This window comes from Arachis stenosperma, chromosome 7, assembly GCF_014773155.1.
Source record: "Arachis stenosperma cultivar V10309 chromosome 7, arast.V10309.gnm1.PFL2, whole genome shotgun sequence".
In the NCBI taxonomy this organism is placed as follows: domain Eukaryota; kingdom Viridiplantae; phylum Streptophyta; class Magnoliopsida; order Fabales; family Fabaceae; genus Arachis; species Arachis stenosperma.
The window spans coordinates 27,206,285-27,278,373 of record NC_080383.1 but is presented as its reverse complement, the minus strand read 5'-3'; the positions used below and the strand labels follow the sequence as shown (position 1 = coordinate 27,278,373).

General features: G+C 32.6%; 2 protein-coding genes, 1 non-coding gene and 1 pseudogene across 3 annotated transcripts; all 4 read right to left on the bottom strand.

Annotated features, from left to right (window-relative positions):
- Positions 1 to 25,213: 25,213 nt before the first annotated feature.
- Positions 25,214 to 29,139, bottom strand: LOC130941346 (laccase-3-like). Its single transcript, XM_057869820.1, has 6 exons — positions 29,026 to 29,139; positions 28,741 to 28,892; positions 27,743 to 27,987; positions 27,515 to 27,643; positions 26,330 to 27,286; positions 25,214 to 25,619 (listed from the first exon to the last, which is right to left on the bottom strand). Exons 1-6 carry the CDS (start codon positions 29,137 to 29,139, stop codon positions 25,489 to 25,491), a joined length of 1,728 nt encoding a protein of 575 aa, XP_057725803.1. The 3' UTR covers positions 25,214 to 25,488.
- Positions 29,140 to 37,967: 8,828 nt separating this feature from the next.
- On the bottom strand, positions 37,968 to 52,075 carry LOC130941362 (N-terminal acetyltransferase B complex auxiliary subunit NAA25). The gene is made up of 19 exons (XM_057869839.1): positions 51,827 to 52,075; positions 50,953 to 51,109; positions 50,735 to 50,853; positions 50,545 to 50,619; positions 46,374 to 46,467; positions 46,130 to 46,248; positions 44,924 to 44,994; positions 44,587 to 44,728; positions 44,326 to 44,501; positions 43,019 to 43,224; positions 42,496 to 42,626; positions 41,902 to 41,978; positions 41,737 to 41,811; positions 41,395 to 41,587; positions 40,507 to 40,626; positions 40,281 to 40,419; positions 40,007 to 40,047; positions 39,642 to 39,893; positions 37,968 to 39,032 (listed from the first exon to the last, which is right to left on the bottom strand). The coding sequence occupies exons 1-19, from the start codon at positions 51,971 to 51,973 to the stop codon at positions 38,328 to 38,330; spliced, it is 3,039 nt and encodes a 1,012-aa protein (XP_057725822.1). The 5' UTR covers positions 51,974 to 52,075; the 3' UTR covers positions 37,968 to 38,327.
- A 5,051-nt stretch (positions 52,076 to 57,126) lies between these two features.
- LOC130939615 (allene oxide cyclase, chloroplastic-like) lies at positions 57,127 to 60,116 on the bottom strand (annotated as a pseudogene).
- Positions 60,117 to 71,287: 11,171 nt separating this feature from the next.
- LOC130943241 (small nucleolar RNA R71) lies at positions 71,288 to 71,395 on the bottom strand. The gene has a single exon (XR_009071767.1). It is a non-coding gene; the product is annotated as a small nucleolar RNA R71 (small nucleolar RNA).
- Between the last annotated feature and the right edge of the window lie 694 nt (positions 71,396 to 72,089).

Genomic DNA, 72,089 nt, shown 5'->3' with positions numbered 1-72,089 from the left:
TTTGTTTTACATATACAATTTGTTTATGAATTAACATACTTATCTCATTTCTTTGACAAAATCATTGTTTCTATTATTTTAACAATGAAAGACAAATTTGTCAACAAAAGCTCTAAAAATTTGAATATGGATTTAAAATTGGTGAACTCCACCAATGAAGACTTACAAAGTATATTACACAAATATAGATTACACACACACACATTTTTTTACATATTGCGAAAAACAACTCATACATTATGTAAATTAATTTTAAGTTGTAAAAAATAGCATGCGTTTTCTTCTATAATTTGTAGCTATCTTCTAATTTTTTTCACCCGTAATAGTAAAAATAAATAAGTTTATATCCATATTAATCACTCATTTCAGTGAATTATTATACCGACTAAAAAATCATTTATTAAAAATGAATTTCTATCAACAAAATTAATATTCATTTATTTTCAAATTGACAGCATAAAATATAATGTTCATCGTCATTATCTGAATTTCTCACGTACCCTTTTCTCCTATAAATAAGCTTACAACCCTTTTCCCTTTCCTTCCTCATCAAAGTGACCAGCACCTACTCTCTCTCCCTCTCTCTTCAACCTTTATGCATGTGTGTGTTTTCTTCTGCAGGGGTTTGATTCTTATGGCATACACATATATGTTCCTCAAATATTGGCCTGTATTGTTGCAGAGTAGTAAGGTAGAATCTGTTAAGCTCAGGAGGGATAGCGCCACATATAACACAATTCATTCGTATTGGCGCTATCTATCCTGAGTTTCACGGCTTCTTCTTACTTTAAATATCATTCTCTTATGATATACATGTTCTAGTACTCAGAAATTAAAATGAACCACCCCATTTTAATTTACTCCCCTTTCTCTTTTTTTCTGTTTTCATTTATTATACTTTACTATGATTATTCTGTCCGAAACAGGAATCAAGATCTTGATGATGATGATGATGATGGGTTATTAGTTTTACTCAATTCAATAACTTCATCCATCTGGCTCCTAGTTTATGAATTATATTATAAATTATGATTTTTTGTTTGATTTGCCTCAGATAAGCAAGGAATGGCCAAAGAACGGTTTGTACTACTGTGTAGTTTCCTTACTCTGAACTTCTTATTAGTCTTAGCTTTTACATTTTTGTGTTGATGAAAATTAAAAAAAAAAAGAATCTTTTCCGAAATAATTCTATAGGTTATTTTTATTTAATTCATCATCAAAGTACTTTTGCACTTATATATTTCAAAAAAAAAGTACTTTTGCACTTGTAACTCTTTTCATTTCTTGTAGTTTGGTTTTTAGAAAGTTGATTTACTTTTTTCCATTTGTGGTAGTTAAAGGAACACACTCGCAGACAATATTATATTCTGATGAGTAGATTTACTATCAAGTTTAGAGATATATTGAAGATTCTAGCTCATGGTATCTAAGAATCAGCGTTCTATATAGGTTCCATCTTTTTCTTTTCTCCCAGTTTTTTTTTTCCTTCCAATGCTTTTTCGGGTAAGAAAGTTTTCCTTTTATATATCTTCTTCCTTGGAAAATCATGGACTTTTTTAGTCTTTCGATATGTAAATTAAATTCGTCAAATGATAATATTAAATATTTTAACTATTAAATATATACACAAAATGTAAGAGATACTATATTATATTTTATTTTATATGTATTGAAGGAAGAACAAAATTAATATAATATAAAATATTAGATTATATTCATGTCATTTATTATAATAAACAAATACATGTGAATTTTTTTATAAATTAAAAACTAATTTATTGCGAATTTAAGTTTCATTTAAAAATCTTTCGCTTTTATATGGATTGCTGCATGCTCAATGCAGAATTCAAACCTCCAACATTTTCTTAGTGAGACCAATAAACTGATGACTCAATTAATTCAAATTTGATTTAAATACATGGAAATTGTTACAATGTTTTCCTAAGCAAAAAAAAAAAGAACATATAATATCCGTTGTTGCATCTCTGATATCAAATTATCAACTATCACTCCTTTTCAACTCTCCACCATTAACTTAGAAAACAAAAAAGAAATGCAAAAAAAAAAAAAACCATCAGAATGTGGGTTTGCTTTCTCACTCAATATATAGGACAGTTTTTTTTGTATTGTTATTATTTTGCATTTGTGTAAGACAAAAATATTTCCTAGACATTTTTTTTTACAGCACCTCAATATTTAAATTTTACACTTTTAGAAAGAACTATAAAGGATCTTTTAAAGCATGGTGAAAAAAATATATAAGAAAATTTTCATGTAGATGAGTATACATGATATAGTATAATCACATGCGGAGCTACATGGAAAGAAAGAGGGGCAACAACCCTTCTAATTTTAATTTTTTATATATAAATTATATATAAATTTTAATTTACTCCTCTTAAAATTTTATTTTAGTTTTATTTTATTGTATAAATATTTTTGGTCCTTTCTAATATTTCATCTAGCTCCGTGCCTCCGTCTTTAGTTACATGGGAGCAAAATATATAATATGAAATTATATTAACATTCCTCCAATCTTTTTTCTTTTTTTCCCAGGTCAAATGAGTTGTTCTAGGGGTTCAGCAGAGAAGGAGAAAGACCTATATACTACAAAGTTCGTGAAGTATATTTTGAAACAAGTTTATCTTTCTCTCTTTCTGATTCCTTGACCTGTTTGACTGAATATTGTACACAAAAAGATACGAGTTTTCCAAGTATATAATTGATAATTGATGATGGCAGAGGAAGGGTCTGAATCTATCATTGCTTTTGATGTAGTAATATTTTTATTTTATATTTTTGTTCTTCTGAAAAGGTATATTGATGAGTTAGTTCGGTTTTTAATGGTGACTTCTGAGAGAGTAGCAGTACCCTGCCCCAAAAGTGAAACCCTAGTTTTTTTCACTGCGAGACCCAGTGTCTTTTGGACTTTGGAGCTATACAAAAACCTATGTATCATTTTTTTTATTATTTTGAGTTTATTATGTTATTACAAGTGAAATATTAAAATACTAAACTACTCGATCAACTATATTATATTATTACAAAATTATTTATTAAAAATTAAAGATATTTATAATAACAAAAATAATGTTTAAATGGTTTTTTAAATTGGTGTAATTCACTGAAATGAGTCATTGAGGTGATGTAAAAATATATGGGTTAATTGGTTTTGCTTTTTGCAATTTAAAAAAGCCAAAAAATAATTACCTGTAGAAGAAAACACATGTTGCAAATAACTTTTTGCAACTTACTTTTTATAATAACTTGCAAAAAGTTTAGATTTAAAATTCACATTTTTGAAAACTATATACAACTTTTTTTAGCCACTTTTTTAGCATGTTGATCAATAAGAATGTTCAATAAATACAAAAATATTTATTATATATTTATACATATCATCAATTTAGAGATTTTTCAAAAAAAATATAACTGGTAATCGAATAAGAGACATTAAAAAATAATTGAATCTATTAAAATAAAATAATTAAATTATTTTACAGTGGCATAATAACAAATACGTTTCTTATTTGTCTTATAATTTGTGTTTCTTTAATTTTGTCCAGAACATTAGTTTTTTATTATTTTAAATATTTTACTCTATGATTAGGAATTGTATGAGAAAGTTAGGGTTCCCATAATAATATTTGACTGCAATTTTTGCAGGGCTTGTTTTAACCTTATTATAAATTAAAGAGATGGTAGGTTGGTTACTGTTGATGTTGACTCCTACCCCTAACTTAATTGGTTCAGGTCACAGGTCTCGTCGCTTTCCTTTCTACTCCTATAATTAACTTCTCCTTCATCACAATCTCCATCATCCATTCAATTCCCACTAAAAGCAAAGTTTATGTAAACAATTTCTATATTTACACTTCAATTTATTAGGTAATTCCTACTATTTGATCATCATCATTAAGGCTTATCAAATGAGATCAGCTCCTGCTGTTTTAACTAATTTTAGCTAACTTTCTCGAATTATTGATTGGGTACGAAGACTTTGACATATATAAATAATGGAGCAATCATTAAATAATGAAACTGCGTCTTCTGTTTTCATATGTTTAGGCCTGTGAATTTACAGTCTATGTATATTAACTTATTTTTCAAATTAAATATTAAAGAAAATTGCTAGCAATATTCAAAGTACACAATATGAGTCAGAAACCGAAGAAAAAGGTTTGTCCAACTCCAAAGTAAAGTAAAGGATACGTGAATTTTAGAAAAGTTATTAGTTTAATAATACAGATTCGTATGTATCAATAGTTTTTCAATTTCGACTATTTCTTTGTTGTTCGATCTTGTCAATTTTAAAATTAAAAAAAATTGACAATGAAGAAATTCATATATCAATTCTAAAAAAAAATAAATAAAAAGGATCTATTTCTCATACGTAACTATAAAACTTGATTCATAGTTCAAGTTCTTTCACTATCATGCTCTATGGTAGCTTCTTATTTACCATGAATTCTATAGTCATAAATAGAATGGAGTTAGATTATGATGCTAATTTAAGTGGCATTCAAATTAAACTAAGAAAATAATAAAGTATCTCCCAAAATTGATTACCCCTTTTTCCCTTTCCTTTTTGTCATGTTACCCTATTGATTTTCCTGTTAGACATGCTATCTATGGGTATCATCTGGTTGCCATTATGTGCGGTTGGGATGCAATATAATATTCAGGGCAGAGTTTGGTTCAAAGATTTAGAAGTTTGAATCAACTTTAGGGTACAAGAGGTGTCATGTTGTACGGGAACAATGCAACCAACTTTTCTCTAGCTATAGATTTCTATTCTCCAAGCTTCCACTCTTGTGATAATTGCATATCTCTTAATATATAGAATGAATAATAAGATAGGGTAAAAAAGTAATTTGATCACTTGATAAGTAAAGATGCACATTAAAGTAAAATACCTCAAATTAATCACAAGATGTTTTTAATCCAACATATTAGTTCTCAATGAATTTTAATTATTAAATAAATTTTTAAATTTTTATTTTATTAAATAAATTAATTCTCACATCAAATTATTCATTTAAATAAAAAAATCAATCTTAAAATTTTAAAATATTTTAAGAACTGGTACGTCTTTATTAAATAAATCATAAAAATTGATTATATAATTTTTAATAAAATCTGACTTAAAATTAATATGTCTAATAAAATAAAAAATTATAAACTAATTTAATAATTAAAATTTGTTAAAAACTAAATTGACTTGACTAAAAACTTTTAGGCACCAACTTTATATATTATTCCACATTAAAAATGTCTCTAACACCGAGAAAATAATAAAATTTATAAAAACGACACAATTATCTTAATTTTTTTTTTTTTGGTGACAATTATCTTAAATTATTATGCATAAGCATGCATTTTTATTAACTAAATTTTATTTATTTATTTAAAAAATTAATTTAAGAAGTAAACTAATAATATCACGTGTAATTTTTATGAACCAATTGGCGATGAATCTTCGAATTCAGTGCACTTGTGTGGATGGGAAATGTGGTTGAACAGGAATCCCCACTTAGGGGTACAGTGTTTGAGATTTTATTATATGTCGTTTACAATATTATTGTTTGATGACAATGATATTTGACATTTTACGCCACTCCAAAAGACGCCACTGTATATGTGCCCTTCAACCTAATAATCTTCACTTCCATGGTGCTATCATACGGTGACTATATATTATCATAATAATAATTTGTTACTATTACAATAATAATGGAGGTACATGCATGCATGGATGTGTATTTAAATAACTATTATATATGCAATTGAGGTTGATACATAGGGAAGTATTGTATTAGCAAAGATCAAGAATCAATTTGCACAATGGAATATATAGATGGGAGTGGGAGTGGCAGACCAAAATGATTATATATGCTGGTGAGAGTGATGATGATGCCTTGTAACATTCATTGGCTCAAACCCTTTGAGGCAAAAACTAACTTTATTATTTGACTAAAATATCTATTTAAGATATAGTTATTTATATTTTTTTATTAATTTAAACTTTTGAAAAAAAATGATTTTTTTATTTTTCCATAACTAAAATATCTAAAAGTGCATGACATTTTATCCCTTAAAAAGAGTACATATGATGATATCAACTTATTCTTCAAAATATAATTTATGAAATTTATTTAGTCATTTCTTTCAATAAAATTATTTGATGCTGCATATATATCAACTTTTTTTTCAAAGACTAAAAGAATGATATATGTGATATATCTGTATTAGTGACTGATCATTGGATATTATGAATCTTTTGGTGATTAGTGAACCAAAATCACATGTATTTTCTAAAGGACGACTAAATTGAGGTCACAAATCTTTAAATGACTACTTTGATTTATATTAAGGGAACCCTAATTAAACAAAACTATTGATATATTTATAGTTATTAAAATTTAAGGGTTTTTTATAGTCTTTTTTTTTTTAGTTTTAATTCTTTAAAGGGTGACTAAAAATCTTATCATCAGCAAAACTACATGTATTTAATTTAGGAATTTTTTTAGTGAGGAATGAAATTAGGCAAAGAATAAAAATTTGTACTTAATTTAAAAAGAATATGATATTTTTTTTTAGACTTTTTTATGGATAAATTACATATATAAATTGAATGAGAATCAAAATTACACAAATGTTCTAAACTGAAATTGGTTATATATAATTTTCGTTTGATTCTTTATGTAAATCGAATCAATTAAATTTGATTTATAATTGTTTAATATAAATCGAATCAATTGGATTTGATTTAGTAGCAGTTGGAAGCACATGGTAAATCGAAACAAATAAATTCAATTATGTAGCACATGGTAAATCGAATAAATTAAATTTAATTTTTTCTAGTATAGCCCATAATAAATCGAAGCTACTGAACTCGATTTACAAGAGAACAATACAAGGTAAATCAAATCAAATAGATTTGAATTAATAGGATACACTACTTATTTAAATCGAAATCAATTGATTCGATTTAGTGTTGGCATACTTTATATAAGACTTCGAATTAGTTTGAAACGATTTACAGCGACATTTCACTCCTTCTGTCATATCCCACGCGAGAGAGAAATTTTGGACTTCCAAACGATCAAGGTTTAAAACTGCAAACATAGAGAATGTTTTGAATCGCATCTACCAATTGGATGGAGTTGCCCACATTTCTGGTAGTATCAATGAAGAGGCTAGTAATTGAAATTTCTTTTCTTCAAATTAGATTAGATAGCAATACAGAGTGACATAGAGTATTTGACTAGAAATGTTAGTTGGAGTAGTGATTAAAAGTTTGTTGGAATTTTTAAATTATAAATGTTAGTTAGAGTAGTATTAAAAGTTTTGTTAGAATTTTTAAATTAGAAATGATAGTTAGAATAGATTAGACATTTTGTTAGAATTTTTAAATTATAAATGTTAGAATGAATAGTGACTAAAAGTTTTGTTAGAATTTTTAAATTAGAAAAATCAGTAATAATAGTGATTTAGGTTGTTTTATATTTTATATTAAAATTTTTTTATTAAAAATTTTCGTGTTATAGGTGAATTTAGATTTAGTGGGGATTTGGTTTTTATGAATAAGATTAATATATTGTAAGATTATAATTTTGGTTATTTTGTATTTTTTTTCCAAAAGGATGCATGATTTAAAATTCGTCTAATGTATTTGTTAATTACGTAAAGTTTATTATGGTTCTTAGTAAAATTTATTATGATTTTTAGTAAAAAAATAAATAAATTTATCATTATGCAGCTCACACTATATATTACCAGCATGAGGAGGTAGTATGGTATGTCTTTAGACGAATCTACAACTTGATATCTTTGAATACGGAGTTAACACACTAAAAGATATTTGTTGTCATATGCCCGAATCTACGACCCTTGTCCTGATGCTAAGTCCACTTCTCATACTCCATCCAGTTGGCTAGTCACACATTGCCGGATCTTCATTTAAGAGGATGTCAAATCAATAATCAAACTCAACCTTAGTCTTGGCATAAGCAGCATTCAGCAAAAATCTCTTTGCATTCTTTCCATTGAAATTTAGAGCAAAATTTGCTACAACGTGCCAGACACAAAATGTACGATAAGCAGTGAAAGGAAACCATCCACCATCAGAAACTTCGAAAGCAGCCTTGATTCTATTGTGTCTGTTTGATATCACTAGAATGCCCAATTGAGGAGTCACGTGCTGTCGAATGTGAGATAAGAAAAATGATAATGATTCTCCATTTTCACCCTCCACAAGGGCGAAAGCAATGAAAATGATATTAGAATTACCATCCTACGTAATTACAACCATCAACGTACCCCCATATTTATCGTACAAGTGGGTTTCATCGATACTGACCAGCAACTTACAATGCTTAAAGGCCTCGATGCATGGTCAGAATATCCAGAAAAGGCGATGGAAATAAGATGATGGCTCGTCAACTTGGCCACCAACTTGCACAGGACTTGTCTTCAGCACTACAATACTACTCGGCATGGTTGTCTACATACCTAGTGCTCATCTTAGCAACTCATTGTACGACTCTTTTCAATCTTAAAAAATCTGCACAACAGTTTTTTGCTTAGCCAACTACACCTTCATATAAGTCTGTCTAAAACCAAAATTTATCTCTGTCGTATTCTGTAGTACCTTAATTAAGACAACCACATCAACTCTGACCAGAGAAAGATGAATAGAGATATAACATGATAGTCAAGCATCCTATGATCACTAGAAATCTCTGTAGCCAAACATGTATGAGGTCTATTCTATCTTCTGACCTCTCAAATAAGCTTTCGCTGGTGAAGAGTGATCTGAATCAATCAAGTGCAACCGTTTCCAAATTCCTTGTATTTTTCATGGTACTTGATGTGATCCGACTCCAGCACTCTATGCTCTATTGACCAACTTGAAACTCTGCTGAAGCTATTGTATCCTGTGCATCTCTGCCTCCAAATCTGGTACTCTCTGAAAAATCCTGATGTGCCATGGCTTCCAAATGTAAAATAAAAAAGTGTGGAGGATATTGCTGAGATTCTGAACTCGATGCCCCACACCGACCAAATAGACTATTCCTCACTAGATTGTCATCGCTGTCCTCGTCTATCATGGCGGGCTTCACATCATCGTCATCCCGCATTACATCATCCACGGGATTCGGTTCTCCACCCTCCCTTGGAACCAGGATCATAACAGGAATATCTGCCATTGCAATTGTAAGCTCACCAAAAGATCGATTATTACCAATTTTTCCATCATTAACACAATTTAGGTCAACTGTGAATAACGAAGATGCCACTAAAACTATTTTGGGTGCAATTACAGGAACGTATGAAGAGGCAACAATAGGCATTGAATTAGAGGCTCCTGACATTAATACAGATTGAGAAATCTGATTCGATCATCCTGAATTAGAGACCAGTCTCAAAACTTGGCCAATAGCTCATGGATTCTGACCTTCGAAAATTAATGATGACAATGAAATAAAACTTAAAAATCTTTATCACTATCCATTTCAAAGGAATCGTATTTCACACCATCTCGGACAACAGAAATTAAAATCCTATAATATAATTTCTCCACCCGTTTTATGCCATTAACTACCAGTTTCTGGATTATAATATTCTGAAACTAAGAAAAACTTGTATAAGGATTGATAAACACACTTAATGGATCCTTATTAGTAAATTGTATTTTCTCTCGTATTTTTTTCTTAATCAATCCTTTATAGTTTACAAGTACTAAAAAATTAGCATCACTAATCATTGTGAGTGCTAGTCTTATGAAGTGCAAAATTTCTAATTGTATTTATATAAGACATGCTTGTAGCTGAATCGAATTAAATAAATTTGAAATATTGATTTCGAAATCCTAGCTAGTAATTCGAATAAGTTAGATTCGATTTACCTTGGAGCAATATCCTTAGTAAATCGAAACAAGTTGTATCGATTTACTACTACTTTCCTTCTCTTATAAATCAAACTCATTAGATTCGATTTACCATTGTTGCGTGTTGTCAGAAAGCTTATGGCTAGTAAATCGAATTTAGCTATGTCGATTTACTAAGTCAAAAGCATGATACATATTAAATCGAATCCAATCAATTCGATTTACATAGAGGGTCAAACGAGAGAAGCATGTAACCAAATTCAGTTTAGAACATCTGTATAATTTTATTCTTCATTCAATTTATCTATAAAAATTACCCTTCTTTTATCTTAGAAAAATAATATGATCCTCACAATTTATCAAAACTTTCTTTTTTACCATATAATTACCCAGTTAATTTATAGAAATATTAGGTGGCCAAACAATTCTTTAACCAAGTTCAACTAAGTTATCGCATTATTCCTCTTCTTCTTCTTTTTCCTCCTATTATTTGATTCTTTTCTTTTTTTTTCCTCCTCCATCATCATCATCATCATCATTATTATTGTCTTCTTCTTTTTCTTCTTCTCGTATATTTACTAAATACAAAAATTTTAGTATATAACACATAAATTATACACATAAATTTTTGAAAGACCACATGCTAAAATAATGACTCATCCATTTCTATATAAGTTTAGCAAAACTATTGAGTACATAAATTTAGGTGTGCAACACAAAAAATTTTTAAAGGACCATATGACATAAATTAACTTACTCGATTAACACAATAAATTTACAGCAAAACTTTATACATTATATATAAAAATTTATGTACTATGTGTATAAATTTATGTGTTATGTGATAACTTTCTATATTTTTTTTAAAAAATTATATGCTATATCAATAAAAAAATACAAAAAAAGTGTATATTTTGTGAAGTAATTTTTGCTAAGTTTAGGCTAATTTAATTGGATTTAGTTATTAAAAACGATTGTATACGTGAAGAAAGTGTTGGAATAAATTAATTTCAATAATTCAGATCATCCATATTGAATCACCAAAATATTACAATGCGGAAGCGTACCTGAATTCATAAGAGTCAGAAATTGATGGAAGAATTTGGATCTTGTGGTTCTTTCGATCTTCCTCAACCAAAGCCTTCTGTATTCCTAGGTGGCTAAACTGCAACTCTTTTGATGGGAAAAGAATAACAAAGACGACTTTGGTATATTGGGGACCGAAACCCTGAAGGTCTATTTATATTTGAGCATGGCACCCATTAAACCCTAAAGCCCAAATAAAATAGTATCTAAAGCCCAAAAGATAATATATCTAAAATCCAAAAAGATAATTATCTAAATAACAAAAGATAATATCCGGTTTTATTCTCATTTAATTCCAAATCAAAAGTAATAATGACTTATTCAATTAGCATTTATAACAATAAATGAGATCATCATTATATAAGTCATTTAATTTGAAATAGCATCATTTGTGATTATAATTGATATATGTATTGCCCACAAATAAGTTAGGAAATTAAATAATTTCCTAACAATCTCCCACTTGGGCTATACATATATTCTTTCTTGACATAATCACATTTTATAAACTTTATGCGCGCATCTGAATGCTATTTCTTTCATTACTTTAACAATCTGGTCCGTCTCATATATTAGATATGGAACTACCGCAGCTTTTATCACATTAAATACCGTGACTAAACCACGCCAATCACCATCCTAATATACTTAACAACATAGATCAAATTTGGATGAGTAATATGGAAATTACATGCCAAGTGATCTCATGCATGTCTATTTTCAGCTGGTCCAACTTTATTGAGATCAAACACAATACAAATATTGCAAATGAACATTTCATATAACATGAAATAAACCATCAACTTAATTCTGCAGAAAAATAATTCAATATCTGTCATAGGACATATAGTATAAAATAAACTCTCACTAAACCAAGGCATCACAAATATTGACACCCATCCGAGCAGTGTGCTCATGAAAGACTTTAGGGGTCAATCCCTTGGTTATTGAGTCTGCTAGCATATACTATGTTCCTATATGTCCTATAGAAATCTGTTTTTCTTAAACTTTCTCCTTGATAACTGATAACTTGATGTCTGTATGCTTCGATTTTGTCAAGCTCTTATTGTTGTTGGAGTATAATACTGCTGACTTATTGTCACAAAATATCTTTAATGGCCTTTCAATGTCATATACTATATGAAGCTCAATGACAAAGTTTCGCAACCATATGCCATGAAATCGGAATCAGAGTACTTAATGATCTCCAAAATTTTCTGATCTCCGATAAGCAAGCATGTAATCCTTTGTTCTCTTTAGATAACGCATTACGCGTTTAATAGCTATCCAATGATCCATGCCTGGATTGCTCAAGTATTTACCCAACACTCCTACTATAAATGATATATCGGGACTTGTGCAGACTTGAGCATACATTAAGCTCCCTAGTGCGGATGCATAAGGTTTATCATGCATTGCTGTCCTCTCAATATCATTTTTAGGGTATTGCTTGAGACTGAACTTGTCTCCTTTAGTTACGGGTGTATCCATTGGTCTACATCTTTCCATGTCATGTCTACTTAAAATCTTTTCGATATAGTTCTTTTGTGATCATCCAAGAATATCTTGAGAGCGATCTCTTAGTATCTCGATTCCTAATACAAAAGAGACATCACCAAAATCTTTTATTTCGAATTTGTTCGATAGAAATTTCTTAGTTTCATGTAACAAGCCTATATCGTTACTGGCAAGTAGAACGTCATCAACATGTAAGACCAAAAAGATGTATTTACTCCCACTGAACTTGCGGTATACACATTTATCCATAATATTTACCTCAAAATCATATGAGGTAATAACTTGATGAAACTCGTGATACCATTAACGGAAAGCTTGTTTGAGATCATAGATGGATTTTCTCTTTTCTCTATTGGATCTCCTTACTGACACTTCTTGAGGTTGTTGAACTTGCTCTATAGAGTGGGATTGAGGAGGATTCTCATTATTTTACTGTGCTGTAGCAGTATTTTGAGCAACAACGATATTATTATTGTTCTCTTGTACTGTAACTTGATCTACAGTAGGATTCTCATTGTGTTCTTGTACTATAACTGTGTCTTGAACAATAATAGGTACAAAGACCTGATCATTGTCAGTTACAGAATCCTCATCAAAAGTAACATTCCTAACATTTTCTTCCCCCCAAACTCAACATCCTTAAGAAATCTCGCATTTTTCGTTTCAAAATAGACCTTGATGCAGGATTGTAAAACTTGTACCCCCGTGAACACTCAGCGTAACCAATAAAGTAGCAACTAATTGTCCTAGAATCCAATTTTCTTTCATGTGGCCTATAAGGCTGCGCCTCAGTTGGACATCCCCAAATATGCAAATGCTTTATACTGGGTCTTTTCCCAGCCTAAATTTCATATATGGTTTTGTTAACTCCTTTGTTTGGCACCCTAATAAGGATGTACACTGCGGTCTTTAAGGCTTCTCCCCAGAGTGATTCAGGCAAGGAAGAATGACTAATCATACTTCTCACCATGTCCTTAAGAGTTCGATTCCTTTGCTCTACAACACCATTCATGCTAGGTTTGCCTGGCATGGTGTGTTGCAGAATAATACCACACTCCTCTAGGAAAAAAAGCAAAAGGACCAGGACGTTGCTCACCTGAACCGTCATATCTTCCATAGTATTCACCACCACGATCAGATTTGACAGCTTTAATTTTCTTTCCAAGTTGAAGTTCAACTTCAGCTTTGAAAGACTTGAAAACATCCAAGGCTTGGGACTTTTCATGAATTAAATATAGATACCCATAACGAGAGTAATCATCTATGAACGTAATAAAGTACCGTTGTCCATTCCAAGAGACAGTAGGGAATGGGCCACATATATCGATATGTATCAGTTCTAAGACATCTTTAGCTCTCTCGGTACCTAATTTCCTTTTATTTGTTGTTTTCCCCCTTTATGCACTCAATACAGACTTCAAAGTCCGCCAAATTTAGGGGTCCAAGAATTCCATCCGACACAAACCTCTGAATTCTCTGTTTAGAAATGTGACCTAGGCGTTTGTGCCATAATGATGCTGAATTCTCATTTAGTTTTCGTTTAGTACCCGTTTGTAGTATTTCATTCTTATAGGAATTTAAGTCAAGCTTATATAGATTATCCACCAAATGACCAGAGCAAATATTATTTGAATTATAAAAGAGACTGACTTTATTGTCTTCGAACGAACAAAAATAACCTGATTTGTCCAAACGAGAAACAGAAACCAAATTCCGTCTTAAATAACGGTACATAAAATGTTTCTAATAAATCCAAGTAAAATCCACTCGTGGAACATAATCTAAAGGTTCCTATAGCTTCGACTGCAACTATATTGTCATCAGCCACATAGATGTATCTTTCAGCATCACTTGGCGGTCGGCTCCACAGGCAACCCTGCATAGTGACACTTACATGAGTAGTAGCAGCAGAATCTACCCACCAAGTATCAACAGGTGCATAACTTAAACTAGCCTTAGAACAAACGAAAGTGAGAATTATACCTTTCTTCACACGCCAAGTGGCATATTTGGTATAATCCTTCTTCATGTGTCCCACCTTCTTACAGAAGAAACAGGTTGAAACTTGATCCTGTTTCTTAGCCTTTTTCTGCTGAGAAGGTATATCCGCAGTAGTATCACGCTTTCTTTTATACTGAGAAGATGAAGCCATGTGAGCACTTTCAGTCTTATCTTGTTGTAGCCTCTCTTCTTCTTGCACACGGTGAGATATAAGCTCATTTAAGGACCAAGTGTCCTTCAGAGTGTTATAACTCACTTTGAATTGCCCAAAGTGTGCAGGAAGGAAAATCAAAATGAAATGCACGAGTAAATCTTCAGACAACTCTAACTTTAGTGCTTTCAATTTTGAAGCAAGATGAGACATTTTCATAATGTACTCCCTAATGTTCCCTTTACCTTTATACCTTATGGAGACAAGTTTGCTCAAAAGACTACTTGCCTCAGCCTTTTCATTCTTAGTAAAGAATTTTTCAACACCCTTTAGAAACTGTTTGACATCTTTATCCTCAGTAATTGAGCCCCGAAACGCCTCAGGAATTGAGCGTTTCATGATCATAATGCTCATTCGATTGGATCTCTCCCACTTCTCTATTTTAACCTCATTGAGATTTTCCGGAGTGGAAGTGGGTTTCTCCTCTCGAAGAGCTGTATCTAGATCCATACAACCGAGGACAATCTCTACGGTATCCTTCCAAACTTTAAAGTTTGAACCATTCAGCATAGGAATACTGTTAATTTGTGCAGAAACATTGGTAGCTAAAGCCATAGTTTCTGGATTAGAACAAATAAACATACAGTAAACATTAGTTAAATAATGGGAAAAAATTCATATTGAGATATCCAGAACAACATTAATTTTCAATCTTTGGATAGAAAAATTAACTATAAGTGATAATCTCATTGCAGTAATCAAATATTGTCAAAATTCCTGTCACACATTAAGCCTTTCTTTGGACCGACTTAATGTGCACATGGAGACTTAAATTTTATAACCTAATTATTACCGCATATATTTTCTATTAATTGGCCAAACAATAACCTTCCTTTGGGCCGATTATTGACTGCATAATTAATAGAAAATAAACAAAAGTGTGCAATGCTTATTATTTGGCCAAACAATAAACTTCCTTTGGGCCGATTATTGTTCGCATAAATAATAAACATTACTTTATTCTTAATTAGTTACCCAAATATTTATTTACCATCAATATGTGTATTTAATTCGGCCAAATATAGACATTCTTTTGGACTGACCAATATTCGCATGAATTATATAACACCATATTCCTAATGTTTTGAATAAGTCAATTTTCACAAAAGAGACTACTTTGGCAGCATAATGTTCAATCAATTTATTCTAAAACCAAATCTTTATAATAAATGGATATAATAATTTAAATTGTTACCAATTTTCTTATGTAACAACAAAAAATACTTAAATCTCAAAAGGAATTAAATCTTAATGATATCTTTTGAGATCTTAAAAAAAAAATATAATTATAATTCATGTGCCAAAAAATTCTTGATTAGAATCCATCTTTATAAAATTAATGGGTACAATAATCTTTATATCTCAAGAGGATAATTAATTTTTTTTTATCAAATTATTGGCACACACAATTAAAATTAAAAAAAAAATTATAATTCAATAATGCTCGGTTGATTTAACAATAGATGAAAACCGTATATAAATCATTAATTTACGAACATCATTCTAAAAAAAAATTAACCAAAACATGTTTCGCTTACATTACAAGCACGCAACAGTATATATATATATATATATATATATATATATATATATATATACCATCAATAATATATGTATGTATATGAAAGCACTATATCCCATACAACATCCACAACTATACATATTATATATGTGCAACAATATCAGTATACGACGCACATCATGCAAGAACAATTTCATTAGGCGTGAAACAATTTTATATATAATGTAAACACGCATACGTATAAATTGTATTGATCCAATCGAATAGTTTCGATGATTAAATTATGGATGGCTCTGATACCACTTGTTAGAATAAATTAATTTTAATAATTCAGATCATCTATATTGAATCACTAAAATATTATAATGCGAAAGCGTACCTGTATTCATAAGAGTCAGAAATTGATGGAAGAATTTGGATCTTGTGATTCTTTCGATCTTTTTCAACCAAAGCTTTTTGTATTCCTAGGTGGCTGAACTGTAACTCTTTTGATGGAAAAAGAGCAACAAAGACGGCTTTAGTATATTGGGGACCGAAACTCTGAAGGTCTATTTATATTTGAGCATGGTACCCATTAAATCCTAAAACCCAAATAAAATAGTATCTAAAGACCAAAAGATAATATATCTAAAATCCAAAAAGATAATTATCTAAAGAACAAAAGATAATATCCGGTTTTATTTTCATTTAATTCTAAATCAAAAGTATTAATGACTTATTCAATTAGTATTTATAATAATAAATGAGATCATTATTATATAAGTTATTTAATTTAAAATAATATCATTTGTGATTATAATTGATATATGTATTACCCACAAATAAATAATTTGCTAACAGAAACGAGGCAAGTAAAGGGAAGGGAAGAAAATAAAGAGATTTTGCATTTTCTTGAGAAACCCAAAACTAAATGGCTGTAGTCTGACAGATGACGGCTAAAGTTAAGCTGCATCGTCTTGAATTCCTCTGAATCTTTTGATCAATTTTTTCTGAGCAAATCAAAGTGAAGCACATTCCATGGAAATTCATTCCTCACGGGCCTCATGGTTATTATGCTCATGCATAGTACTAACTGTTTGTTGTCTAATTTGCTAGGCCCCGCGCTCCTTCAAGACAATTTATTTTATGGACCCCGTGTTTGTGGGTTTTCTTGGGCCTTTCTTTATTATCTTTAAAAACAAAACAATTCAAGATTCGCTTTTCACCAAGTATATCATTATGAAATTATTAGGGTGATAAAATGGGTTTAATTTGCTAAATTTAAGGACTGTCAAATGGGTTAATTTGGCCTATTTAGATTTGACACGTTTAAATTCGTAGGCTAAATAGAGTAGCTTGTTTAACTTCATTTCATTTGAAAGTCATAAATTTTTAATTTGGACCATTTATGTTAACTTGATGGGTTAAATAGGTTGATCTGTTTATTTATTTTATTTTATTTTTTAAAAAATATTTTGACAAAAAATATTATTTTTAGGTAAAAAATTTTAAACAAACAATATGTTTTTTATTGATAGATCGAATTTTCGGGTTAGATCAAAAAATATATTGGCTAAAAATGCTATTTTTTTTTGAAAAAAACGTAAAAAGAAATAAATAAGTCATCTGTTTAATCCGTAGGTTAGCTCGTTTAACCTGTCATTTTTTTTCGGGTTAATCGGGCTCAACCCATTTAGCCTAAAATTTAAACGAGTTTAATTTTAGAGGCAAAGTTCGTTAATTTAAATGACTAAACAGACAGACCCAGTGAGTTTGACCAATTTTGATGGCCTACTAAATTCTTTAAAAAGGTAGGTTAGTATGACATTTTAAGTCTTCTAAATAAAAAATCAGCCAAATAATTGGCTACAAACAATTTAAACATAATTATTTTTTTATCAAGAATTTTTCACTGGAATTCATTAGAAAATTTGGGTTTAATTATTGAGTGAACTACTATTTCTATCTATAAAAGTTATAAATACTGACAAATTTATTTAAAAAAATTAAAATTAAAATTATACATGAAAAAAATAAATTTGATACGATAAAATTATCCAAATAATAAAAAAATCACCAAAAAAATCCCAGATGATCTTTTTTCCAATCCCAATTAATGTCATTCCTTATTCCTTCCAATCTTCAATGTAAGTACAAGCAACACAAATTCATTTTTCTTCATATCACCAATGTTCTAAAAACAAGTTTGAACTGACCGGTCAAATCGGAAACCATTGTCAAACACGGTTTGGATAGAAGGCAAAACTGTCAAATTTAAAAATTGGTATTGAACTGCGAAACCGGTCGATCAAACTGAACCGTGACCTGGCCTGTTTTTTTATATTTGACAAAAATGCTGCGTTTTGGAATGCTGAAAGGAGAACCCTAGTCATTCACTCACCCCTTTCTTATCGAATCTCCATTCTCACCTCTCACGTCTACAGTCTCCACTAACGGGTAGAAGCAGCACTGATCTCGAGCTTCCAGCGCAACTTCCGTCCAGCCATCTTCGCCGTTGCAAATTTCGTGGAGCTAACGTCAGCCAGCTCTGTTCGCACAGCCACTTTCCGTCGCGAGTTAGCTTGGTTTGATCTTCGAAAATCATAGCTACCGCTGGTTTCTGTCGAGCAGTGTCTTCCCACCGGCGCCAGCTCTGTTCGATCCTTCCACCCCTTTAGCCACTGTCTTCCCTCTTGTCAGCCACTGTCCCTGCCAACTCTTCATTCTTTTCAGGCTTCCAGCTTCTAACTCTAGGTATAAATTTTGTTTTTTCCAATAATAATTGTTGCATTGATTAATTATTGGTTTTAAAACTTGCTATTGATTGCTTGAAGCATGATTAATTGTTGAAGCATTGAATATTTCTTGGTTCTAAAGTCTAAACCTTGCTATTGATTACTTGAAACATGATTAATTGCTGAAGCATTGATAATTGATTAGTTGTTGGGTGTTGAACCTTGCTGTTGAGGCATTGATTAATTGTTAGATAATTGATTAATAATTGAATAATTGAATAATTAAATATTTGTTGAATAATTTTAGATGTTGTTTCTTGATATTATTGGGTTGGAGTGGGTTGCTGTGATATTGTAATTGGATTGTATTGTTATTGGGTTGCTAATAATTTTTAGGTATGGATGACAGTATCAACTAAGAACTACCTAAGAATAATAATGCTAAGAATAATTTGGCTTCGAATAAACTTTCTCTTCCTCTTGGATCTAATGATAGTCAATCACAAACTTCTAATGTTCGGAAAAAAATTGATCCTACTTGGAGATATATTGCTGATGAGCGGATAATTTATACGCTTTTTGACACTATTTTTAGTATGTTTTTAGTACATTTTAGTTAGTTTTTAGTATGTTTTTATTAGTTTTTATTTAAAATTCACTTTTCTGGACTTTACTATGAGTTTGTGTTTTTCTGTGATTTCAGGCAATTTCTGGCTGAAATTGAGGGACCTGAGCAAAAATCTGATTCAGAGGCTGAAAAAGGACTGCAGATGCTGTTGGATTCTGACCTCCCTGCACTCGAAGTGGATTTTCTGGAGCTACAGAAGCCCAATTGGCGCGCTCTCAATTGCGTTGGAAAGTAGACATCCTGAGCTTTCCAGAAATATATAATAGTCCATACTTTGCCCGAGATTTGATGGCCCAAACCGGCGTTGCAAATCAGCTTCAGAATTTTCGGCGTTTAACGCCGGAACTGACACAAAAATTGGAGTTAAACGCCCAAACTGGCACAAAAGCTGGCGTTTAACTCCAGGAAAAGTCTCTACACATGAAAGCTTCAATGCTCAGCCCAAGAACACACCAAGTGGACCCCGGAAGTGGATTTTTACGTCATTTATTCATTTTTGTATATCCTAGGTTACTAGTTCACTATTAATGGGACCTTTTGACATTGTATCTTTACCTTATGACACATTACACGTTTCTATTTGTATTTTCTACGGCATGAGTCTCTAAACCCCATGGTTGGGGGTGAGGAGCTCTGCTGTGTCTTGATGGATTAATGCAATTACTACTGTTTTTCATTCAACCACGCTTGCTTCTATTCTAAGATATCACTTGTTCCTAAACTTGATAAATGTGATGATCTGTGACACTCATAATCATTCTCACCTATGAACGTGTACCTGACAACCACCTCTGTTCTACCTTAGATTGAGTAGATATCTCTTGGATTCCTTAATCAGAATCTTCGTGGTATAAGCTAGAATTGATGGCGGCATTCAAGAGAATCTGGAAGGTCTAAACCTTGTCTGTGGTATTCTGAGTAGGATTCAAGGATTGAATGACTGTGACGAGCTTCAAACTCCTGAAGGCTGGGCGTTAGTGATAGACGCAAAAGAATCACTGAATTCTATTCCAACCTGATTGAGAACCGACAGATGATTAGCCGTGCTGTGACAGAGCGCGTTGAACATTTTCACTAAGAGGATGGGAGGTAGCCATTGACAACGGTGAAACCCTACATACAGCTTGCCATGGAAGGAGCCTTGCGTGCTTGAAGAAGAAGACAATAGGAAAGCAGAGATTCAGAAGATAGAGCATCTCCAAAACCTCAACCTGTTCTCCATTACTGCAAAACAAGTACTTATTTCATGTTCCTCTACTTTTCACAACTAAACCTGATAATTATTGATATCCTGACTAAGAGTTACACGATAACCATAGCTTGCTTCAAGCCGACAATTTCCGTGGGATCGACCCTTACTCACGTAAGGTATTACTTGGACGACCCAGTGCACTTGCTGGTTAGTTGTGCGGAATTGCAAAAAGTGTGATTGCAATTTCGTGCACCAATTGCTTTACAAAATATAAATGGAAAATCGCATTACCAATGCTTATTTTGTCTAAGTACTTTTGGGGGAGGGGGAATTAATAGAACGAAAAAAACATTTGGCGAAGAAAGAGGGAGATATTAAGAAGTGTTCTAAAGTCTCTTATGACGTAGAAAAATAAATGGAAGGTTTATTGAAAGAGATTCAGAAAAGTAAAACTAGTAAAAAGAAAGTAAGTTTTAATGAAGAGAGTAGTGATGAGATTGAGGATGCAATAGCGCAAGAAGAACAACAAATTTCGAGTTAGTTACCAACTAAGCAGGCGATTGGAGGCGATCCAAAAAAGAAAGTAAAAACCATTATTCCTCCTTTGTTTGCACCAAGATCAACTTCGGGAGGTCAACCAAGTATGAAAAGTGTGTTTCAAAACAAAGAGGTACTTCATGAAGTTAATAAGCGAGTGGCTAGATGGTTTTTGTATTGTAGGATTCCTTTCAATGCGGTTACGTCACCATTTTTTCAAGATACATTGGATGGTATTGCTGGCATTGGGCCTGGTTATATAGGTCCTTGTTATGATAAGTTGAGGGTTCACTTATTAGCCGACCTCAAAAGGGAGTGTCAAATAGTTGTTGATAGCTGTAGGTCTGTTTGGAAAGAAACTGGATGTACCCTCATGGCTGATGGTTGGACAGATCAAAGACAAAGAACGTTGATTAATTTTTTGGTTTATTGTTCGAAAGGGTTGTACTTTGTGAAATCTGTAGATGCTTCAAATGTGGTAAAAAATGCTTCAAGCTTGTGTCACTTGTTTTCGAAGGTGATTGAATGGATTGGACTTGATAATATTGTTCATGTAGTGACTGATAATGTGGCAAATTATGTTGCTGCTGGTAGGCTTATCAATCAGAAATTTAAAATATTCACTAGTCACCTTATACTGCTCATTGCTTGAATCTTATTCTAAAAGATATAAGCAGTATGCCGCATATTTCTAACATTGCATCACGTACTTCGAAGATTATGGTGTTTGTGTATAATCATACGGTGTTCTTGTCCTGGCTAAGACAAAGAACTACTTAAAAGGAGATTGTTCGTCTAGGTGCAACTCGTTTTGCCACTGTCTTCATCACATTGAAGAGTATCTTTGAGCACAAAGTGGATTTACAAGCATTGATTGTTGATATACACTTTACTAGACACAAATTATGAAGGAGTGCTAATGGTAGAGCTGTTAGTGTAATTATCCTAGACAACAAATTTTGGAATGATTATTTTACTGTGTGCAAACTTGTGAGTTTGTTGATTAAATTGATGAGGTTGGTAGATGCCGATGATAAACTATCATTGGGATATGTCTATAAAGGTATGCTGAGATCAGAAAATGGAATAAAAAAAATGTTCAAGTATAGTAAGATTGTATATCAACGTTACACAGAGATTATCAACTCAAGATGGAACAAAAATTTTGAAAAAAAATCTTCATGCAACGACTTATTTCTTGAATCTTGGTTGCTTTTTTGATGAAAATTATAAAGAAGCACCTGATGTCATGCGAGGTTTATTTGATCTTGTTACATTGCATTGCAAGGTTAATAATTTAGATTCAGTTGAGGCAATGCAAGAAATACACTTATATAGAGATCGAAAGGAAAGCTTTGATAGACCTGAAGCTTTTCGAGCTGCAAAAAAACTTCAACCTGGTAAGAATATCAGTTTGATAGTAACTTATTTTAATTTTCATTTCCTTAATTTGATAACTAATAGTTGGGTTATGAGACTGTAACTTGTAGATGAATGGTAGAGGTTGTTTGGTAGTTCTACTCCATGTTTACAAAATATGGCAGTTCGCATTCTTAGCCAAGCATTTGCATCTTCAAGGTGTGAAAGAAATTAGAGTCTTTTTTTTTTATCAAATTTATACAAAAAGAAGAATAGATTAGAGCATGATAGGCTAAATGATATTGTGTATGTTACATATAATTTGAGTCTTAAAACCAGGAAATATATATTTTCATACTTTTATTTCATATCATTAGATTTTGTGTAGTTAATATGTTATACTAGGTTTATCATGTATTGTATTTAATTTGTTAGGACAGAAAGACAAAAAAGAAAGAAAAAAGTGCAATATGATCCAATCGATTATGAAAGTATTGATTTGGTTGATTTTTGGGTGACGGAAAAGGTTGTTGAAAAAGAGCTTGATCTTCCTAGTAATATTGAAAACTTTCTTCGTAAGTATTATAGTTTATTTTCTTATCATTTATTACAATAACTTTAATTTTTAATTTATTAATAATGTGTTATATATTTTGTTAGATAATATTGATGTTGATTTAGCTCAAAGTGGTGGTGGTGGTGGTGTTGGTAGTAGTATATTTTATACTGCACCACTTGATTTTTCTGGTCCAAGTAGTGAAAATGAAGGTGATGATATCAACGAAGAAAATCTGCAGCAAGTTATGGTAAATTTTGATGATTCATGACAAACTTGGATGTTGGCATTTTATGTTTGGTTGGTTGTTTTTGTCATTTGACTTTTGAGTTTGTATTTAAATGAGATCATAACATTTTGATTTATGTAGTACTTTTAATTTGGATGATATTTTAAAGTTTATATTAGATTATAATTATATTTTAATGTGTTTATTTATATATTTTTTTATTATTTTATTATAAAACGATTTTTTCAGTTCTACCATAATCGAACCAGTTTTACTTATAAACCAGTAATTAGAGCGATTCGATGATTAGTTCGATTTTCAGAACCTTGGATGTCACAGATAAAATAAAGTTAAAGACTAATAAAAACTAATCTAACTACAATGCATTTCTCATAAAAGACTTCAACAAATCAAGAAAGACTTCAACAACCTAATAGCCCTCTCCTCATGGAAGACTACCACTGACTATTGGCCCCACTGGGAAGGTGTCTGCTTCGACAAAGGCAAAATCCACTATGTTAACTTACTCACCCTCGACAACATAGACATGAGGAAAAATGCAGAGTAGTTAGAAAAATCAGAGTGCAGAAAGAATGACCCCCAAGCAATGCCAACGGAATAGAGGAGCTGAAGCTGAGATCAAAATTGGCGGTTTGGACAACAGAGACAGAAGGGTGGAACAGTGACAGAAGCCACGACCGGAGGATCTCAGGTGGTAGTAATAGCCCAGACCACCCGCTAGCATGATATTGTCCATTTTGGCACACAAGGTCTCACGGTTTTGTCTTTAACGATAGGGATGATAGCCAAAACCCTCCATACTCACTCGGCAAAACGCGTCATGCTAGGGAGAGGTATCCACACCCTTATAAGGCATGTTTCATTCTCCTCCCAACCGATGTGGGACCTTACAATCCACCCCCTAAGGGAGCCCAACGCCCTCGCTGGCATATCGATCCGGGCTCCGACTTTGATACCATCTATAACTGCCCAGACCACCCGCTAGCACGATATTGTCCGCTTTGGCACACAAGACCTCACAGTTTTATCTTTGACGATAGGGATGATAGCCAAAACCCCCCACACTCACTCGTCAAAATGTATTATACTAGGAAAATATATCCACACCCTTATAAGGCATGCTTCGTTTCCCTCCCCAACCGATGTGGAACCTTACAATAGGGGAGCCTTTTCGTACGCAATGACAGCAATGATCTTGGGAGAGAGATTGGAGATGTGCAAGCTCTATTTTCGTGGCAACGGACGTCCTTAGAGTAATGTTGCAACAATACCCTTTTCTGAATGCGGGTGTCTCTTTTTTCATATCTTCTCAATTTAGTGGTGGTAGTGGTGAAGTAGGTGGTGAAATTTATTGAAAGAATAAAAGGAGGATTAAGATTTGGAGAAGGAGGTGTTGATGTTTAAGGTGTCAGGTGGTGGGAATTGAAAGCGACAAGAGATTAGGATAAGTAGGGTTAAAAATATGCTAATTTGAGATTTTTTTTATGTGTTTTTTTAGTGTTTGGGTAATTTTATTGTATAGAACCTATTTTTCATATATACAATTTAAATTTTTTTTATAGATAAATGTGTCAGTGTTATAAATTTTCATGGATAAAAATAATTGTTTAACTCTTATTTTTGTTTCATAAATTTAAATTAATTACAAGTGAGATGGATTTTAATCGATGAAAAATAAGAAAAACATTTAGATGGTGCTTGTGACTATAAAATTTGCATATAATGAAGTAGTGATCCAAAGGAAAAGTCTTGATACTAATGTTTAAGAAATCACACATATTTTTTTTAATATTTTTCTTCATAGACATTGAACTTACACCCAATCAAGAAAAATGATACGCTATGATAGCTGCTTACTATAACATTGTCCACCAGTTATGGACCTTCGAAACAACTATGACAAAAAAAACAATAGTGTCTAATTTGGCTAAGAATTTAGAAAGAGCTAATGTAATAACGTGAAAACAACAATTGAGGAACAAGGAAATTTGTGTGTGAACAATGGTGATTTCTTGTGATGTTTTAACATTGAGGGAGATCAGGTGGTGGTGGAATCACTGATTGTGATGGGCCAACTCCATTCTCTACCAAAAGTGCAGTTGCCAGTCCCCAATTCAGATGTGAGTCTATGTGACAGTGTAAGAACCAAATTCCTGCATTTCAACAACATAAGGAAAAAAAAAAAGAAACATAAATTAATTAGTGCACAGTGATAATAATACATGTTCTTGAGGGTAATGAATTCAATGAGTAAATCATCGTTTAACCTTAAAACATTAGTTTAATTTGTTAACAAAATAATCCCCTAAAAACACTATAATTTTCTTGTTCTATCCAAAATATTTTCTTACACTTCAATCTTTCACTTGAATAAAATTTAGTGTTTAAAAATTGGTTAATTCATTTCAATTCTTAAAAACTTTTTAGTCATGCACTTTAGCTCTCGATGAATTTAGTTATTAAGTTAGTTTTCAAACTTTCATTTCATTAAATAAATCAGTCTTCACATTAAAGTATTAAACTATTCATCTACATATATAGAGATTAATATATGAGAATTTTAAAAATTATTAAAAACTTATTATGTCTTTATATAAAGACAATTGAAATTGATTTGTTTAGTTTTTTTTTTATCGAAATTTAACGTAAAGATAAATATGTTTAACAAAATAAAAAATTATAAATTAAAATACTTTTAAGATTAAATTATCCCACTAAAAATTTTCTTAGACTAAAAAAATTTCAAATTTTAGGAGAATTTTGTACAGAAACAATCTTTTTGAGATTTTTCAATGCAGCAAATTAATCTTTTCGAAAATCAAAATAGTAGTTTTTTCAATGTCAATAATGTTATCAATGTTACCTGGATTATCGGCGACGAATCGAATGGCCACCCATCCTCCAGGAGGCGTTCCAATGGTGTTCTTGACGGGCGGATCAACCAGGTTAAACCTTGCAGGATCCGTCGAAGGGTTAAAGTTTCCAAAACCAGATCCAACCACAAAGAAATGGAAGCCATGGATGTGCATGGGGTGGTCCTCTGTAGTGACAATATTTGTATCTTGGAACACAAGTTGCACCCGTGTCCCATACTTCAACTTCAGGAGCCTAGTTCCCGGCGTAGGCGTCCACAGGCCCCGCGGAACGTTGCCGGAGTAATTGAATTGCAGCGGCGGCACCGGAGGAAAATCCGTCGTGAACACGCCGGGTATTCCTTGGTAGTAAGCCTGCATTAAGGAGGTTGTCCTTGGAAGAACAAAAGAATTATTGTTAATGCTTGCTGTGAATCGCGTTCCGTTTGGTCCCTGGCACCGGGGACTATTAGGATTTGTACAATTAATTAGGCCTAATCCAACTGTGAAGAACAAATTCGCATCAGCAGCGTCTCTGAAGATGTTAATCTTTGACATTCCTCTGATTCCCGACGTGTATGCGGTGGCGGTGGCGGTGTCGTTGAAAGCTGGCAATGCGGGAAGAATTGGCCGCGGTGCTGGTCCTTTTCTGCTACAGCTGGCGGATTTGTATTCGAGGATGGCGGTGGTGGTAGTGTTGTCGAAGGCGGCGTTCATGGCTGTTTGGTATGCACGCGCCGCCATGTAGTAGCGGCCGGGAGGCTGGTTGGCTGTGACGAGGACGTTGATTGTCTGGCCGGGTCCTATCATGATGACTCCGGTGTTGAAAGGCTTGGTGTATGCCGCGTCTGTGCCGACAACTGTCATTCTGTGATTGGCTATTGAGAAGAAGAGTTCTTGGTTCAGGGCACTGTTGATGATTCTTAGCAGAATCGTCTCGCCTACATCAACCGGAACACGCACGGTTTCTGCACTTGGAATTTTGACTCCGATATAGTTAGCACTCTTCTTAAAATTTAACCGGTATTTAACTAGTAAAAAAAAAGTTTGAAAAGTGTTAGAGGCCAGTAAATTTTATAATTTGTAGTCATTATTGATATTTGTAATGATGTGAAATTTCATAAGATTATTCATTTTTCTTTTGTTGTTTGGCTAGATTTTAATAATAACAAAGTAAACTAACTATAGTTGCAAACCTTGACTAGAACATCTGTAGAGATCTCCGGGTTGACCGTTGATGGTGTAAGCAACAGACACATTTGGAGCAGCTCCTGTTAACTGTGTCTGCCTTAAGAGAGCCATAGGATCCCTATCAAACCATTCCCCTGTGCACAATAAATCACGGTTTAGTGTGTTAAGCTGAATGTTTTGTTTTATCCATGAAAACTTTTACGGTGCAAGAGATAGTTGAAGATATATTTTACCAAGAAGGATGGGAAATTCTCTCTTTGGCTGAGTGAATGGATAGGAAGAACCCTGTTTCGGGTGGATAATGAAAGCACCATAAACAGTGGCTCGTAGGAAGCCAGTGTGAGCATGCCACCATAGGGTTCCCTCTTGGTTTTGTATTGTAAAACGGTATGTGTAACTTCCCCCAGGTTGGATAGGACATTGAGTCACATAGCTTGGTCCATCTGCCCATGGATTTCTCAGCATCCTCAATCCATGCCTGACCATCACAACCATATTGTATGAATCAAAATTTATGTAGTCGGTTTTTTCTAGTTAGACAATACCTCAGTTCTGATATTTGTTGTTTACAAATTACAAGGGATATAGAATAATCTTGAACAAATTGTGATTTATTCAGTATGAGTCTAGTTAGCAACAATAAATGAGAAGATCATGTGTATAAAATTAATTTTTATCCGTTTAATTTTAATACAATCGTAGTGTAAAAAAATTTACTTGATCATTCAATTGAATTTATGCATTTAAATGACATTTTAAGTAGGAATTAAATATTAATTACTTTTATTGATGTGATAATATACAATTAGATATCTATATCTATGATTCTTTAATCATACTAGATGTACATTAAATGACTGATTTTAGTGATTGATTTTGATGTATAAATATCATTTTTGATAATTCTTTTACACAGGTTAATATAAAATTACATTTAAGTGTAAAAGCTTTAAACATGAAATTTAGAATAATAAATCATTATTTTAGTTCTTAAATCATTAATTAACAAGCAATATAGCATCTTAAATATTAGTAGTTACCTTGTAATATGAGAAGATTATAATGTTTCATTTTATTCTAGAATAAATTGTCAATTTATTCATCAAAATATAAATTTTCTACCTTATTTGGGTAAAATTGTCTAATGAAACCAAAATTTTAGGTGTCACTAATTAAATGATCATTTTATCAAAGGAACTAATCCTGTAATTAGAGTTAGTATATAATTTACCAGTGGATAGAGATATTGTAAGGTCCAGCATTGACTACTTTGATTGCAAGTGAATCACCATCTCTTACTTCAATTGCTGGGCCTGGAAACTGTCCATTTACAGTGAGTATGCTTTGTGTCTTGCACAGCCTCTTCACTGGTGTTCTTTGGATCTGTTCCAATTAACCATAATAATGCATGCATTATATTATATATTCCAGTTATTACTTTATTATTACAAATAATGCAAAAAAATTGGTTCAAAAATGAACAATTATCACTAAGCCAAAATTAATTAATACTTACAACAAATTCATGGTATTGATGCTCTGCATTTGTAGCATGGAAAGCAATGATAGTAAGTAGGAAAAATAAGAGCAGAGAGAAGCTTGACTTGCAAGGTAGCTGATTGGTCTCCATTGTTGAATGCGTTATGCATTATTTCATTTGAACCGCAGCTATTTATAGAGTGATGAAGCGGAAAATGTCAAGAGTAAATCTCTTGTCTTTTTTTGAATTTTAATATAAATAAAAATTAATTAAAGATATTACACAGTCAACCATTAGCCAAATCTTCATAGATGACTACCCATTATCACAATTATATGATATTTACTCTAATTTCTCACAATTATTTAATTCCTATTGATTAATACTGTTGAATTACTACAGTTACATAGAAAATTTTCTCTAAAGTTAAGATGAAAAGGGAAGTTAAATGATGAGTCAACGTAGTTCTAATATTTTAACATAGTAGTTGTATTTTTTAATTTTTAATTTTATATTTTTGTATAAACATAGTTAAGGACAGTTAGTCTAACCACAAATTAAAGAGGATTTGGTGCACCCACTAGCACAAACACAACTGTGGAACAGAAGATGCTAAGTTCTGTGGTTTAGATGTATGTATAATAATAATAATTGTGCCTAGATATGTAGAACTTAATAAGTTTTGTTTAAAGTTCTTATTGACATACTAATCATTACCTAGCTTTTACACTAAGATTTTTGAGAGGAATGCGATTTATCATGATCAGGAAGAAATAGGATTCAAAGATGGAATGATGATACTTTGTTTGGGAACATAAGAATTGGATATTAAATAGAAGAAAAAATAATTGTATAACATAACGGTATAAAAAGCATGCCTTCTAAGCTACAATTGAACATTGTAATATATAATCTCAATAAAAAAGTCAAAGTGAAGAATGCATCTTGGAAAAAGAGTTACGGAAGAGATTAACACCAACTTACTCTTCAATTTCCTTTCTTCATTTATAGTATTATTCCTAATAAGAGAAGAGAGATATTTTCCTTCAATTCTAATCTTTAACACTACTCATATCCTAATAACTCTTTCAAAAATATTTTACTATTTTAATGAAAAAAAAAACTTTAGTTTTGATGTAATATTATGTGTTAATTAAGAATTACTGATCATATTAATAACAATAAAAATAAATAAATAATTAAAAGAATTGTTGATCTCAAAATAGTGACCATTAAGTTATCAGATAACTTAATTAAACAAAGATGGACACGTTTGTTTTCGAAATGATCATATCATGCATGTTAACAACACTAAACACATACAAGTGAATAAAGTATTTGTATTTATCTTTTCTACGACATATAGTACAGTATGGTTATGTTTAAATGAATAATATAAGAGGATCGTAGTTCAATACAATGAAAGTCGATGTAAAAATACAAGAACAGTTTAAATAAGACATTTTGAATAAAATTTTTCACACCTTTCATTTCATGCTTTTCAGCATTATTATTTTGTTTCGATACAAATTCTGAAATTCTTATTATCTAGCTTGTGCAAAATCATTTATCGTTTGTTCACCAAGAAAGAACATATTTGATTATGACATATATCACTGCGTATGCAAACTATTCATATCATCATATGTGAACCTTCCAATTGGTGAATTGGTTCCATGCACAGTTAAAAATCAAGTTGGTGAAATCAGTGATCAGTTCAACAATTCAAACGCAAACAGCAAACATGGTCCCCAAAAGAACATCTGAATTTTAGGATAATTTACGCTAATAAAATAAATAGAGTTTAAAATTATACGAATGTTCTAAATTAGAATTAGTTACTTGTTCTGTTTTAAATATTTTTATATAAATCAAATTAAATTGATTTGATTTATGCTATTTATATGTAAATACTGATACAACATATACACAATAAATTGAATAGACTAATTCAATTTACCACTTATACAGATTATTAATCATTTGTTTATTCTTTATTAATTTTAAAATATGAATATTAATAAAAAAATATTCTTTTTTAAATTCAAATAAAATATCAAAAAATTAAAACGAATAAGAATATAAATTTAACTTTTGTATTTTAGTTCAAATTTCAGAAAATTTATATTTTTATAAACTTATAAATTTAAAACGGAATAATAAATTATTTCCAAAAATCCATTAAAAATAATCTTTTGACTCATTAGCATATAAAGAATCATTACCAAATTTTTTTGTGAAAAAATATTATAAAGTATAGCCCTCTAAAGTGATATAAGAGTTAAAACTTAGACTTTTCCGTATTAGAGTCAGAAATAACGAATAGTTATACAGTATAAAAATATCAAACTAACTATATTTATACAATATATAATTTGAGAAATAATTAAATATTATATCAATTAAATTATTATTTAATTTGTAAAATTAAGTATAAAATAAATGCTTTGATGATGTTACTTCTAACTCAAACTTAGATTTTCAAAATACACCATAATCAAAATATAAGTTCTACACTTAATTTTAAAAATAAAATAACAATTTAATTGATATAATATTTTAATTAATTTACAAATTACATGTATATTGTATAAAACTATAAATATAATTAGTCTTTTTATATTATATAACTATTTGTTATTTCTAATTTTGAAAAAATTTAAGTTTTATTTCTTATGCCACTTTGGAGAGCTATACTTTATAATAATTTTTTCAATATAAAAAAATCTCAGTAATGATTCTTTAAATAATAACGAGTCAAAGAATGATTTTTAATAAATTTTAAAAAATCATTTATTGTTCTATTTTAAAATTATAAATTTGTAAAAAATGTAGATTTTCTAAAATTTGAACTAAAATATAAAAGTTAAATTTTTATTTTTATTCTTTTTAATTTTTTAATATTTTATTTGAATTTAAATAGAAAATATTTTCTCATTAAATAATCTATATAAGCAATAAATCAAATCAACTTGATTCGATTTACATGTAGTTAGTGTAAATCGAGTCAATTTAATTTTAATTTATATAAAAATATTTAAAATATGACATATAACTAATTCTAATTTAAGACATGTGTATAATTTTAAACCCTATTCAATTTTTTAGCTTAAATTATCCGGAATTTTATTCCTTGTGTTTTGTTTTTGTGACATTGAAACATAAGAACATAACTTAGGAACACAAATTAAAGAAAAACACTATAGGGTAGTTAAGGGTCTGGTTGAATTTTGGTTTTGTTTGGTTCGGTAGTGATATGAGAAAGAGTAGTAGTTCTACGTTTAGTTGATCACTCCCAAGTCATTATCTTATTCAAATGTACCTTTTGTGCAATATGCAAGTGGCATGTCATACCAAAAACAAAAAGGGAAAAAGAAAGTACAAAAACAAAAAGTTTCTGAATCAATCTAAAATATAAACCTTAGTTAAAAGGAGTAGAATAGGAAATGGTCATCATAACTCAAAAGGGTGCAGAGTCCAACCTATGAGTGGGACACATAATCCCAAATTAAGTTTTGACTAGTAAGTTAATATGAACTTAACATTTTCTACAACCAATTAAGTCCATGCTTAATCTTCAATCAACCAAACAAATCTTAATTTTTCACGACTGGGTTTTGAATAATATTTCAAATGAAGCAGGTTAGATATTCCTTTGTAAAATTGTTGGCTTACCTTGTTTCCCATGTATTAGGTAGACGGCTACGCGACTTTTGAGAGTGTTGCCATTTATTATATTAATTATTTGTTGAGTCATAACCATAGCCAATGTACCACATGTTTATTATCATGATCATTTCAATAAAATTAGGCTTAAGCTACATACTTAATGGGAACCGTTATGTGCTAAGCCAAAGAACTTGGTTGTTGTTGTGTTTCATCATAAAGACCAACAACGCACAAATTGGCTGCAGAGACTAGGGGTGCGCATGGCCCGGCCCGGCCCGAAGACCCGGCCCGGTCCCGAACACTTTAGGAGCTAATTTGGTGTGATTTCATCGGGTCTAGGGCCGGGTTAGGGTCTCAAAAATAGACCCGGTCATTATTTCGGGTCGGGTCCAGGCCATAGCTCGGGTCACCCGAAATCGGCCCGGTGGCCCAGTCACCATACACAATAAATATTTTGTATTATTAGTGATGGATGATGACTATTATTATGTGGAATTTAAGTATTGTAAACTTTAATATTTTGTGTTATTAGTCATTATATATAAGACTATAAGTTAATGTTTTATATTTAAAATGCATAAGACTTTAGACTAATGCATAATATTGTGTTATTTATATTGATTTAAATATTTGGTGTTATTAGGCAATATTAGTATTGATTATGGTTATGCTTTAATTTTAGAGAAGAGTTGGTTCTTGTTATATTTTTCTAAGTGAATTTTACCATGTCAAATAATGGTTGGAGTCTTGGAAATTTGGATATTTTTACATGCTAACTTACAAGAAGGTATCAAAGTAATATAATGTTAACGGCCCGGTTTTCACCCGGTATAGTTGTGGCCCGAAATGGTATAGGTTTCATCGGGTCTAGGGTCGGGTTCGGGTCTCATAAATGAACCCGATACATATTTCGGGCCGGGTCTAGGTCACATCAAACCCGGTTTCACCCGGCCCATGCACACCCCTAGCAGAGACCTAGGACTAGGAGAGAGCTACTTTAACTAAAGTGGTCAAATCCATATATATAAACATCGCAAAAATTGGTCAAAAAAAAAAGCCCAAAAATAAAATTACACCTGCACGGCTGAAACGAAGAATATCTTAAGCCGACAATTTGGATTTTTTTTAACACTTAAATTGTTGTTTACTATGGATAAAAATATTCGAGTAAACCACCACAAGATGATCCTGAATTATCAAATTGTTGACAAAAAATATTCTCTCAATTTATTAACTACAAAAATTCTTTCAAAATATTTTAAACGGGATAAGAATATCCAAGATTTTTTTAAATAAATAAATTAAATATTTTATTTATAGATATAGATAATTTATAGTCTATTTATCAATTTATATTTTTTATTTATTTCATTTAAAATGTAAATGAGATAAGACACATTTGCATACGTGATACATAAGGGAGAGTGATCAACATGTATCTCACTATCTCGTTTATACTATAAACAAGATACACACAAGTTTATTTCGTTTACACTATAAATGGGATAGTAGAGAAATTAACTTATTTGTACTGTAAATGAGATAAAGTATGATAAATTTTGAGTAGGTATAAAAGGATATGCAACCATTTATATTCTCCACAAACATTTCACTTTTTCTTCTCCACCCTTTTTCTTCAATAAATTTAGTAAAAATGTCTAGTAGTAGTGAATATGTTGTTGTAAGTGTGTATCTTAATTATCATATGAAAAACAGTAATACTGATGTTATATTTGAGTATGTGATAATTCGATTCTGTTGTACACTTGGAGAGTAAATTCTTTGTCTGAATTAGAGAGTCTAATATTGACGAATCTCGGTGCTAACAGGCCAAAAGAGGTTGGAAGAGTAGGGTATAGGTTTCTAGCACTGATGGAAAATGGAAATTTTCGGTTTCTTCTATTTTGGCTCGATAGTGATGAGTATATGCACCTCACGTTTGATATTCACGGGAGAATCATGGTGGAACAAGTGATGGAGCTTTCTATGGAGGTTGGTAATGTTAGTAGTAGTGGTTCTGGCCACTCGAATTTTGTCCAAGCCGATCCACCTCTTGCACCACCACCACCACTGTATTGTGCTAGTCCAGTGGTAGACATAGACGTGGATGGTGGAAAGTTCGATGAAGAGTATGTTGGTGATAGCAACGACAATGGTTCTTCTGATGATGATAATGAGGAGGAGTTTGTATTAGATATTTCGGTCGGTACTTCAGTTTGATATTTTCTGCCTGCCCCGCAACTATCCGAAGTTATTAGCTGTACCCAATCACTATCATACACTGGATCTGGATGCGATGTACGAGAAAACTCTCTCCACTATGGGTGGGGACGATTACAACATAGAGAGTGGTGTAGAGTTTTGCATTGCTCACAGATTCAAAAGCAGAGAGGGAGTCATGCAAGGTGTGAAGAATTACAGCATTCGAAGAAATATTGAGTACTTAGTTGTGAAGTCGAAACGATGAAAATACCATGTACATTACAGGAAAATTGCAGCAAAAATGTCCTTGGAGTCTCCATATTGTCCTCCGACAAAATCTCGAATATCAGTAAGCCTTACTTTATATTGTAGTGTATATTCTTATTTATCATGATTATTTTGATTTTAAATGCCAGCCGATTATATTTTAATCGTAAATTTGGCGATGCGCTCATCTGTTTAGCCCCCACCATGTCTCAAAACCATCGACAGTTGGATATCAACCTTATTTGTAGTGTCATCTTTTTTCTCATACAGTCCAGCCCATCAATTATTAACCTTGTTCTACAAGGTGCAATTAGATAAAGCTATCACTTCAAACCTTTATACAAAGAGGTTTGGATGGCGAAACAAAAGACAATTACACAGATATACAGTGATTGGGAGGAGTCATATAATAAGGTTCCAAATTTGCTGCAAGTATTGCAGAGTTGTTCCAGAATAATATGGCAAATATAGTGGTGTGTTGCTAATTACAGTGGCGCAAGACAGTAAAAGTAACATCCTTCCTGTGGCATTCGCAATTGTCGAGTTTGAGACTATGGAGTCCTGATCATTCTTCTTTACTAACCTGAGACGACATGTGACACCACAAGAAGGCTTTTTTATTATATCTGATAAATCTCCAGCGATCAAGACTGCACTTAGAAAGGAAGAATGGCGTCCGGTGGTGCAAGAGTGTGGCTCACTCGCTTAGAGTGTAGTAAACAAGGCCTCTATTAAAAAAAATAAAATATTTCAATAACAAATCTATTTCAAAAATAAAAATTTATAATTTAAAATAAAAAGATAAACATTATAATAAATAATTATTTCACATTTCATAATTTAATTGGATTCAAAATAATCAACTTTAAAAATCAAACATTTAAAAAATTTATCCGACAACATTACAACACATATTCAGTAAAACAAATTATCTAACATATTCAAAAATAAAATTAAAAATATAAAATTCGAATTAAAGAAATAAAAAAACGCAATAAACATTGACTAAATAAATTAAATTAACTAATAGGTTATCTTAAATTAATTAATTAATATTTACTAAGAATGCGTTTTACCACCTAACAAATGCTAATAACATGCCAAATAACATATTTTATATTACCAAAATATAATCTATTCTACTCATATATAACAATACTAAATCTATAAAAATACTCTAACTATAATTACATGCTTATTTATTTAAAAGAGAAAAACAACAACCTAAAAGTCGATCGTTCCTACGATGTATCACGTCGCATCTAAGCTGTTGATATCATTGTTTCGTGCATATGTGCGCGCCATAATGTCCGAATATCTCAAGAATATCAAGAAAAACGTCCGATAAAAGGATAACTGAAAGTTAAGGGACAATGAGAGTGACATTTGAAGTGCTGTGAACGAGTTTCGTATATAAGCACATCTAAACCTTATCTCGTTTACACCGTAAATGTGATAAACTAAACTACGTGTTATAACATGTGTGCAAATGTGATACATGGACTGTGTGACATGTCTTATCTTATTTACACCATAAACAAGACAGGTAAAGAAACTAAAATTGATAAATATATTATAAATTATCTATATCCATAAATAAATTATTTAAATGATTTATTTTAAAAAAATTGAATATCCAATCATTAAATATATATTCTTAAAAATAGTTTGAGAGATTAATTTTGATTTTGTTTTGGTAGACGTAACTAAAAAAATAAAATATTTTTCCTTTTAAAATTTAGTGATTTTATTATAAGTGGATATCTTTTTGCATTTTTTTTTGTAAATGACCAAAAATGTTTTGAAAAAATCAGAAAAATTATAAATCAAATTTTGATTTATTCTTTTATATGCACTTTTTCAATAGTTATCCAAATATTCTCACAAAATTTTATATCAAATATATAAGCAATTTGCCAAAAAATAAGACATTTATTACTTATAAAAAGTGCATTTTTTAAATTTTTATCGTATTTTATAATATTTTGATAATATTTTTTTTTAAAATAAATTTATATGATAATTCTACTAGCAAGTCAATAATTATAGGACATTTTTTACAGTTTACCCAAAATATTTTGTTAACCCTCGTATAGAACTCTTGTGGGTCGAGGGTTACCAAATTATTGAAACCGAAAAGGAAGATATATATTATAATAATAATGATTTCGTTTTCACATTAAGTAGAATCATATTATTTCGTAGTAGAATATTTTAATTTGGGTAATGAGAGAATACCATTTTGATTGACATTTAAATAAAATTTGACGAATTTAAAAACATTTCGTGCCACTTTTTTATGCATAATGTTTTTTTTTTTAATTCCGGCTTGTTTAGGAGTTGAAATGGTCAAGCATTTGTGCTCTTTATGGAGATTGGAGAACAGAGTAAATCAAATTTTGAGTAGAATTCACCTTTCTAGTGAAATATTGTATAATGAATTCAAAGAAGCTATGCATAGAAAACTAATGCTGAATGTCAGAAACCGTGCTAATAGAGCAAACATTCTCTGCTGTATAATTCCTTTAATACGATTAAATATTGGTACCAATACATTCTGGTCTATGCAATCACAAAAAACAAATCTCTGAATTGATGTTATAAAGTATAATATCTTATAATAAATTCTTTAAGTAAAATTAAGAAAAAACATGCGAAAATATATTATACAGTAGAAAATCACAATTTACAATATTAATTGAAAAAAATTAGAAAATATATTTCCCTTTTCGATGTTGGGTCATCAAGGCCACGAGACCTAAAATATAAAAATCATAAAATGAACAAATATGAAGGAAACATCTTCAAAAAGAATTATGCAATTAAGAACCTTTTACCTTGTTTAAATAAAATCTATAATCTCAAATTAAACTAATCAAACCAAATATTACGTCGCCAAAATTTTTATTCGGAACTACAATTCTGACCAAAAAAAAGGTAAATTGCTCATAAAAGGCCAAGGAGAGGATAGAATAAAAATGAATAGAACACATCAAAATTTTACATGAAAATGACCAACAAAAAACCAGAGCCAGTATTAGAGCTGCCAACAAACCATTAATGGCTCTTCCACAGAAAATACTAACTTTGAGCTCACTTTTCTCACCCCATGGCATCCAAGGTTCATATCTGGACAGCAATAGAAGAGGCCATATTTATAAATCCCAAATCAAACTTCAGCGCCACATATGATTGTTTCTTCATGTTTGAGCAATTTGTTGTTCAATAGACTGTAGTAACTTAATTTTTGAATCACACATAGTAGAGAATTCTGCCAGTACTTTAACCTTCCCATTCACCATTTTCCTGGCAACTTCCGCAGGACTCCAGCATTTGAGGGATTGAGCAATACGATCACCAACCTCTGCCTCATTAATGGTGGAAATATACGTCTCGAAAATTCGATAGACCTGCCCTGGTCCATCATTTTGACCATTTTTCCTCAGAGGAGCAAGGATGCTATCCACATTCTCATCTTCGGGTCTTTTATTCCATTCTCTTAGCCATCTCCGAACCTCCTCTAACACATTGGATAAATGCTGGACAGAATCTTGAATTGCATGAGCCAGATTTGAGGTAGACTGATCAACTGATCCGCTTTTCTTTTTCTTCTTACCAGATGGTTGAAGTGATCTAAGACAAGACATAATTACAAGTCCATGCCATGCCAAAGGTTCAGTAACTATCTGCATTACAAGTTGTACATCATTCCAAGGAGAACATATATCGGGCTCCATAGATTTGACCACCTCTAAAATATACTTCTCCAGCAAAGAATCTAAGATATTCCAAATATGTGGCTTGCTGCTATTACTCTCTGGTTGCACAAGTTCGTGAGAACTAAGGCTCCATGCATTTAAAAATACAATGAAATTCAACCAGTCAATGAGGTTGGAACAAGAAACCTGCAACAGTATTTTGAAGTTATGGATCAAATTTTCCACATTACAAGCATGAAAAATAAATGGAATTTTTATATAAACTTGAACTCAAAACTACATGACACTTGAGAATAGTTGCAATTATTAGTCCTTAGTTGCTGATGCTGAGACAAATACACTGATTGGAAATCCTTACAGTAATATGGTTACTATATGTTGTAAATGGACATCTATTTTCACACATGCATAGTGAATAGATGATATCACCAAGTTTAACTAAGCCCACCCAAATGGCTAAACTTTATTTGGACTCCTCAACAAGTCAACAACAAAGTCTTATCCCACTAAGTGGGATCGACTACATGGATGAGACCACGCCATTGGAACATTTTTCTATGGCTCAATTTTCAATGTGCTTACACTTATTCTTTCCCATTTCTATTGCCGAGATAAGACATTTTCAAGATAACACACTTTGTTAGTATAGCTCTTTATTGCAAAGATAGAAGATACCATAATTACTTCCACTGAAGTAACCTGTTGCAAGTACAGCTGCCTTCCCAATAGTCTCATAGCTCTGTTCAATAAAATTAACTTCTAATAATAGGAGCATAAAAGCATAAATAATCATACCACAGAGGTACTTTCACTGCTGGAAAAGCCCATGACAACTTCTATTGCATCACTCAGAGAAAAGCCCAAAAGTTTTGCATAGCGGTCTAGCAATAGTTTCATCTCTGAAGATATTTTAGGTGAAACAGAACCATTGACCTCAACATGTTCCTTAATTGAAGACGAAACACACTGAATAGAAAGATATATCATCCGTGGAAGTATGGATTTCTTCTCAATCTCTCTCTGGAAACTTGTTTCCCTCTCTTTGATCTAAATAGCCAACCCATGCAATAAGGGAAGGGATAAAACATAGTTAAAGTCTCTACTAAAGAAAATGATTATTATAGAGCAGGCACAAGTCATAAAGGACTGATTTCACCTACCGAAACTTCTCTATGACAATAAGAAGTCCCTTCAAATTGTTCTGAAAAAAATAAAAAATAAAACTGCAGTTTATAAATGAACTCCAAAAGAGTGACTATAGAGAATAAAATGGAATCAATATGGGCTAAAAAGCATGTTATTCGGACTACACAAAAGTACACTGCAAGCCAATCTAAAACAATCCGATAATTATATAGTTGCATGGATATCATCAAACTCATTCCTCTAAATCAACTCATCCTATTTCCAATTTTTGTATATTGAAAAACTGACCTAAAAGATAGTTTTTGTCTGAAGTTGGCGTCCACCAAGGTCGTAACTGCAAGTCTTCATTGAAGGATATAGACTTTGATTCAATTTTATTAGACAGATCAAGGAAATGAACCCCACATTTCATGCTTTCAAGGACACCCTGATGGAATAAGCAGTAATTAACTTTACATCATATGCAATTTGCAATAAGGCATTCACCTATGCCACCAAGCAAGATTTGAATTACCTCCTCTTCGTCAATGTTATTTGCATTTTGTTTAAGCTGTAAAATCGATGTGTCAACTCGTGCCACAAAATACTGACTAGACTGTTGCAACCGTTCTTTAAACTGCACAAATTCAATTACCTGAAATATTATGAATATTAATTAATATCTCACTTCAACTAACTCAAACTCGTTCTCTTCAACATAATTGCAGAATTGACAACAAAATAGAAGAATAGAATAAATAAAATAAAATAAAATAAATGCAAGAAATAGAAAGAAGTACTATTCATGTTTTGAGAATACTCTATGGCATTCCATCAGAAAGTAAGAAAAAAGGTACGAGAAAAAAAGCCCTTTAATGTTTTTTGAAAAAATGAAGCACTTTCTGTTCTTAGATTCTCACAAACTGTATGGACCACATATGTAGTTGCTTGAATATGAAGATGGTTAACTACGTGTTGATTATCTCAATGTGGAAATCTTTGGTCATGAATGATCTCTTCAAAAAGCTTATGTTGTTAGGTAGAAACACATTTCTGGGTCTACCAATGGTTTTATATCAACACACCTCTCCTCAGACAAGCCTTTTTTAGGTATGAAGCATGGACAATACATAGGCCCATCATACCTTGTGCTAAAATTAACTTTTATTTCGAAGAATAGGGACAAGGATTGAACCTTAGCTTTGTTAGTCATCGTGAATTTCATACCGTATTACGAACATTTTCCCTTTTTTTAATAAATCATATGAAAAATTTCATTAGAAAACAACAGATGAATGGTTTATATATTCTCAAGATAAAAATAGGCTAGTGCAAATCTATTCTTCCAAAGGCTGCATGCACAATTTACTTGAGAAAGGAAAATCTATCAATTCTTGAAACAATAAAGCTGTAGCATACATACTTTTGAGTAAATACTATGGCGATATGCAAGAAAAGTCAAATCTGCAGATTCTCTGAAGTGGTCATCCATAAACTTCAGGTAATCCTTTAACAGATTGTTAGACTCAGTCCAAAGCGGAGATACCAACATCTGAGGCAAGATGTTGTGCAGAGCACTTTCCATCAAGATATTCTTGACATCCAGTGATTTATACCTGGATTGAAAATAAAATATGCTTTCAATATGATGGTGGCAACAAATTGTGCAACAATCACAAATACATAACACCTTCTAATCTATGTATTACATACATTAAGGGAGCATGCTATGAAAACAGTGGGAGAACTTGAAGGAAGTGAATACCATTCATATGCCACTGAAAGAGCACCAAAGTGGGAATACAAGTGCAACAGCAAGATCTTGTACTTTGAAACATATCTGTCAAAGGCAACAAAGAAATGAGCAAATTATTTTAAAAGACAAGAAATTGCCATAGCAAAGATACAACACATGACAATCATTCCTAACCTTCTTATTGCCAAACCAAACTCCAAAACCATAATTGCCTCAACCATGTAGCCAACATTCTTAGTACGCCAAAATAACTACACCAAAATAGCACAATATGTCACTGTATATAATTTTTAAAAGTAAAAACAATTGATCGCATTTGTAAACAATGTATCAAAAAAAAAAAAAAAAAAGTTGCACAAAAGGAGCTTCAGCATCTGCCTATGATATCATTTATTTCTGAAAAAATAGCCTATCTTCAAGGTTCAACTTAAAAGGAAAAATTGAAAACAAGAATTCATTGGAAGAAAAGAGGAAAAACAGTAACTGGCAGATCCATATGCCAACAAGAAAAAAGTGCTACATAAGCAATAAGCATGGCTAACTCATCAGTAGATAGATTGGCATGCAATGTTATATTGCTAAATCTCATAGAACCTACATTTTCTTCTTCATTCCTATTGTGAGGATACCTTATTATATATGTACTCTTTTTTCTCATTAATAAATTTAATTTCCATGAAGGAAAGAAAAATGAACGGAAAGATCAAATCTAGTATCTCTTAAAATGATTTTGCAAAGATGAAAAATTTAAAAAGTAATATGACATACCTGCACCAACACATTACATGTTATTGAAAGAAGCTCCTCACCATGCATGCTCTCCTGTGGATCCAAGCCCTTTGAAAGTGGAAGGTTTTTGCAATACATATCAGACATTTGAACACAAGAACCTTCAAGTTCTGAGACAAGTTCAGGTGAGCATTATTAATATCATGGAAACTAAACGATGTCAAATGATCAGAGATAAGGATGTTTGTCCATCAAAGAGAAGGCATTATACTCAAGGGATATCATGTCTCTTCAAAGAAAATAATTTAAAAAAAGAAAGAGAACTTATGGCATACATGGTCCAAACCCCCCCCCCCCCCCCCCAAAAAAAAAAACCAAAAAAAACAAAGCCAAATAATGATAATAATAATAATAATAAAACAACAGGGAAAAAGGATGTAAAACTCTTAGAGATGAATATGTTAGATGGAACCTCAAGCACAGTTTATCTCACTACTTATCAACAACAGGACAGGAGTAGTTTTTATATGAAAATAACTAAATAATGTCAAGTGATACCCACCATTTGCAGAATACTTGAACATGTTCCCCAGTAATAAGTGCTGAATTTTGAAAAGGGTTATACATCGCCCAAGTGTCTTGCTTGGAGTTGTTGATAAAGCATCACTGCTTTTCATTAAATCCTTCAAAAGTTCTGTCTTCTTATCATCGGTTAAGACTTCAACAAACATTTCAACATCTGAAGTAAAGCAGGCCAAGTCACCAAACCTATGAGCATTGAACAGAGTTCTTAATTAATGAATTGTAAAATTGAACTTTTAGAATAAATAAATAATAAAGAGCATATTATGTATCCCTGCCATCTTGGAGTTGTCAAACCTAGTAGAAAAGTGGGCATTAGAGCGCCCACTTTTCTCTACAATGTCATCAAATTCATAGGCACCTAATGCATTCAAATTCAAACTCGGCCTATGTTTACATAGCCACTTAGCCAATCTCAAGCCTGGAAAAACAAGAAGGGTTATGCGACAACCAATGTAAAACTTTGTTGTATCCCTATGCATGGCCACAACACAGTGACATCTTCTCAATGTAGAGTTGTGTTAGGCTTGCGGTAGCCAACGTAAAACTTTGTCCCATTTGCATGGACATGACACAATGACATCTTTGAATCCATGCAGCTAACCCCGACTAATGGGAAAAGGTTTTGTTAAGATTAAGGTAAGGAAGTCAAATTCAAACATACAAATACTTTCCCATTTATTACAGTTTGATATTACTCCAGAAGCCATTTAATTTGGTAGAGTAAATGCACATTAAGTCAACATTAACGTGCTACCTCAAGCAACAGCTTTGAGTTTGGTGTTTGAAGAATAGATTGACCACTTATTTTGTGCTGAAATTCTGTTTTTTTCTTTTTTTTTTGGAAAAATGGAAAATAAGAACAGCAATTACCAAATTCCATGGTACTTAGTCATAGAAGATTTGTGATATCATGTCATAAACCATCTCTCCTTGAAAGTTTAAGTCGTTGGGAAGAGGAATGAATGGTTTTAATATCTAAATAATTGGTTCCTTAATGGGTATTCTTGAAGTGCTATGGACATTTATTGAGGAAAACAAGCAATGAAAATTTGACAGCAACGATGGGCGCTAGTAGATAAGACAAAAAGCATTCTACCCACACCTACTCTCCCAAGCCTCAGAGCATCAATACACATGACCATGGTCAACTTGAAGCACCCTAACTAACAATGTATTTAATGTAGATAGCCAAACCTGGAACCCTAAACCCCCTTGCAAAGCTCTATACATGCTCGAGAGTATAAAGATAAAGTTTGGAAGGATGAGAACAACGGTATAAAGTACCTGCAAAAGTATTTCACAATTGCATCCATTAGGCTTTCATCATTACCCTTCCCACGTAAAAGCTTTCTTCTTTCAATTTCTATATTTGCCAAGTACGGACACCTCATAGAGTTGTTAGTGGTATCATCTTGTAGCTTCTGTATAAAATCTGATGCATTTGATATTTGACTATCAAACTGCACTCATGTAGTAGATTGTCCACACATCAAGTTCCATGCTAATAAAAATAGAAGGCCACTTTAAGCATGAGGATAAATTCACCTGTTCATCTGTCAAGTGTGAGACCTTGCATTGGACAAATTTGGGGGGATGTACTGGATCATTGACAGCCTCCTCACACCAAATGCTGCCATCTTCCATCAAACAGGCTAAATAATTAAGGAAACACTCCCAGTCATCTGGACTGCCAAATGGACAAACAACATCAACAAAAGCAATATTTAGACCTGGCTGCTTCTGAGTTCCCACACATCATGATAGGAAGATACCCTATACTAGTTGGACCACATATCCATTTCCATTAACAACAATCAACAATTCCCAACGAAAGATTTTTGCAGGGCTATGTTTAAACATGAGTTAGCATTGAAAGCCATACCTTGACACAAGAATTTTTTTAAATATATCAGTAGCAGCCACATAGTCACCTGCCCGAGCCAGAAGTCTCCCCTGTCAACTTAAAGTCAAAGCATATAGGTTGATGAGAACAGTCAAACAAGATACATGGGTATAAATGATAGGATAGAACAATTTAAAAAAAAAGTTTAAAAAATTAAAAAACAGCCCCGTGCACAAGCATCTGCATTAACATAGGGTCTAGGGGGAAGGGTCATACCAAAGGGTGTAATGTAAGTAGCCTACCCTAATGATTGTATCAGTACCTGATTCTACGGCTTGTACCCGTGACCTTGAGGTCACACAGAGATAACTGTTGCTATAGAACAAAAAAAAAAAAAAAAGAAGCGTCTTCAATCTCTAGTCCTAGCCTCCTACGTGTGAAAAGGAGTGTGATAGGCACTTCCAAATCACCCTAAAGATGAGGCTTAGATACCTTTATAAAAGCTTAGCCATCCTCCATCTTATGCAGGGGTGGTAAAACGGGTCGAATCCATCAGGTCATCCCGCCGAACCGCCAAAAAGGAGGGTCAGGCTAGGGTTTGGAACCCCCCAATTAAAAAACCGCCAAACCCGCAGGGCAAGGAGGGCCACCGGGTCAAAGATTCATTTTTTCTTTTTTTTAAATAAAAGAGTGATTAGTGCTAAAAAATTAATTATATAATTTCCGAACACACTTTTTTCTTTTTTATTCTTCTTTTTGTTATTAACTTTTTTTTTTATTTCACACTTTCACATATATGCTCAAATTATGTGAAATTATTTCTTAAAATAAAGATGATTCTATTGACAGATATTATTTTGAACAATTCTATTGAAGTTAAAAATTTGGAAGATAGTAAAAAACTTATATAGTAATTTGGCTATTTTTTATTGTATTTAATCTTTTAATTATCATTTTGGTATATTAATTTTTTATTAAAAAAAGTTGAGCGAGCTAGCATTGAGTTTGCTTTACTTGGCGGGGCAGGGTGAGTATCTGCTTTGCCACCTCTAATCTTATGAGCTAGCATTTGAGGTTGAGTTAGGGTACTCAATTCTCATAGTTATGGAGCATTCTACTACATTTTCCACAAAACATCCACCAAAAGCAAATCGAACAGCTTAACTGCACAGCCATTTTTAATACTACAGAATAATTTACACAAACCAAAAATTAAAGACAACAAAGGAAGTGCAATATGTTTACCTGTATTCGTAGCTTATCAACTTCAATTGTCAATAGTGATCCCAATTTCCCAGCTAGAACTTCTAGAGCATCCCCAAACTTAGTTTGCTTTTCCAATATGGATATGTAAGCCATAACAGCTGCCCGCAAAAAAAAATTGAACATATATGAAAATTTTGATTGATTTTATCACATGAAAGGGCTTTTCAATGGTGGTTCATAATTCATATACATACAAGATAAGAAAGAAAAAATAATAGATTACCTTCAGGCTCATGTAAACTATGTGAAGTGATGTGCTTCTTCAGTAATCCTTCAGCCAAGAGCAGTAGCTTCTCTGCTCCATTGCCATGAAGCACCTAGCAAAAGATCAGTTCCCACAAAATAAATAAGTAGTTGTTGTTTACAAATCATGCCCAAAATCAAATAACTAATTATATATCCAACAAAAAATTAGAAGCGTAATGATAACAAATTATTGAAGAATACATCACTTAACAAGGTTCCTAGATGTAAGATCCCCAATTTACTCTAGAAACAAGTAAACAGCAAGAATGACACGATAACAAACTATTGCAGAAAAAATATCAGTTAACACGGTTCTTAGAAGTATGTATCCAGTATACTCTCAAATGTAAAAAGTAAATTTCTAAAGAATAACAGCAAAAGTGTCATCATAACAAACCATCTGCAGAAACATTTTCCTGAGAAGGTGATAATAGCTTAATTCATCATAAAATATATACCAATTAATGAATACTATTGCCTAAGATGTAATTAAGTACTTTGAAATATAGGCAATTCATAAGAAATAGTGAGATGATATGATTTAAAGCTAAATTTTGAATTGATATCTATTTTCATTTATTTTGGATAATTTCATGTGTAAACTAAATTTCAATAATAAAAAAATTGGATAAATTATCTTTCATGAAATTTGGAAAGATTTGGAACAAGATACAATTTGAAGATTTAATTTGGAAGATAAAATAGACACAACTTGGAAAGCAAGAACATGTCTTTTGCTTCCTATAAATAGGGAACTTCTAGTCTCAAACACTATTATTTTCTTACTTTTCTATGACTTGCTAAGGGTGCATTTGGTTTGCGTTTTTCATTTCTGTTTTCATTTATAGTGTGTTCTGTTTTTATAATTTTGTGAAGCAAAAGAGAGAACAAATAATTACTTAATGTAGTATTCGTTTTTAACAAGTTCAAGTCTTATTTGATTTGTTCTAAGGTGATTGTTATACAGACCATGCTGCTCTTAGGCACTAATTTGCTAAAGTTGAATCCAGACAAGACTAATACAGTAGGTGCATTTATGCTTTTGTTACAAATCTGAAAGAAAAGATAAGGGATGAAGAATACAGTTGCACCACCTTTTTAAAATTGTTCACGAAGAAAATGGGAAAGATACTCCTATCCCGAATGAATTCTCTTATGAGCAGTTATGGACTCTTAAGCACTCCCCTCCATGGTTTGTTCAATGATATAGCTAATTACAATAACAGAAAGTGGTTCAGAGAACTTAACATATCTACAAAAATAGAAATTCCTACATGATGTCAAGTTCTTTATTTGGGATGATTTATTATTATATAAAAGTGTTGATGGGATGATGAGTAAGAAACAGCAAACATTATGTGGAATTGTCATGGTTTTGAAAATGGTAAACATTTCAATGGGGATATAAGGTACTCCAAAGTGGTTTTATTGGCCCACATTATTCAATGATACCAAGAAATTTGTTAGTGTGTGACAACTATAAGAGGACTAGAAATATATCAAGAAAAAATGTGATGCCATTGAATAAAATTCTAGAGGTGGAAATGTTTAATGTTTGGGGATAGATATTATGGGACCATTACCATCTTACTGCAAATGCATTCTAAATACATGCTTATAAAAATTCAAAATTCAAACTTAAAGAGCCCGTTTGGGAAACAGCAGAAGCAACTTTTTCTGACTTTTGAATTATGAAAAGTCATAATACGCGTGTTTGGCACCATTTAAAAAAAAGCTTTTAACTTCCCAAAAAATTAATTCACAGCTTTTTTAAGAAGTAGAAATATATAACTTCTCCTTTTCATAAGTCATTCTATTACTTCCCTAAAAAAATTGACTTGAAAACAAAAAAATCTACTTTCATTCTTGGCTCTTTTCTGTTTCTGCTGGCTCCACCACCATTTCACGTAAGGTTCCATCTGTTAGAAACATTGGCCTTCCACGTAATGATTCATTTGCTGAAAGTATTGACCCGCCACCACCATTTTAAAACAATGTTCCATCTAAACCACACCACCTACTGTATATATTCCTTTCATTTATTTTTTTTATCATTTTACCATTTTATTTTTATTATTAAATTTGTATTTAACATTGTGTGTGGTATAAAATCTCATTTTTTTATTTTATTTTTTTCACATGTGATTTTATTTTTATATAGCTTGCTATTATTTTTATAGTTAGTTATAACAAGTTCTTGACCCCAACAAAAGAGGAGGCTAATAGGAGTAAAAAAAATAAAAAACAGCAACAAAATATACATTGACACACATTTTATATTTATTTTTTATTTTCACCTACCATATCATACACAATAAAACAATAAACACTAACTACACAATAATTTCTTTGACATTGTCATCAAGATTATTGTGAATTAAAATTTTATTACTATTCACTACATACAAGAACACCGTTATAGGTAGGGCTGGAAGTAAGTCAAGCCAGTTCATGAGCCAACTCGAGCTCGACTCATTAATAGCTCGATAAGCTGAACTCGTGAGCTGGTGAGCCGAGTTTGAGCTTGGATAAGCTCAGCTCATTAGCTCGTGAGCTGGCTCAATTATATATATTAAGACATATTCTATATGCATTTAATATATATTTTTAATATTATATATACATATGAAATAGTAATATATATATATATATATATATATATATATATATATATATAATGATCTTAATTATTTAAAATTTTATATTTATTTTTTATATATAATTTTGATGTAAGACATAAATAAAAAAATGTATAATTTATTGAAAGATAGAGAATATATAAAATTGATCTTTTTAAATATTTTTTAAAATATATAAGTTATAATTTATTAAGAAGGAATTATAGATTATACTTTTATTATTTGAGCCAGCTCGTGAGCTCTAACTAGCTTGTGACCTTTCGGCGAGTCGAGCTTGAGCCTAAGAAAGAGACTCGATTGTTAATGAATCGAGCCGTGAGCCAAACTCAATTTTCGTAAGCCGAGCTTGAACTTGGTCTAGCTCGGCTCACTTCCAGCCCTAGTTATGGCTGAATGTGAAATAGAAGAACCAATGTCTAATGATATTACGTGGCAAGAACTAATTGTCTAAAAAATGGAACTAATAAGAGAGCAAATAAAGAATCAATTGCCTAAACAATTGTAATCTTAGTAATTAGGTTATGTAAATATTTAATATTGAAAAGTACTTGTTATCATCATTATTTTAATTTCCATTTTCTTGTGTAAAAAAATTGCTTTCTTTGAGTTATTTATTCAAACGCTACAACTTTAAAATAAGTACTTCTATAACTAAAAATCCAAACACAAAATAACTTATTTATAAGCTGCTATTAATAAAAGTCCTTATACTTTAAACTATTTTTCCAAAATGAGGTTACAACTAGATTAAAGAGTTAATCATTAACCTGCTAATCTAATTAAGAGAGTTGTTGCACTTAAGGCATCAAGCAATAAGTATAGTTGAGCAATTTGATCGTAATTACATCACATTAGGAAAAAGTAAGGGGTGAATAATTATTAGAGAGTTTAAGAAATTAGATTAAATTGAATGCTAACACCTACTTTTGATTTATTGTTTCTTATCTTTATAGTTTGTTACTTTTGACATTTCGTTACTTTCCAATTAGTCATCTAAGTTAAGTATCCTAGATAGTAAAACTCAATTGAACTGTACTTAGATAATAGTCTTCAAGGGAACGACAATCTTTTACTTTCTTATTATTTGTGACCCAATGCACTTGTTGGAACTAAGTTGTATAAATTCAACAACACCAGGTTCCTTGAATGCTCTAAGGACGAGTTACTAATAAGTTTCTAAGGTAAATAACAATAACACATTTGTTCCACACATATCATTGCAAATTGTACCCCATTTGCAGATCATATACTTGTAAGAGTTTCAGGGTCAACACTTAGAAGGACCTAAATTAAATATGAAGGGGAAGGAAAAGAAAGGAATCAAAATCACAATAGTTATCATTCTTAATTATCTAAAGATATTTCCTGCTCAAAAAGGCATTAAAATATTAAGGATACTAATACTACAAGCAGTATATATGATCCTATCCATCACATGTTGTACAACTACAAGATAGCTTGCTACGGAAGGGAGCAAGAACAACAAGCAGAGCATAAAGGAGGGAGAACCTGTAATTGGATGCTACAAACTGCCCAAAGCAAAAATCTTTCTTCTCCAGCAAGTTTGTACATTTTGATAGCTGTCTGTCCAACACAAAAATGTACACAGCATCAAACAAAATTTCCACAAAGAAAGTAGCAGCAACTATCCATGGAGACAAAGCAGAGAACTGCAATAAGAAAAGAAAAATGCATAAACCTGTTGTTGCTTCACAAATGAGTACTCACGAACATAGCAGTTAAAGAGCCCCATCATGAGTTCCAGACTATTTGGGAACTTACTACAAGCATGTTCATAACAGTTCGTAGCCAAATCCACTGATAAGATAGCGAACGTAATTCAGTTGCATAATCAAGCAATACGAATACTTCAAATTTAAAGAACATAACATGGAGAAGCCCCAAAAGAATACTAACAGTGATCTAGTCGCTGAAAGACTATCTGCAGCGTACTGAGTGTAAGATCATCCATCAAGAGAGAATCATTTGCATACAAGACCTCCTTGGCTTTCAGGCAAACAGATAAGGCTTCCTCGGGCTTCCCCATCCTTTCCAAAACAAGAGCTTTGAGTGCCTAAAGAACACGCAGGCAAATAATAATAACAATCATCACGAAAGGTATATATATAAACAAAATCAGGGAAAAAAAACTTGGGGAAGAACACAGCCTGAAAACAACAAATGAAACATGATAATACCAACAATAACGATAATAAATAAGCATGAAGAACACAGCCTCACTGGTCCTTGAGGTTATGAGCATTAGTTATAACCAGTTACAACATAAATAAGTATCAAGAAGTGAGCAAAACTACAGTATTAGAAACTAATCTAAGTACAAATTAAAGAGTAACGATAATAGATAAATAATTTCTTAGTGAAACCAACGAGACAACACACCATGATTCAGGAAATTATTCGAGTATTACGTATCTAAAACAGATATATTCGTATTAAAGAATGAGAAAATTATATGTTCTCGCGCAGGGTTCCCCTCGATGAAAGATACATTATCAACACTCGAAGATTTAAAAGTCAAAGTTCAGCGTCAATTACAATTTTCAAGAGACTAATGCAAGGGTTTAAGAAACGAAGAAAGAGAGAACTGCCACTAATTTCAGAACGCGATGCCCTAGATTAAGAAGAAACAAAGAACTTCGAAAGAAAGCACTGGAATCAATTGCATTACAGGTAAGAAACCTGCATTATAAAACACAGTGAAATTGGAAGGTTCTAGAATGAGCGGAGAAGAAAGTGATAAAGAAATTGAGAGAGAAGGAAAGGATCTTACGAGAGCATAGGGGGAATTAGGGTGTTTGGTGAGGAGCGTAGTGACGTGCTTGAAAGCGTTCTTGTACTGACGAGAATCAATGGCGTCCCATATGACACGAACGCGACGCTCTGGAATCCCACCGGCTAAGCCAAGCTTCGAAGCCATTCGAACTTGTAAGCAAGAAACACCTTCTTCCGTTCTTCTTATGCTAAGCAGAGAGATGGAAAGGGAACTGACACTGTGACAGATAGAGAGAAAGAGTGTGTGTGTGTGGGGGGGGGGGGGGGGGGGGGGGGGAGAGCGAGAGACCTAAAACATGGGGCGGAGTTTTGAAGAAGAAAGAACACAGGGAAGTGGAACTGTGGAAGAGTGAGAAGTTTTTTTTTTTTCTTGGGTCTGGAAGTGAAGACTTATTGCAACTTTGCAACGGAAAATGGGAATCGAAATGATTATGGACTTTGTTAGGTTTTCTGAAACTGGATCCGCAAAGTTAGACCCAAAAGAGGGTTCATTCTCGAAAATTTCAGGGTGTGTTTAGTTTGGTTTCCGTTCTCATTTTTTATTTTTATTTTTATTATTTTTTAAAAAATAATAAAAATATAAATATAAATTAAACACATCCTTAATTTTTATATGGTTTAAAACTTGATTTGGTAAATTATTTTTTTTGAAGTGCACATTATTTTATATCTGGTAAATTTTTTAAAAAATAGTGTTTTTCAAAGTTCTTTTAACCAGAGAGTATGTTTAAAGTTGGTTTAAACCGTTGTATTTTAAAAAAATTAAAAAATTTAATATACTTCTATATATTAATTAATATTTAGATTTATTTTTATATTTATCTTTATTATACTCTTTTAAATTTTAAAAATTATCTTACCAACCATAATTATTATTAATTATCTTTTATAATAGTATTACAAATCTACTAATATTTTCAATTTAAATTTTAAATATTAATAAAAATAAAATTTCTCAAAACTAAGTTAAATTGGTAAGTGGTGAGTTTGATTCGTAGTTCAGTAAGGGAGTTTCACACTATTTTTGCTATGCATCAATCTTTGTCTCCTCCTTCACTTTGTTTGCATTGGGTTCCACCTCCAGTTCATTCTGTTAAATTGAATTGTGATGCTAGTTGGTTTGCTCCTTTTGGCTATGTTGGTTTTGGTTGTATCATTCGCAATCCTGATGGATGTTGGTTGAAAAGTTGCACTCGGAAAGTCGAAGTGTGCAGTGTTTTTTTTGCTGAATTGTATGCAATTTGGAGAGGTTTACTTCTTGCTTGGGAGAGTAGATTTCGTGAGGTTATTTGTGAATCAGACTGTTTAGAAGCTCTTTTCTTGGTAAACCAAAGAATGCTTGGTAAGGATATTCCGGAATGGGATTTGGCAAAGCATATACAGGAGGTTATGAATTGGAATTTGAGAGTCTCTATTCTTTTAATTCAGAGGATTGCAAATAGTGTTGCAGATTGTATGGCTAAAGCAGCTGCTTCTGACGCGGACATTCACTCGAATTGGAGCCAACCATAGAGTGAGCCTCAACATCTACTAGATTTAGATATGACCCTAGCCAATTAATTTGGTTTTGTCTCTTTTTTTTCTTTCTTTTCTGTTTAGTCACCAAAAAAGTTAAATTGGTAAAATAAATGACACAAAGAAAAAGTATTTATTTGTTCTTAAAACTCTCAAAAAAAAAATTCATTTATCATTATGTTTATCCATGGACACTCCCTGAAAAAAATGTAAAATACTAAAAATAAAAAAATAGAAAACATATTTTTGTTGTAAAAAAAATAACTTGCATTAGAAATCTAAATTTTTTCTCGAATTGTACAAAATAATGATCATCATCTATCTATCACTTTCGACGAAAACGTCACCCTCTAGTTGGAGAGAAGAGTTCGGCGATGGTGGGACTGGGTGCTGGCTGCTGCTACTGATTGGGCATAAAGTTAGAGAGAGAAAGAGGGTTTTTTTTTTCAAAAATTGAAATAGGCTCATTTTGGGATAGTTTTTTTTTTTTAAATCTGAACTGATTAATCTCTTAAAAATCTGGCCAATTCTGACAGTTTACTGGTTAACTGCATGTTCGGCAGGCTCTGCTACCAATTTTCTATAGGACAGTTTATTATATCTATTAAATCGGCCAAAGGACCGGTTCTTAGTTAATCTTGTCGAATTGGCTGGTCCGGTTCCATTTTCAGAATATTAGTTTTAAGATTTGGATAAGTTTATAAGTAACTTTTTTTTAACTTATAACTTATGAAAAGTTATGAAAAGTTATAACGTTAATGTTTGGTACAATTTTTAAATATAACTTGTGACTTTCTAAAAAGTTATTAAAAGTGCTTATGGAGAAGTTAAAAAAATAACTTCTCCTATAATAAAAGGTTTTTTTTATCACTTTTCTTTTAAAATAAACACTTTTATGACTAAAGAGTAAATCAAGCACTTTTTTTATTTATAAGTTACTTTTACTATAAGTTTTCATATTTTCTTTTTCAAAAAAATTTAATTAAATTTTTTTTGTCATTGGACAATCCCCAATTCTAGGTAGGGGTGGCAAAGCGGACCGCCCCGCCTCGCCCCATAAACGAGGCAGACCGGCCCGCCCCGCCAACTAAAATGGGTTCAAAATGCTAGGTACACAACACACCCACACACTCACACACTTATCACATTTTTTCCCTCAAATGTATCCTCTAGAGTTTGAACTCTAGACTTTAGTGGTGGAGAGGGGGTGGAATGCCACCTGAGCTAAGGTTTTTCGGCAATTAAATTGTTTATTCAAAGTGGCCCTTAATAAAAGTCATTATAATTTTGGGTTTTTTTTGTTGAAGATTTCATGTTTTGGTGTTTGCTACGGTACGATGATAAATTCATACGTACCGATATAATAAAAACGTGAACAAATAATAAAATACTACGTGGATTACATTATCTACGTCAGCAGTTATTTTAAAAATATATATATATCATATCAATACTTTTACCAAAATATCCTTATAATTTAGTAAAAATAAAAATATATTTTTATTTAATTTTATAAAAAGACCTAAATATCTTTTTTATATTGGACAAAAACTATTCATTTAAATTAATCAAAATTTTAAATTTAACTAACTTTAAATTTAAAACAACATCTAATTGATTATTCATGTACAATCAATCATGCTTATACTCTTCCATAAATCCTAATTTCATATGTTCATTCATACAAAAAAAAAAAAAAAAAAAAGAACACATCTAAAGAACAAAAAATATTCAAAAGAACGATTCTAGTGTTCTTCATCTTTTCTGGGTTTTCTTACATCTCTCTCAAAGAACGTCTCTCTCTCTCTCACAATTGTCAGGCTAAAACTCTTGCTGTCGCCTACTCGCGTGCGGGCAACCAATTTTCCTTCTTGTTTTGTTTTCCATAATGTACACTTGATCAGAACTGCACTTGGATTGTCTGTTTGATGTACAACATTATGGCAACATCTCTTTTAGCTTCGTGTCTTCTATTCCTGTATTGTTCTTTTTCCATCAAACTGTAATTCAAACACTCTTTCTTAGTGTTGCCACCTTTGAAATTTACTACTAATTAAATGTAAAGTTACAACCTCGGGGTCAGGGAGGGACATCTATGAGAAATCAAGCTTTTTTATTAAAATTTCTTTTAACCAATATCTTCAACATGTTTGAGTAAATAGACCATGATCATTGAGAAATTCTGGAAGAATTTGGATTGGGATTAGGATTGGGGGTTGTTCAATCTACCTGACCAAAAAAAACACACCCCTACCTGCCTGGTAATAATTATATCAGCACTGAGAATTATTTAAAGACATAATGAGTCAAGCTATGATTATTTATCTTTTAAAACACACCTACCATTTAATTCTGCATTTTTTTTCAATTCTATTGTTGGGTTGGTGACAAAATAAGGTAGATCATGCACTTATGACAAAGTATTATATATCTTTTCCTTATAGATTGGAGCATGTTGTGATGAGAATTGAGAATCAATTGCAACAATAAGTTCAAGAGAGTTATACGTCAGATCAGAACACAGAGGAACAAAAAAGCATACCATAAAGCAGCCTATTATTGTTGTTGGTGTTACTACTCCTCAGTCTTCACTAGTGTCATTGATTCACTGTCATTTATTATAGAACAGACTATTATTAATTAATGATTCATCAAATGTTGGTTTTTGACTGTTGTGAATGGTCTCAGATCAGATGCAGTACACTTACTATGTTTCATTGGTACAACCATTTTGTTTGATCTACCCTATAAAAGAAAACATTACAGATTGTACCAATCCTGTGTATTGGAATCATGTGCTACTCAGCCTAAAAATTTTTTACCAAATTTTAAAATATTCTACTATTCATGTTAGTTGACATATTTTACATTTATATATCTCGGAAGAAGGGTGCTTTTTTTTTATGGAGATAAAATACTCTTGCTTTACCCAACAATAGGGTAAATTTTCAGATAAAATTAGTGAATGAATTTTATCTTAAACATGTTACTCTAGCATATGAGCAGTTGAGCACAATGCAGCTTATGGTGCATGATGATAATAATGCAAATTACAAAATAAATATCAGCAGCATATCAACCATAATTTATCAAGATAAACAAAAGCTTGATATTTTTAATTTTTGGTCCCAAGATAGAATTATATTGCCCAGCTCTTTTCCCTTTGTTTTGGTCTAAAGCCTATCTGTTTTTTCAAATGTGAAAATATGAGCATTTTCAATGTAGCATCAATTTCTTAAATGGGGTTCTAATTGGACATCTTTACAAAATGTGACATAAAAAAAAAAAACCTGATATCATGACTATTATTGGAAACTTTCATGTCACAGGTTGTTTTATCCATCAGCATGCACAACCCAGTTGCTAGTCCACTAAGAATGTCATCACTACAATTCCATACAAATAATCTAATTTTATTTATTTATTTGTGTCAACATTCAAATAAGCCTTTAAGCTACCCATAATTTAACAATTACATAAAGTAAACCTTATTTGTGGTCAACTCTTCATAGCTTTATGATAATAAACAAAAGATAAACTCAACAGTGTCACATAACAATTATCAACATCACATGGAAGAACTTTTGATATAAAATTTTCTCAACAAAATATTAACTAAAAACAAAAGCAATTCTGATCAATTTCTTATTAAAAAGAGTTCAAATGATCAAGCTTTTCATACATAACAACCATCCACCAACTACATCATAGCCGCCCCACTTATTATTCATAACTATAGCTAGCCACAACATAAAAAAAATAAGAATAAGAGCCTAAAGTTTATCAGTCAGTAAAACGAAGAACTATAGCATGTGGCTCAAGATTCTTAGCAGCATCAGAGGCCTGAACAAAAGGGTTAGGCTCAATAGTTTCAACAATAAGCTCAGATAGAAATTAAAGTGTACAAAGATCTTAAAAGGGTACACAATTTGATGAAGCTTGACTTGGCCTGAAACACCTTCAAAGATTCCAGAACCACCTGTGACAGCAAGGTATGTGTCTTCATAGGTCAAGTATGGACCCTGAACAACAATGTGTCCATAGTCACCAAAGTAGAAACTGTATATTGCTTCATAATGATCACCACCTTTCTCTGCTTTGTTTTGGATCAAAATGCAGATACCTGCTGTTATGCCTATGCGCTTTTGAAAAGATTATAATTGAAAAGATTATAATATGAATAATCATATGATGATGTTTGATCACTAACATAATTCAATCATAAAAAATAAATTACCTTGTTGGTGAAGGGTACAAGATCACCAAGGGAATTCACAGTTTTCTGGTTCAATCTACGCGGTGTTTCGAGTATCCGGAACCTTCTTTTCTACAGAAGTCTGGGAAAAACTAATAGTCTATTACCTACTCACAAGTTTCGAAAGAATTTTTAAGGTGATCAAATGTTCTCCGGTTATTACCTGCCCGGCTCTGCTATGCGTGAAGACCGACGGAGAGGGAGCGCGGCTCCGAGGAAGGGAGAGGATGAAAATAGCATGCTGCTGTTTGGGTAGGAGTTTAGGGGTGAGATTGTTTTTTATTAGAAGGATGGTATACAATGATGATGAACAATTTTTAAGATATGTTCTTCTTTTTGGTATGAGAAGGATAAGAAAGATTAGATTAGGGTTCATGAGAAGTAAAATAATCTTTTATTGTATATGAATAATGAAATGTATTTTAGTTTTAATTTTTAAATTGATTCATATTTAAAATTATAAAACTAAAGCTAATTGAATTTTGATTAAATTAAAAGGATTTGGGTAGTTTTTGTCTAATATAAAAAAGAATATTTAAGTCTTTTTATAAAATTAAATAAAAAATATTTTTTATTTTTATTAAAGAATAAGGATGATTTAGTAAAACATTTATATGATTTATATTTAAAACCAAAAAAATTAATTATTGACGTGAAAAACATAATCCACATGTAGTGTTTTAATTTGTCCACAATTTGTTTTTGGTTGGCTAAAAGAGAAAAAAATATGTAATGATGTTCTTTTTTTTAGTGAAAATTATAGCACTGGGCCATTACGGTGTGAATGAATTTTTTTTTTTGTTAGTGGAAGTTTATTCTTTGTTAATGTGTATTAGTCTAATCACAATATCCAATTTACATGGCCAAAAAAAAAGAATGCAATTTGTAAAAATTATAGGTGTGTATGTATAAATGGTTTTATGAGTACTAAATGATAGAAAAAAAATTTGGGTTAAGTTTAATATTATTTGATAAACCTTTTGAAACAAAATTGTTCTCGCATAAAATAATAGAAACTGGTTTACTCGTTGCATTGTTAGATTTGACACTTTAAAATATTAGGTTTTTGTAGTAGAAATTTTTTAATTTAAAGGATTGTATAAAATGAGTGTTAAAGTTTTAGTATTTTTAATTAGAAAAGTGATGCAAAATATTTTTATTAACAGGGCAGAGTTAGAGTAATTCTTAAGAGGGGGCCAATATAAAAATATAACTCTAGAAAAAGAAAAAAAATAAAATTAACAGGGTGTAATAGCCTAGTTCTCGAAAAAACAAGAGTTTTTTTTCCTGAAGAAATGAAATTTTTCGAGAAATTCAGTAAAGCAAGTACCTCAACTGCATCATTATTAGGTAAGCAAACACCTCCATTGTGTCATCACTGCATCATCATGAAGTACACACCTCTACTGAGCTAAGCATGTCGGCTAAGTTGCAAAAAACTCGATTTTTTAGCCAGCTTGGCTAGAAATTTCAAATTCTGATTTCCATGGTTAGACTCAGTTCGATGAGGCAGACCCGAATCTCGAGAGAAAAATAATATAATATTATTATTTTACTCATTTTAGTTAAAATAGAGATAAGTTTAATAATATTATAACTGGACTCAAAATCTACCGGCACGAGCTAATGCCGATACTCTTCAGTAAACTTTGCTATGCTAATGCTTTATCATAGATCTTGATGGTTATCAGTGGCTAAAGAAGGGGGATTGAATCTTGGTCTCCTTTGCTACTAAAAATTACTTTTGTTTCATCAAAGTATCTTAGGAGATATTTTTACTTTTGCCTCCTGTTAAGTAAAGAGACTCCACTTTTTGTCTCCTAAAATAGAAATCAAGAAGAGAAGATATAGTGACACATAGATATATTCTGGTTCAGCTACTAAGTGCAATGTAGCCTATATCCAGTCTCTATCACAATCATGATAGAATTTCATTATCTTTTTCACAAGATTACAAACACCAATACTTTCCTAGGATCTACCCAATCCTATCTGGGACAAATCCAGATTCTAACCCAATCTGAATTTGACTCGGACTCAACCTAGCTTTCAACAGTAAAGTGCTAACCCAACTTGCTAAAAAATTCCCACATGATCATGACTCAAAACAAAAAGATATACAAAGAAAATTTGAGACATCTTATGGCTTTTTCTCCTAGTTTTAACTCACTGTCATTTGCCTCTCATTGGATTTTTCTTACAAATCTCACCATGTTTGCCTTTTTCAATGAGACACAAACAGATTAAATTGAGAAAAAGAAATACAACTTGTAAACTATGAAGGAGAAGAACTCAACCAGCTTAGGTTTCTATGAGAACCGAACCATGTGCTCAGTTCTACTCTCTTACCTTCAACCTTTACTATTCTCCCTTATTATAGAAGAGTGAAGTTTTCAAGGTTGGATAAAGTTCAACCCCATGCTGTCTTCTTCTCCAATCTTCAGAGTTTGCAGCGGCTTGGTTAAAGGAGATAGAGAAAAATTTGAATCTGAGACATGCAACTTACCTTCTCTCTCATCCATTTTCTTCAAGCTCCATTGATATCATCTGTTGAGCTTGAATTTGTCCCCAAATTTTGTTTCTGAGCATTGATGAGCTTTTGATCATGTTTGACTCCACTGTCTTCATGGTAGATTGATTTGAGTTTGAGGCTTGGTAATTTTCTTCATGGTTCCTTGGTGAAGAACGAAAGGAAAAATAACCGTTTTGACATTCTCAAACCACGAGAGAATAGCTTCTTGGTTGTAGCCCTTCTTCTTTGCTTAGATTTAAAAACAACCATTTTACCCTTTCTCCATAACCTAGCTTTGCAATTTTCATTTTCTTCTTTCTTCTTCTTTGAATGATGTGATCGAGAGAGAGAGAGAGAGGAGAAAGAAGAAAGTGTTTGGCTTTCAGTAGAAGCTAAGTGAGATTAAAGTGAATTGAACTTGGGGTCCAAGTTTCTTAGAGTGTGGGAATCAGTAATCGAATAGGGCTTGGAAGGATTTTGGGCCATCTTTATTTTTATTTTGTTCAGAGGCCTATCATAAGATTTGGTTTGCTTGTAGTAAACCAAGATTTATGTTAGTGTGGGCTTGATGATTTGTTCCATGGGCCATGTTTATAAAATTATTTTCTTTCACACAAGCACAATCATAATTATATAAACAATTAATAATTCTTTAATAATATTTGTTCATGATTTTAATCAAATATTTTTTTTTCAAACTCAACAGATCTTTTATCTTCAAGAGGATCATGTTACTAGTATTATTTATACTAGTAGCTCATATATTTATCTCTAGATGTGTTATTACTTATCTTCTAATACATCTAACTTTAGTAATTTTCCATTTTGAGATAATTTTACAACCAATTTTGGTGACTAGGCACCTTATACCACACAGTCTTTTATGATAAGTTTCCAGCAGCATCTCCATCCTTCCTTCAGCTAGAAAACTTGAGAGAAACACCATGAAAGTATAAACTTCAAGCTTAGATCTATTGCTTCCTAAAATTCTCACTGAAAATTCAAATTGATTAAAGTGTTCTTCTCTTCATCTCATATACATCCATACCAGTTTTCCTAAGTTAAGGTGAGATTTCGTGGCTATTCCTCCCTCTTGAAATTTTTGGCCATGAAGGAGTATGGCCAAACTAGTTATTTTTGATGTTTTTCATGAAATATCTTATCTAGGAACCTTGTACATCAAGAAAAGTGATTTTCAGCTTGAGAAAGGTAAGAAAATCCTTTCTAAATTCAATGTGAACATTTGGCATTCATGAGTTCTATGGTTTAAAAGTTTGTTTTGATTGAAAACTAGGTGAAAAAGTGAGCTAGGAATCACTTAAGAAAACTGTTTTTGGTGGCTGAATTAAGAGGTAAGGTTTGGGTAATTTACTAATGGTTGATTGTGTTCTTGTTGCATGATTACTGGACTGATGTTTGATGCTTGAAATTGAATATTTATGTTTGGTTTTTGGTAAAACTTTGGTGATTTATAAGCTTGACAATTCGGTTTCATGGAGGAGCATGAAAACTGAACTATTTTTGTCTTAAATGTGGATGTTTTTAAGCTTGAATCTTGTTGAATTTCATGTGGTTTGGTGGTTGGAAGGTTGCACTAAGAAATTGATAAAAATCAGTTACCGAAAAGCTTGAAAACGGGTTAAAAATCAAGTGAAAACCATGAAACAAAACATGGTGGCTATTTAGTTTTCTTGGAGAGCAAGAAACCAACAGTTGAAATTATTTTAAGGATATGAAAGTAATTAATTAAAAGATCAAGGATAAAAAAGTAATTTCACAAATTTAGAGATATTTTGGGTATTTAAAAAAATTCAAGGATAAAATGAGAATTTTATAAAAAATAAAGGGGTATTTTGGTCATGAAAAAAATATGTAGGGATATTTTGGTAATTATGTATGAATATTGGGACAAAAATATAATTATTAAAAGGTTTGAGATTAAAATATAAATATATAAAAGTTTGGGGTCAAAGTATAATTATGAAAAGTTTAGGATTAAAATATAATTAAATAAAAGTTTTAATGATATAATATTAAAATATTATTATATTAATGGTAATATTAAAATATTAATAATACTATAATAATCAAAGAGCAAAATGGTAATTTCATCTAGGGACTAGAGGGCAAAATAATAATTTTTAGAATCCTTAGGAAGACAATTTAAAGTTCAAAATCTCATAATTTTCTTCATAAAAGACCTAAGATGAGATAAAAGAAGAAGGTAAAGATTAATTTAAGATATTAAAAGAGATCAAAGAAAGGACAAAGCCATCTAATAACCGGAACTAGAAATTGAGAACTGATAACTAAAAGGAGTGGCTAAGAAAGTAAAATAGAGAAAGAAACTAAAAGAAGTTTACAAAAAAAAATATAAGTGGGGACGTCTACAACTGAGAAATGTTTTCTAGGGGTACGCATATTCAAGTCAATTGACGTGGCTCCGGCCATTAGACTTAAAGTCAATTGATAAGGCTTCAGCCATAAGACTGGTATGCAACTGATGCAACAGGAAAGCCATATCTAGGACTTGTTCCTAGGTAATGTCGGGTTGCGGATAATCAACCGACACATGAGCTTATGGCCTGCATAGGACAGATATGAATCATACTTGGTTGTGCATCTTTCTCTGTTATGCTTTTGTATGAATGTATGCTTCTTTGTTTGTATTCTATTTTCTATACTATTTGTGTGTTATTCTCTTGTATTTTCTGCTATGCTCTATTGTCTGGTAATAACAAAAGATTAATAAACTTAACTAACCACCCCGACCTTACTAAGGACTTCCAAGTTTTTACCCCAATCATTTTCCCACAGATGGAGATGGGAGTTCTTTTCCATGAACTAGGTAGTCTTCTGAATTTAGGGTGAGCCTCATTTCTATTTGTCTATTTTCTATTTGTCTATATTGTGAGATCGGTCGCTTTTTACACCCCGACTTTAGTTTGGATCATCCGTACAAGTTTCCTCCAACGTGGCTACATGATGGAATACCAGTGGGTTGCCCAATGATGACGGGTGCTCGTGTAGAGGAGTAGTAGATGATATTCTGGCTATTAATAGGGTCCAGCTTGGCCCAAATTTTGGAGACCTAGAATATAGTCCCCTCGCTTTTGTAGTCTAGTTATATTAACTAGCTACTTCTATGGTGTCATAACTAAGATCTGTCCACTGCTAAGGGTTAGATGACCGAGTACTGTTGACCAATACGAGATGTATATATGTGTGTAGTTGTTTATAACTGCTTTATCTATTATTATTTATGATTTTATGTGGTATGTTCTGCTTGTTAGACCAAACATTTTCAAAAAAGAATTACCCGCAAAATAACTATGTTTTAACAACGAATCAGGCTCATATAATAAATAACAGCTAAAGTTTAAGGGAAGCGAGTTATTAACCCTTAGCTTCTAGTGTGATCATGACATGCTATAAGTTTGGTCATTGTAATTTAGTATTAGAGCAGTTCATCCTTAGCAGAGCCTGGAGAGTGGAATGACTCATACTTCATTGTATACTCTACTATGTGTCTCATGCTGATAGGATATCTCTATGATATGTGTTGCATGATCGTCTTTGTGTATTCATTTTAGAAATGTTCATACTTGACTTGAATTGTTAACACTAATCACCTTAATAATGATTGTTTGGTGTAAACAGAACCATGATGAGTTCACGGAGACAAAGCGCTAGAGGAGTAAATTCTAGTGATAATCAGACGAGGAAAGAGAAAACCTTTATGGCCACGATGAACACCGCGGTTGAGGCTGTGCGAGAGGCAGCTACAGCTGCTACTAGGGCCGTTGAGCGTATGAAAGTGAGGAACGGAAACGGTAACAAAGAGAATAACAAAAATGACAATGTTGATGTAATGCAACCTGGCAAACCTATGACCGTTGCCACTTTTCTAAAAGTGAATCTTCCAAAGTTTAAGGAGACTATTGTTGTGAATGAAGCTGATAACTAGTTCCAAGGCATTGAGAGGTTGCTGCAAGCACAGCATGTAGAGTTTGCAACTTATATGCTAGAAGGGAGAGTTGAGTATTAGTGGTAGGGATACACTGACAACTGCAACAAGATGAGAGTGAAATTTCTTGGGATGTTTTCATGGAAGAATTTTATAAGAAGTACTTCCTTAGGTTAATTCGTGATCTTAGGAAAATAAAATTGATGCAATTGATGCAGGGAGACATGTCTGTTGCTGAGTATACCTGAAAATTTAGAGTTATTAATAAATTATGAAGACTTACACGAAAATCCAAAAAAATCATAAAGAAATGTTAATTGGAGATGACAACAAAGGTTAATTTTAAAGGCATGATTAGATATTGTAAGTCATATTTGCTTATGAAGTTGTTGGTATGAGAATACATTTATGTGGTTGCATTAGGTAAAGATGGAAAGGTAATATAGGGATGAATTGTTTTGATTGTTATGTTAGTCATTAAGTGAATAATTCTTAAGGTTTAGGATTTAGGATTTAAGTTTTAGTGTTGAGGGGTTTAGGATTTAAAATTTTGGGTTTATGGATTGTGATTTAGGGTAATGGGGTTATGACTTAGGGTTTATAATTTTAAATTTTGGGATTTAATGTTAAGAGTATATAATTTAGAATTTAGTGTTTAGGGTTTGGAATTTAGGATTTACTATACATTCATGTCTTCTCCAATGTGTCATAAGTTCTACCATGACAAATAACATCTATGAATATTTATTTATTTTTCTTAGTCCCATTTTTTGTTAAACTCTTTGTTTATAACAAATTTATCACTTAACCATTTTAATTAAAAAAAAAACATTTGTATCTCTGTGCACTACTAACAGCCCGAATTTATTCATATTTTTTAACTATTTCGCCCAATCCACATGAAATCCACCCTTTTACATCCACTCCAAAATTAATACAAGTCCACCAGGGTTTAGTATAAAATAACATATTCTAATATAAATTTATTTTCGTATTCAATTAATGACCATGTGTTAATAGTCTTCTTATCATCTATCATCATGCCCATTTTTCAGACAAATCATCTGAAGTATGAGACCTACAATTGTAAAATACTGACACCAGCTGCAACGGCTATGCGATATCCAGGGACATGTATTGCCTTCTGATGCATGAGCATCATTTAATAGTTTTCTAGTTAATTATGTTAATAAAGATAGTGATTGATTGCAATTTCTCTTGTGTTTTAATCAAGAGATACTTTGAGTGTTCTACTTTATATGTTTTGCAGGAGATTGTTGAAGATTTTGTTAATAATAGAGGCAAACTGAGAAAGCTACTCAAGTCAAAGAGGAAGCAGAAACAGAGAATAAGAAATATTTTGTTAATAACAGAGACATAGAACATTGGCCACGCCAACCCCACGTCCACTTCATACAACACCAAGGGCATGTGAGACGTGGCATGCTGGGCCAAGTCCCAGTATCCCCCAAGCCTTCCTCCATCACACGAGTGGGATGTGGGTCAGGCCCACTCCACGCCCAAGCTTTCAGGCTCGAAGACGTCCCACTTGGGAACGCCCAGTCACACCAGCTTCTTCACCCTTGCACCGAGGCTCGAAGGCGTGGGATGTGGCCACGTCAGCCCAGGGCAAGTCTTCTTCTCATCGCTAACGTGGGATGCCTCCTGCGCCATCCTTTACTCTAGTTTTGAAGACATTCCATATGGGGCATGTCATGTTCACTGTCTAACTCCGGATTTTTAGAAATTAGATTATGATATTTATTTATTATTTTAAAGAAAATTTATTTTATTACCTCTAATTTTAAAATTTGAGTATTTATTTGAAAATAATTTGTAAATTGATGAATAAATAGTATTTTCTTTAAAGATAATTTTTTTGGATTAAAATTAGTTTACAATTACTATATTACCCATATTTTTATTAAAAATTACTAACCTACCCTTACCCTTCTCCCAAATCAGAAGCATAACCCTAACTATACACAAACACACACACAACCGAGAGAGAGGAGAGAAACAGAAGAAGAAGAACGTCACCGACAGATAGGAAGGTTGCCGTCGCCGCCAAACCAATGAGCCAACCCATTGCCATAAACTTTTTGTCCATTGAGCCACCATCACGTATCGCCGTCGTTGTCGCCGGGAAGGAGGAAGAAGACGTGCGAGAGAGAGAGCGCCGTCAAGCCATGTGTCACCGCCACTGGAGAGTATCGCCATCGCCATTATTGAGGGAGTAGAAAGAGCTCGAGAGAGGGAGGCAAAATGCGAGGAGGAAGGAGGCCGCTGCCGTCGCCATCACTGTCGTGGGGTGGGGACCATCACTGTCGTTGAACTGAGTTGAGGGAGAGGAAAACGCGATGAAGGGGAGGCGTCTGCCACCACCGTAGCTGTAGCCGCGCCTCTGTCGCTAGAAAATGCCACTGTGGTCGCTGGGAAATGCTATCGGAACTGGCTGAGTTAGCGCTACTACTGCTGGTAAGGGTGTTTTTGGTTTTGGTTTCCATTCTTTTGATTTCCGGGATGTTGTTGTCACTGCGTTATTGCTGCAGTTACTGCTGAGATTTTTCGTCATTATTGAGTTGCTGTTCCGCCTCACCCTAGTTTTCGTTGCTTTTGGCAGGTTCTGTTCTTGTCGATGAGGGCCATCGGGATTATTGTTGCTCCATTCCTTTGTTCATTTTAGATTACAATAAGTATTTCTATTTCGAAACTCTCGCTATTAGTGTTCTCTTGTAATTTGTTGAAGATTTTGAGGTATTTGATGTCGTAAGACGAGTACCATTATTGCATGCTATATTTGTGGCTGTTACATAATATTGTCAATAGCACTAGAATATGGTATACGAGACATAAGCTCTACCTCTTCAGTTTTTTTACAGTTCTTTGAGGATTACTTAAGATGGGTAGCTAACGAAGCTCCAACCAATTTAGCTTGATCCGTATTTAAGCATTGTAACACTTTTGTAATGTAACATTGTTATTTTAACACAACCTACCACAATGCTTCACCTTATGAATCTCCATTCCCATAATTTTTTTTTTGCTGTAGGCAAGTCCTTTATCTCAAATTCTTTTTCCAACTGAACTTTTAACATACTAATTCCAACTTTATCATTAGCTGCAATTAACTTATCATCAACATACAACAATAGATAAATTTGCAAACCATCTTAAAGCTCCTTAGAATAGATGTAGTTATCATATTAGAGTCTATTATCTTAGGTATTGCTTTAATTTATACAGTGACTTCTTCAGCAGCAAACACGATCTTTCTTCTCAAGATCTATAAATCTTTCTAACTGATTCACATAGATCGTTTTTTCTAGCTCACCATGCAAGAATGTTGTTTTTACATCAAGATGTTCGAGCTCTAAGTCAAACATACATATAGTAGCGAGTAGGACTTGAATAGTGTTATGCTTCACAAATAGGAGAGAATATGTCATAGAAGTTGATGAGCGGATAATTTATACGCTTTTTGGCATTGTTTTTAGTATGTTTTTAGTAGGATCTAGTTAGTTTTTAGTATATTTTTATTAGTTTTAGTTAAAATTCACTTTTCTGGACTTTACTATGAGTTTGTGTGTTTTTCTGTGATTTCAGGTATTTTCTGGCTGAAATTGAGGGACCTGAGCAAAAATCTGATTCAGAGACTGAAAAGGACTGCAGATGCTGTTGGATTCTGACCTCCCTGCACTCGAAGTGGATTTTCTAGAGCTACAGAAGCCCAATTGGCGCGCTCTCAACGGCGTTGGAAAGTAGACATCCTGGGCTTTCCAGCAATATATGATAGTCCATACTTTGCCCAAGATTTGATGGCCCAAATCGGCGTTCAAAGTCACCCTCAGAATTCCCAGCGTTAAACGCCGGAACTGGCACCAAAATGGGAGTTAAACGCCCAAACTGGCATAAAAGCTGGCATTTAACTCCAGGAAGAGTCTCTACACAAAAATGCTTCATTGCTCAGCCCAAGCACACACCAAGTGGGCCCGGAAGTGGATTTTTATGTTATTTACTTATCTTTGTAATTCTTAAGCTACTAGTTTCCTATAAATAGGACCTTTTACTATTGTATTTTCATCTTGGTTCTTCTGGTTCCCTCTCTGGGGCCGAAACCAATGATCACTCTTGTTCTTATGTATTTTCAACGGTGGAGTTTCTACACACCATAGATTAAGGTGTGGAGCTCTGCTGTACCTCGAATATTAATGCAATTACTATTGTTCTTCTATTCAATTCCGCTTGTTCTTTGTCCAAGATATCACTTGTTCTTCAACTTGATGAATGTGATGATCCGTGACACTCATCAACATTCTCACCTATGAACAAGGTGACTGACAACCACTTTTGTTCTACAAGCAACCAAGGCTCTAGTGAATATCTCTTGGATTCCTGATACACGATGCATGGTTGATCGCCTGACAACCGAGTGCTCGCCTGACAAACGAGCCAGCCATTCCGTGAGATCAGAGTCTTCGTGGTATAGGCGAGAACTGATGGCGGCATTCAAGAGAATCCGGAAGGTCTAACCTTGTCTGTGGTATTCTGAGTAGGATTCAATGATTGAATGACTGTGACGTGCTTCAAACTCCTAGCAGGCGGGGCGTTAGTGACAGACGCAAAAGAATCACTGGATTCTATTCCGGCCTGACCGAGAACCGACAGCTGATTAGCCTATGCTGTGACAGAGCATAGGAACGTTTTCACTGAGAGGATTGGAGATAGCCACTGACAACGGTGAAACCCTTGCATAAGCTTGCCATGGAAAGGAGTAAGAAGGATTGGATGAAGACAGTAGGAAAGCAGAGAGACGGAAGGGAAGGCATCTTCATACGCTTATCTGAAGCTCCTACCAATGAATTACATAAGTACCTCTATCTTTATCTTTATGCTTTATTCGTATATCACTATACCCATTTGAGTCTGCCTGACTAAGATTTACAAGGTGACCATAGCTTGCTTCATACCAACAATCTCCGTGGGATCGACCCTTACTCGCGTAAGGTTTATTACTTGGACGACCCAGTGCACTTGCTGGTTAGTTGTGCAAAGTTGTGTTTATGCCATGGTATTGAGCACCAAGTTCTTGGGGCCATTACTAGGGATTATTTGAGTTGTGAAAAGTAGTGATCACAATTTCGCACACCAAGTTTTTGGCGCCGTTGCTGGGGATTGTTCGAGTATGGACAACTGACGGTTCATCTTGTTGCTTAGATTAGGTATTTTTCTTCAGAGTTCTTAAGAATGAATTCTAGTGTTTCAAGGTGATGTTCTTATCATCACCAAAGCTGATTGATTTTCATCAATTTAGCTCTTGAATGCAATGTCCTGCTGAAGCTTGGCTGGCCATGTCTAATTCCTTTAGACTGAAGCTTTAGACTAACATTGCATGATTCCTGGAATTCTCATTAAGAATTTTGATACCTTTATTTTCTTGTCCACTTAATTTTCGAAAAAATCCAAAAAAATTTCAAAATCATAAAAACCAAAAATATTTTATGTTTCTTGTTTAAGTCTAGTGTCTCATTTTAAGTTTGGTGTCAATTGCATGCATTCATTCATGTGTCTTAAGGATCTTCAAGATGTTATTGATGATTTCTTACTCTAATCTTTAAATTCTCTTGACTTGAGTGTTTTGTGTGTCTCATATGCATTCTCATGAGTGTCAGCAGTATACAAACTGCTAAGTTTGGTGTCTTGCATGCATTGTTATTAGTTGCATTTTGATTATTCCTCATTATTAAAATTCCAAAAATATTTTTAATTTGTGTCTTTTCAAGTCAATAATACAGAGAATTGAAGATTCAGAACATACAGCAGAGGAATTGCACAGAAAAAGCTGGGCGTTCAAAACGCCCAGTGAAGAAGGACAGACTGGCGTTTAAACGCCAGCCAGAGCACCTGGTTGGGCGTTTAACGCCCAAAAGGGTATAGTTTTGGGCGTTAAACGCCAGAATGTGCACCATTCTGGGCGTTTAACGCCAGGATGGCACAAGGGGGAGGATTTTGTTTTCAAACCAATTTTTTTCAAGTTTTCAAAGTTTTTCAAAATCAAATCTTTTTCAAATCTATTCTTTTCAATCAAATGTTTTCAAAATCAATTTCTTTCCTTTTTTAAAGATACTTGCCATCAATTGATGATTTGATTCAACATTTCAAGTATGTTGCCTTTTCTGTTGAGAAAGGTTTAATGTTTGAATCATATCTTTTCTTGTTAGACAAGTCATTATTTTTTTTTTAAATCAAATCTTTTTAAAATTGTTTTCAAATCATATCTTCCCAATCATATATTTTCTAAAACCAATCATATCTTCTTAACCTCATCTTTTTCAAAATAGTTTTCAATCAAATCTTTTTGACTTCTAATTTCAAAATCTTTTTCAAAAATTACTTGATTTCTTTCCCACTCTTATTTTCGAAAACTAATTAATGTTTTTCAAAAGGTTTTCAAATTCTTTTACTTGATTTTCGAAAATTACCTTCCCTCCTCCCACATCCTTCTATTTTATGGAGTACCACTCCTTCTCAATGCACAATTCGAACTCTATCTGATTAAGTTCGAATTCTTCTACCTCTTTCTTCTATTTTTCTGTTCCTCTGACACCTCAAGGAATCTCTATACTGTGACATAGAGGATTCCACATTTTCTTGTTCTATTCTCTTTCATATGAGCAGGAACAAAGACAAAGGCATTCTTGTTGAAGCTGACCCTGAACCTGAAAGGACCTTGAAGCGAAAGCTAAGAGAAGCTAAGGCACAACTCTCCAAGGACCTAACAGAAACCTTTAGAGAAGAAGAACCCATGGCAGCCGAAAACAACAACAATGCAAACAATGCAAGGAAGGTGCTGGGTGACTTTACTGCACCTACTCCCGACTTCTATGGGAGAAGCATCTCTATCCCTGCCATTGGAGCAAACAACTTTGAGCTTAAGCCTCAATTAGTTTCTCTAATGCAACAGAATTGCAAGTTCCATGGACTTCCATTGGAAGATCCTCATCAGTTTTTGGCTGAGTTCTTGCAAATCTGTGACACTGTCAAGACTAATGGGGTTGACCCTGAGGTCTACAGACTTATGCTATTCCCTTTTGCTGTAAGAGACAGAGCTAGGACATGGTTGGACTCACAACCTAAAGAAAGCCTGGACTCATGGGAAAAGCTAGTCAATGCCTTCTTGGCAAAGTTCTTTCCACCTCAAAAATGGAGTAAGCTTAGAGTGGAAGTCCAAACCTTCAGACAGAAGGATAGAGAATCCCTCTATGAAGCTTGGGAAAGATACAAACAATTGATCAGAAAATGTCCTTCTGACATGCTTTCTGAATGGAGCATCATAGGTATTTTCTATGATGGTCTCTCTGAACTGTCCAAGATGTCTTTGGATAGCTCTGCTGGAGGATCTCTTCATTTGAAGAAGACGCCTACAGAAGCTCAAGAGCTGATTGAAATGGTTGCAAATAACCAATTCATGTACACTTCTGAAAGGAATCCTGTGAACAATGGGACTAATCAGAAGAAAGGAATTCTTGAGATTGATGCTCTGAATGCCATATTGGCTCAGAACAAGATATTGACTCAACAAGTCAATTTGATCTCTCAAAGTCTGTCTGGAATGCAAAATGCACCAAGCAGTACTAAGGATGCTTCATCTGAAGAAGAAGCATATGATCCTGAGAACCCTTCAATGGAAGAGGTGAATTACCTAGGAGAACCCTACGGAAACACCTATAATTCTTCATGGAGAAATCACCCAAATTTCTCATGGAAGGATCAACAGAGACCTCAACAAGGTTTCAACAACAATAATGGTGGAAGAAACAGGTTTAGCAATGGCAAGCCTTTTCCATCATCTTCTCAGCAACAGACAGAGAATTCTAAGCAAAACCCCTCTGACTTAGCAACCATGGTCTCTGATCTAATCAAAACCACTCAAAGTTTCATGACTGAAACAAGGTCCTCCATTAGGAATTTGGAGGCACAAGTGGGACAGCTGAGCAAGAAAGTTACTGAAC

Coding starts and splice junctions, on each gene's coding strand:
- LOC130941346 (XM_057869820.1), bottom strand. CDS start 29,139: ATGGAGACCAATCAGCTACCTTGCAAGTCAAGCTTCTCTCTGCTCTTA. Junction 27,644..27,742: donor AGAATTTCCCATCCTTCTTG/GTAAAATATATC, acceptor TATTGTGCACAG/GGGAATGGTTTGATAGGGAT. Junction 27,287..27,514: donor CTACAGATGTTCTAGTCAAG/GTTTGCAACTAT, acceptor TTCCAAGTGCAG/AAACCGTGCGTGTTCCGGTT.
- LOC130941362 (XM_057869839.1), bottom strand. CDS start 51,973: ATGGCTTCGAAGCTTGGCTTAGCCGGTGGGATTCCAGAGCGTCGCGTT. Junction 44,729..44,923: donor AAAAAAATTCTTGTGTCAAG/GTATGGCTTTCA, acceptor TCCATTTGGCAG/TCCAGATGACTGGGAGTGTT. Junction 44,502..44,586: donor CACACTTGACAGATGAACAG/GTGAATTTATCC, acceptor ACATGAGTGCAG/TTTGATAGTCAAATATCAAA.